The sequence below is a fragment of the Podarcis muralis genome, chromosome 9 (genome assembly GCF_964188315.1).
Source record: "Podarcis muralis chromosome 9, rPodMur119.hap1.1, whole genome shotgun sequence".
In the NCBI taxonomy this organism is placed as follows: Eukaryota; Metazoa; Chordata; class Lepidosauria; order Squamata; family Lacertidae; genus Podarcis; species Podarcis muralis.
The window spans coordinates 40,967,813-41,039,901 of NC_135663.1; the positions used below are offsets into that span (position 1 = coordinate 40,967,813).

At 41.6% G+C, this 72,089-nt stretch overlaps 1 protein-coding gene across 10 annotated transcripts; it reads right to left on the bottom strand.

Moving 5' to 3' along the window:
- Positions 1–25,467: 25,467 nt before the first annotated feature.
- MAP9 (microtubule associated protein 9) lies at positions 25,468–54,218 on the bottom strand. 10 transcript variants are annotated; one of them, XM_077934125.1, is made up of 16 exons: positions 54,004–54,218; positions 51,305–51,436; positions 50,358–50,442; positions 48,934–49,149; positions 48,592–48,831; positions 45,181–45,410; positions 44,198–44,309; positions 43,139–43,419; positions 42,525–42,580; positions 40,177–40,342; positions 39,381–39,470; positions 37,720–37,884; positions 35,735–35,880; positions 35,036–35,168; positions 34,341–34,418; positions 25,468–31,522 (listed from the first exon to the last, which is right to left on the bottom strand). In XM_077934125.1, exons 2-16 carry the CDS (start codon positions 51,374–51,376, stop codon positions 31,400–31,402), a joined length of 2,193 nt encoding a protein of 730 aa, XP_077790251.1. In that variant the 5' UTR covers positions 51,377–51,436; positions 54,004–54,218; the 3' UTR covers positions 25,468–31,399. The 10 variants fall into 10 exon arrangements, with proteins under 10 accessions (XP_077790251.1, XP_077790250.1, XP_077790246.1 ...); XM_077934124.1 differs by having other exon boundaries at positions 48,592–48,834; XM_077934120.1 differs by having other exon boundaries at positions 48,592–49,149; positions 51,305–51,386.
- Positions 54,219–72,089: the final 17,871 nt, after the last annotated feature.

The following is a 72,089-nucleotide window of genomic DNA, read 5'->3' on the forward strand; positions in this document are numbered from 1 at the left end:
GGTCTGTATGATTAATGGAATCTGACTGCTCCCTTGCAAATGTCGTACCACAAGATGAAAGAGGAGACCGCATGTAAATAAAGAAGGTGAAATGATGTTTGGTGATCTCTTAGCAAGAACTGGCGCTTCAAGAGCAACCACCCATCAATCATTTTTCTGACAGTGCTCATTGATTTCTTTGTGGCTTACGGGGTGTTCCTGAACTTGTTTTTGGTATTTTTACCTAGTGTGAAGTCCTGATAACAGGAATCCCATGCAGGTAAGGGATTCTGTTATGCATATGCATAAACTTCCCTGTGCACAAGGAAAGTGATCATATATAGAGATGCCCTTACCAGTGAAGTGAATGGGGATATACCAAACCATAAGGCAAGAACCATTATTGTGTCATTTTGTGGCAATCTTAATGAAACTGTACACATAATCTTTGCTTATTTTTATTTTGTAGGCGAAACAATAAGAACCTCAATTCCTTGGTCTGAAGGACCTCTGCAAATATTTCCAATGGTATTTTGTTAAGACACATTTAAACAAACAGTCCATATATCTAGAGAGAGAGGAGGGGTATGATTTGTGAACAAAAAAGTGCAAGCATAACAAAAAGAAAGTATATAAACAAAGATTCAGCGCAGGTCCAAAGGCATAATAAAGTTGTAACTCACAAAGATCCCAATTACAAATAATAAAGATATATAAAAATAAAAGTATTCTCTACCTGTGAGTTCCATCATTATTGAGAATAAAGGTTCTATATAGTCCTAAATGAGGCAGACATTTGCATATACTGGTAGCATTGAGTGACCATGTGCCTTAATATTCAGATAAGAAATAAAATCATGCCATATCTGCCCTCAGTTGGTGTAATAATCTGAGGCTGTAACTTTAACAATTTTTGTTCAATTTGAATTCAAAATGACTGGAAGTAATTTGTGAGATGTAATAAAAGATGCAGAAGTAACAGTGCAAAACACATTATTACAGGCATGCAGTAGATTTTGTTTCCCCCCTCTTTCACTTGAGGACAAAATTGCTCCTGGAGCTCCAGGGCTTGGTTTTTCAACTGTGCATGATACACCTTTTCTTTCTCTCCATTTAGTCTGCTATCAAAAACAATGCAACAATCAGACAACACACTCTTGGGAGACAATTGCTAGGGCACCCACTCAGAGAACCTCATTGCTCTAGGCGTGCTCCATTTTCACTCCATGTAATGTACTCGGAGAGTCAATTTCGGAACAATTTCTTTAAGAATAATGGCAGCTGTGTGTTCTTTCATGGGAAAATCACCATGTTTGCCTTATGTGAGAGCACAAAAGAAAACCTGTGTACACAAAGCTAATGAAAATAAAATTTGACACGTCCAGCTGTCTAACCTGTTGGAATACTTTCCATGAGAATAACCTTAATTTCTGAAGTGTATCTGAAGAAGTGTGCACGCACACGAAAGCTTATACCCAGAAGAAACTTAGTTGGTCTCTAAGGTGCTACCGGACAATTTTAATTTTTATTTATTTATTTCGACTGCATCCAAACAACACGGCTACCTGCCTGAACCTTAATTTCATAGACAGAAAGACTTCATAGAAATAAGCATGGAAGGAAAGGCAAGTATTCATATATTCCAGAGGCAAGACTTTGTAATTTTAGGAGGACACTGCTGTCATCCAATGCCAGCAATCTGTACCCAGTTATGTAGAAGTATATTTAAGTGTCATGTTTTTCATAATTGCTCTTTATATTGTATGTTGAGACCAAGGGGGTAAAATTACTATTTATTTTTGTGCTTGTGTGTCTGTGTCTGCTGTCAGTATTTTCATCCCTCCCATTGCAAAGATCACCAGATCATGTTTGTTTTACTTTCTGTTTCAGAGAAAGGAGGTGGTGGAAACCACTCTTTCAGATTTCCGTCCCTAGCACTGCGCTGGTTTTTCTTTGATCTGTCTAGAGACTAGGTGGCAGTATGAGAGAGCCGACTCTCTCGTGCATGTCTGTAATGTTCTTTTGTTTTGTTTAACCAGTAGTAATAAAATTAGGTGTGCAACAAAACCTCCACTGTTTTGCTGACATTACTCTGCTACTATTGAGGTCCTCACAATAGCAAATGTGAGTCCACTGCACCAAGACCTGTTCCAGAGGAATGCTGTGCTCTGCTGTTCCTGTATTCCTGTGATCAGGGGTCAGTGAAGGTGCTCCCGACACCCAGCCCATGCAGGCGCTGAAGACATGGGCTTTAGACGGGTGTACGGACATCTGTGTGTGTGGCAGGGGGTGTTTTGCCTGTGGCCAGTAATATTTTGAAGCCTCCAATTCATTTTTATTTGTGCAGAGAGGCAACAGCCGCCATAATATCATAGTTGCAGAAACCATGGCTATGTATACATGAGTCGCTTAAAACACAGTGAGGTCATTTTCCCCTCACTGTGTTTCATGCCTCTTTTTTATGCTGCTGCGCACACCAGAGAAGAGGCAGGGATGTCCCCACAAGATGCACATTATTCCATTTCTTTGCTTGTGCTGAACTCCTGTTCAGTGAAGCTGTTATCTGCACATGCACAAGGGCTGTTTCAAATGTACACATCCCCGCTTAACTGCTGCTTATGTTTACAAATCATTTGGAAGCTGGTTTGGGGGGCAAACATACCAAACTGCAGTATTTCTCAAATAAACTACAGGATACAGATAAATTGTGGCTAACACTGGGTGCACTGCACTTCAAACACCAGCAGTGGGAGCACATTGGAGCAGGAGTAAAGGAAGCCTGTTCTTCCAGCTGGTTTATCTTGGAGTGCTGCCTTTCCCACCAGGGAGAGTGTTGAATCTTAAGGCAAGCCATATAACTCCTCCTTGCAGCGTATGGGGGTGTGGGGAAATCTGCCACGCTTGGTTTCCTTCTGTTTCTCATTTTCTGAGTTTGCAATTTTTTGAAAACAAGGACTCCTCGTGGAAATTCATCAAGTAATCTAGTGCAAATTTCTCCTCATATACACATTTGCAAGCTAATAAAATGCATTCTGGTGTTTTCCCCCCACCAGAATATGTGTTTTTATGTTCGCTTTACCCTGGTTCATTCACTTTTGTACATACTACTTGGCTGGAGAACTGCACTGCAAAACTTGGATTAGTGGGTATTTTGAAGAATGGCCATGTTTTGGTTCAAATATAGTTTCAGGAAGTGCGAGTTTGCCAGATACAACTTTAAATGTGTACTGAATTTCTTCCCCATTGCTGCTGCCAGCAGCACAAATACATCTCTTTATATAGGAACTGAGGGAAACCAAGCCAGAAAGCTATAGATGCAGAATACGTTATTTATCAACAAGACTAACAGTATGATCCAAACTCAAGATCCATTGGAATGAGAGAGGTTGTATTTGGCAGATCTTGACCTTTCTCAGCTGGGGCTATTCCAATGTAAGTCCGTCACCCTGGCTCGCTGGAGATATGGCGGCATAACTTCCTCAGCACAGCTCAGCTAGCAGAACTTAAGTTGGCATAACTTATACCGGCCAACATCCCTCCCCTAAAAGGGGCATTCTGGAGGGTATGGTCAGAGCAGAACAGGACAAGACAAGGAGAGGCTTACGCCTATTCCAAGTCTCTTTCAGCACAGCCATAGAACCTGGCAACACAGTGGAACTTAGTCAACAAAAAGCAGGGTGTAATTCAAATTTCTCTTCAATTGCATTTGGAATGGGGTAAATCATGATGGCTAGTTAAGACTTTTCTATGAAGGAAGGAATTTGAAGATGGCTCTGGGATTTTGTTCTGGAAACAAAGACTGCAATCTTCTACATGCTTATATAGGAGTAAGTCCCATGGAAATCAGTGGGACTTGCTTCTGAATAAACACCCAGACATGATTTTTTTATTGATAGCATTTTCTGTGGCATTATTTACCAATGAGCAGAGTGAAATTAACCGAAAAATTAGTTAAATGTGTTGTAGAAATGCACTAAAACCCCCTGCGTGCTAAGGAAAATGTCAGGTTGACATGATGCAGTGGTTATTGTAAAACTCATTTGAAACCAGTCAAATGGAATAAACGCTAATATTGTAGTTCTCAGTAGGTGACCCACAAATGCTAAGTTCAACAGATAGTCAGATAATAAATACAGTGTCAGATGTTTTCGTATGAACTGGTTTCAGTGGGTCATGGTAACCTACAATTATGATATGATATCTTTACTGTCATTGTCCCATGCAGAACAACAAAATTGAAAAATCTACATAAGACATTCAACCCCCCCTAAAAACTCTGAAACCCCATTTTAAAATACAATATACTCCTATAGAGACTCTTTATACTGCGTTTAAAACCAGAATTGCATTTGGGTAGAAACTGTTTCTCAGGTGGCTAGTCCTAGTCTTTATAACCCTGTACCTTATTCCAGAAGGCAGAAGCTGAAAGAGATCATTTCCAGGGTGCGCACTATCCTGCACTATCTCTGCAGCTTTTTTATGGCACCTGGCAGCATAGATTTGATCTAAGGTGGGAAGAGTGCACCCAATTATTCTCTCTGCAGTCTTTACAACCCTGGACAGCATTGTTTTTTCCCTAGCCATGCAGCTCCCAAACCACACACACAGACCATAAGTTAATACACTCTCCACAGTACAATGGTAAAATGCCATCAACAGGTCCTTAGAGATTGTTTTTCCGGAGGATTCTCAGAAAATATAACCTCTGCTGTGCTCTCTTCATCAGGTCTTTGCTGTATTCTCCCCAGGTTAGGTCATCTCTCAACTCCATTCCCAGAAATCGAAACACCAAGGCCTGTTCCACACACATCCCCTTAATAATAAAGTCTCAATTGAGTTGAGACTTTAATCTAAAATGGATCATACCAGTAGCACTTCACCCATTGTTCTTTTTTCAGAGTATTTAAAGTGGGAGAAAGAGGCAGAAGGAGGTGGAATGACAGAAGCAGGAGAGACAAGGGTCAGAAAAAGAGATAATGAGGAGATGGTCATCTTCAGTCAAACACAGTAGACCCACAACCTATGTGGAGGTCACATTCTGGGGATAGCACATAAAGCCAAAAACCTGTATAGTTTCAACTCATTGGTTGCTATGGTGGGTAGAATTTTGAAAGTTCCCCACCAGACACACTTTTGCCAGGTGTGTAAAGCTGAATACACACAAGTTAAATGTGTGCAAGTTGTGGGCCTACTGTATACATTAATAATATTCATCTTGAATACTGCGGTGAAAGGTGGATCCCGTGTCTGAAAAGATGTATGTGTTATGCAGATTTTCTTTCTCTCTCCCCCCCCCCCCCAGATTTGCTGTGCTTGCTAAATTCTTGGTCCCAGTTCAAAGATCCTTGCTGCATGGTAGGTTTTCTCTCCTCCTCCTCAACTACCACCCCCTCAATTACTTGCTGGTTGAGGTTGTGTCACACCAGCCTTGCAACACCTTAATAAATGTCCTGTTTGACTGACAGTTGAAGTCTGAATCTTATTGACCATCAAGGCTGAACCCACAGGGTATTGGGTACCGAACCCCAATATTTCTGCAACAATATAAGTTTGTTAAGAAGGGTGAAGTGCCTTTTAAAATAAATAAATTTGGAAGATGCAAGTCAGTAATAGCGCAGGATAGTATGCACCCCAGAAATGATCTCTTTCAGCTTCTGCCTTCTGGAAGAAGGTATAGGGTTATAAAGACCAGGACTAGCCGCCTGAGAAACAGTTTCTACGCAAATGCAATCCTGGTTCTAAACGCAGCATAAGGAGTCTCTATAGGAGTATATTGTATTTTAAAATGGGGTTTCAGAGTTTTAGGGGTTTTTGAATGTTTTATGTAGTTTTTCAATTTCATTGTTCGGTATGGGACAATGACAATAAAGTTATGGTATCGTATCGTATCGCATCGTACTATAGCAATGCATACATGATACAGGCCATAACACATATATAGCTGTAGCCAAAGTTATTATTAATTACCTTATATCAAACTCTAACACAAGATATTGGGGATTCTGGGGGGAAATACTAAATCTCCCCTTATTGGCAAATAAGCACACGGCAGCCATGTTGATGTGCTGTAGTGATTTAGAATAGAGAGGGCCATCTGCTAAAGCTGTACAATCTGAGCCAGTCTTCACCAACCAGGTGGCCTCAAGTTGTTTTAAAAATCTAGACTACAACTCCCATCAGCCCCAGCCACCAAATACTGGCTGAGGCTGATGGGAGCTGTAGTCTAAAACACCTAGAAAGCTGCTTGGCAGGGGGTTGGACTCGATGGCCCCTGTGGTCTCTTCCAACTCTATGATTCTATGATTCTATTCACCTGGTTGGCAAAGGTTGATCTAAGAAAAGGTTATTTTCATTTACTTGCCTTTAACAAGCCATGCACAGCTGAAGTATGGCTGTATTAGACACAAATAATTCCAAAGCCAGAATGATGATGATGATGGTGTTGTTTTCCCATGCAACTATCTCATTTTCCTCATTTTTCTTTCATCACATAGGTAAACATTTGAGATGGCAGAGAATGGGATTTGTGCTTTTGGTTCCTTGATCTATAGTAGATGGCTCAGTATGTTTTCAAACATGGTCAAACTACAAGTCTAAGGACAGGCCAAATAAAATCATGTGGTTCTTCTTCTATGTAATGTGGTAGACTCTGATTTTGCTGATTAGATGTTGACATTCATCATTCATTTTGAGGCAGCCAAATCTATTTATTTTACAGTTGCCATAGTAGTATAAATGCATGGCAATCATCTAGGAAGCACCCCACCCCCTTGGCTGAGTCACAGAGAATGTACTCTATTTGTTTCAAAAGCAGCCATTAGCCAAATGGAATATTTCCAACTTAGTGAACATCATCATCTTAGTGAGCATCATTATTGGTTTTATATGCAAAGGGCAAAACTGATTCTTTGTAAACAAGTTGCAAAGCATCTCTAAGTCACACAAAAGACAGAAGAAAATTTGTGGATGCAGTTAAATTGAATATTCCACCAAAGAAGTAAGATTTACAATTGGTATGCAAATGTAAACACATGTATGTGCTGAAGGTTCAAGCCTACCTATGGCTCTTCTGTACTGAGCTCTTAACACACACAACCCAACACCTGGTTCTGCAATATACAAGCAGAAGTTGACTGCACTCAGTATTGATTTGCTGGCCCTGAGATGCCACCAGGAAATTTCTTCATGATCCCTAGTGCAGTTTTGCATATTAAAACCAGTTTCAGAAACAAACAGGATGGATGAACTGGACACAGTTCTCCAGGTGTGGTCTAGAGAAGTACTGTGAATTCCTTTGATCTCAACACTATACTTCTGATGATGCAGCCTAGAACAGCATTAACTTTTGTGTGTGCGTGTGCTGCTGCATCATACTATTGACTCATGTTAAGCCTGTGATCTATAAAGATCCCCAGATCCTTTTCACATGTATTGCTGCCAAGCCAGGTGTCCCCCATCTTATATTTGTGCAGCTAGTTCTTCCTGCCTAAGTGTGGAACCTTACATTTGTCCCTACTGAAATTCATCTTGTTAGTTTTGGCCCAGTTCTCCAATCTGTTTAGGTTATGTCGAATCCCCATTCTGTCGCCTGCGGTATTAGCTACCCCTTCTAGTTTGGTGTTACCTGCAAATTTGATAAGCATCCCCTCAATACCTTCATCCAAGTTATTTATAAAGCTGCTGAACAACAATGGGTCCAGGACAGGACCCTGTGGTACCCCACTTGTCATTTTTTCTAGGGTGACAAGGAACCATTTGTGAGCACTCATTGGGTTCCATCAGTCACCCAGCTACAAATCCACTTAGCAGTTATCTCATCCAGTCCACATTTTACCAGCTTCTCTGCAATAATATCTTGCAGGACTTTGTCAAAAGCCTTACTGAAATCAAGATGCCTTATGAGGAACGGCTAAGGGGAGCTGGGCATGTTTAGCCTGGAGAAGAGGAGGTTAAGGGGTGATATGATAGCCATGTTCAAATATATAAAAGGATGTCATATAGAGGAGGGAGAAAGGTTGTTTTCTGCTGCTCCAGAGAAGCGGACACGGAGCAATGGATCCAAACTACAAGAAAGAAGATTCCACCTAAACATTAGGAAGAACTTCCTGACAGTAAGAGCTGTTCGACAGTGGAATTTGCTGCCAAGGAGTGTGGTGGAGTCTCCTTCTTTGGAGGTCTTTAAGCAGAGGCTTGACAACCATATGTCAGGAGTGCTCTGATGGTGTTTCCTGCTTGGCAGGGGGTTGGACTCGATGGCCCTTGTGGCCTATTCCAACTCTATGATTCTATGATTCTAAGATACATTACATCCACAGCAGTCCCCTGATCCATACTCTATAAAAAAGCAGCACAGCAAAACATTTTAGCATGTAGGTGGATGCAGAAGATTCCCATCTAGAGGCAGTTGGCTATGATTAATATTAATTGATTAATATTAATATTAATTAATTAATATTAATTGCTTGATTCATTGAAATTCAAGTCAAATTAAAAACACACCCCCTCAAAATCTCTCTCTACCCCAAACTTGCATCAACTACAGATTTTAAGAATTTTGAAACCTGGGAGCATGGACCAAGGAGGCAGATGTCCAGACCCAAGAACATTCTGAGAAGATAGAAGAATAGGACCAAGGCACTGAATCTAGTATGAACAGAAATGAGGCATGGAATAAATAAGTTCAGCTGCTCAGATATCTCTTCAGTTGCTAAGAATGAAATCATATGCTGGTCACTAAATTATTTGTATATAGCAGAAGTAGGGAACCACTTAGCAGATTGCCAGCACAATCCTATCCTATGTGTTTAGAACAACATTCCACTGAGTTCATGAGCATAGGATTGCAGCCCAATTGATTAACTTCTGCCACCTCAGGATGAAGCCATGACTGGCCACTCCCCAAGCATCTATGGCAATGAGCTTATTACAAAGGAGTTGGGTCTCATAGGCATCAGTATTGTTAATCCTCAGGGGTGCCTGAAATTTTAGCTCCATGCCACAGTTCTATTACCATATTAGTAAAATGGCTTTGTAGTAGTGCTTTGTTCCTACCTTCCACAGTAGGATCTTAGTTGAAAGAAAAAGGGAAATGAAAACATAAGGAGTGAGTCAGGAACATAATGATTAAAATTTTAAATACATGCCTCCTCCTGTGATCAAAAGAGAACACAGCCCTTTTATTATGTCAAGTCTTATCCCCTCCCCAATGTGCTAGACACAGTCTAAGCTAATTTACTGTTAAAGTCTCAAGCTTGAAATATCTGTTTCTGATTTGGACATTCATCTAGGGGCAAAATGCCAGCCGCCTTCCGTTTTCATTTCTCTTTTAATTGGATGCTCAACGAGGGAGAGATAATGACCCATTTTAGACACTTGGAAATCAGAAGCCAAACTGGTTCCCGTTAACAATTAATCAAGCAAATATTGGGCAAGGAACTGAATATTATTATTTTTTACCATTTTGAGGAAACCATAACTCTGTGGCAGAACACATGACTTTACACATAAAGGTCCCAGGTTCAAACTGTGGCATATCCAGTGTGAAGTTTGAGGTTGCAGGTGATGAAAAGACCTTTGCCAGTGACCCTGGAGAGCTTCTTTCTTCCCCAGCCAAAGGAAATGTTTTTCTTCTGTAATTGCAAGTTGGCAGCCTGGCCACCATTTTGCTTTGGATCTAGGGTCATTCCTAGGCACTGGTATGGGGGGACGACTGGAATTGACAGATTCCCCCCTCCACAAATTGTAGTGAATAGCAAGAGAAAATTATGTCAAGTGGCCTTCTTTTTCAAAGCAGGGTGAGAATAAGAGAATTTTTGCCTCAGCTCTAGTTCATACAGACAGACTGTCCTAGTGTCCCTATTTTCCAGGGAGGTCAGTAAGGTGGAGGGAAAGCTGTCTTTCAGGAAAGTCTAGAAGTTGTGCTTTTTATGCAGAATTGCACAGAATAAACATATACATGAGTGTACTATAAGTTTGCTCCTCTGACTCTATATGTACTTGACCATACTGTGTGCATATAGCTTTCTGCTTCCTTTCACCTAAAAGGTTAATTTTTGAAATCTCACCATGGGTGGGGGAAAAAACCCTGAAGCTTCTTAGCCTCCTCTCCTTCTCCCCAGTTGCCTATAATTTTGGATGCTTGAACATGAATAGTATATGGCAACATCTGCATAAAGAGAGATTAGTATATGATTTATGCAGGTATCACACAATCCGATTAGGAGCAGCTTTTTGCCCAAATGAGTATTTCAGACCAGGTGTCTCCATTGAGATTTATGTCAAGCTCATCCAACTTCAGCTAATCGCTAGCATTCATGCCACAAAATCCCCTTTTGAAAGTCTGTTCAGGTTTCTCAGAGTCCCACAGACAGAGCATAACAAAAAAGAGCTGGAGATTCCTGAAGGAATGTTGATGCGAAATAAACTGTAGCCTATGAGGGCAGCTTTCACAACAATTGTTTTTGCAATTCCCACATTTCACTCAAATGCCAGGATTCGCTTGGCTTGCTAGGCAGCCCCTATTTTTGGTAGGCACCTCCACTGCATCCTCTGTGCATGTACAGAGGGCTTGGGGGGAAAGCAGGATGGTCTCTTATTTATGCAGGATATGGTAAGGTATCTTCTGGTTTTTTACCTGTCTGAAAAGTGCAGTGCAACTAAGACCTGCAGAGTGGTATATATACTGCTCAGAAACTCACTCCTGGCAAGTGAGCAAGTGGATTTGTGGATGCCTGCTTAAATATAATATATACCTTGGCCAAAGTGTATATTATACTTCAAAGCAAGAATGCTATCAGGGCAGGACTTGGGGGGAGCTGTCCAGCGTTCTATGCAACAAAATAAGCAGGAGGGCGTCTAAAAGTGTCGGCTTACAGGATTTTGAAGTAAGTTACATAATGCACATTTCCATCTAAAAAGGGGAAGGGGAGACCATTATATCCCACATCTAAAACTACCTAACTGCACCACTGCAAAAAAGAAAGAGGCTTTCTACCAGAGTTTATCCCCCTGTACTCATAACAGCACAATGGAGGCTCAAAGGTGGCTTTAGCATCATTTGTAGGAGTATCTTAATATACGGTAATAAAAATTAATGAAGCCAGTATATCAAAGGACATAAAGGTTGCCAGGGATGCCTTTTGACAGCTTCATCTGATCTGCTAACTGCATCCCTGTCTTAAGAAAGCAGTTCATGCCCTGGCTGCATTTAGACTAGGCTACTGTAATCAGCGGCAGACTTGGGTACTATGGCACGTTGTGTGAAGCCAAAATTTGGTGGCCCTCAGCCCTTGGTCAGCCTTCCCAAAGGCAGGCAAGGAGGCACCCAGCTTGGGGAAGGAGGTGTGAGGCTCTGGTAGGGTCCTAGAGCCCCCCCCCACCTTCCCAAAGCTGGGAAAGTGCTAACTAGGCTTTGGGAAGGAGAAAAGAGGACTCTAGTACCCTGTCAGAGTCTCACACCTCCTTCCCAAAGCCAAGCACCTCATTTACCAGCCTTTAAAACAGCATCCTCTCAGCTCAGCTGTAATGTGTGTTGTGTGGAGCTGCCTTTCAGAAGTTTCAGCTGGTGGCTAGGGGATCAGAACCTATAACACTCCTTCAGTACAAGCTGCGTAGGTTGCCAGGGCATCTCCAGGCCCAGTTTAAAGTGCTGCTGGTTACCTCCAAAGTTCTAAACAGTCCAGGACCAGGTTGTTTGAAGGACCACCTGCACTTGTATGAACTTTTCTCCATTCAATAGCTGAAGCAAATGGCACAGGCAAGTCATATGGCATGGGTGCAGGGTTGCCACCTGTATGTCACACACACAAAACAAGAGGACACAGACTTGTGTACAGTAATCTCTGTGTATTGAATTGGAAATGATTGCTATAATTCAAATAGAAATACAGTACATCTCACCTTGGTGAGGAAGACTGTGACCTGGTGGCCTGTGTGTCTGTACGGCTGCTATCTTGCTGGGCAACTTCAAGATGCTTGCTTTCCCTTCTTGTATCTTTAAACTGGGCTTGGAACTGGACAACCTTTCAAAGAGAAGATTCTTTCAAACAGAAGACCGTCCTCTGTAAAGCAGGACACATGGCTGTGCTACATGAATAAATGCAAGTTTGCATATTGAAATGTGCATATGTATTGCTGTATGATAGGGATAAACTAGGCACACAAATTGTGCTTCAGTCGTTTGCAAGTGCTAGACATGACCCAGTATTCATAAGAGGAATAAATGTGGGGAGTGCCAAAGATGCTCCTTGCCTGAGGACCCACTTAGGCTGGGGAGGGGCCTGAAGACAGACGAACATTGTTCAGAACTCTGCAATGCTCTGCAGCATCTTTCCCATTAGAACTTCTCACAGAGCAAACAGTGCTTAATGATCTTCCCAGTCACTTGTTGTATACCAAGGAGTAGACAAATTTCTGTGATATGAATGTTCTCCCCCATCTCTGTTTCCCCCTTAAGAGACAGTTTATTAGAAAAATGAATTTATTTTTTTTGCCAGGACCATGTTGACAAAGACCAAGCCTGTTGCTCTCTAATAACTGTGCTTATGGATGTCTCACTCTTGCTAAGTAGGTTGCAATGCACTGAGAACTAAATTGTGAGTTAAGCAGGTGTGGGATGCTTTAATAGAAGTACTTTTCCTTTTCAACCTTCTCAAATGTCACATTAGTCTATGACAAGAAGCAAGCTGTAACCTTCCTCATCTTGGCTGTTACCAGCAGAAAAAAGTATTAGAAAAATTCAATGGATTTTTCATAAGAGATGTGATGACAAAGAATAACATGTTTTGGACTTTCTAGAGTACAGTCTGTGTCCTTAGATGCACTGTACCAATTTAAGAATAACCCTGTGCTTCATTCCTTGCTGTCTCCTCCAGTCACAGATGTTCCACCTTTCTTGATCTGACTTATTGACAAGCAGCAATCATGTATTCGGTTCAGTCATTTGACTCAAATGTTTCCTTTGTCATGAAAAGGAGCCTGCCTGAACTGGTCTTAGGAAGCCTTGACAACACACGATGGATCCTATTATATTAGAGACCAAGCAGTCCATTTTGCCCTCGAGTAAATGAAGTAGTAATCCCACTTAGACTCCTTTTTTCTTTTATTAATCCACAGAATGTTAGAGGTTTAATACTTCCCATCATATGGTCAAATGGTGGTTTCAGACGTCATATTATCTACTGTTCTGCTCCACACTTGCCAAATAAACAAATGGAGACTACCCAAGAAAATGTTGGAAATGTGCAAAGGGAAGGAGAGGAAGAAGGCCTGCTGTGCAAGTGGATGCCTGCTTATGCTATTCTGGATCTCACCCAGGACTTTTTTTCCAGCTGGAGCTCACAGGAGCTCAGTTTTGGTATCTCTCAGGTAGGTGCCACTGCCATTCTAAGAGAACAAGGGAGAAGTTTGTGGTCACCTCTGGCACCTCTTTTTCTAGAAAAACAGCACTAATCTCACCCAGTGATTTTTGGTTCCAGCAGAAAATTTAAACACATTCTTTGAATTTGTCAGAACCATGCTGGGAGGAATTGTTTAGCTCAAGAGAGAATACAATTGATTTTGTATTTTCTGAGTGCTGGACAAAAGGGACAGAAGGAAAAGCTTCATTATTGCTAGAAAAATGATGTGCAGATGACAATGGACTTGAAATTTGCAGGAGATTTAGCAACTTCTTCTGTGCTGGTATCTGTTTCTTCTTTACTTTTTAAGTACTCAGCCATTGTATATGGGAATTATGTTTGATTTCCTTGTGTGGAAAATACACGTTTGGATTTCAGAACAGGCTGGGTTTGGAGAAGCAGTGGGTACTGGTCAATTAATAGCCACCCCCTGCTGAGGTGATGCAGGCCGGTGTGCTTCAGGTGCAGAGGGGCAGCTCATTCTGAAGTAATAACTTGACATTTCTAGAAAGGAGCACAGGTGGAAATAAAGCAAAGCTTTTGGCTTGTGGTTCTCATTTGCATTTGCAACCAGCTAAGAAACCATATTGGGGCAGCAGGTTGCGAGGTTTGGAGAGACAGAAATCTATTTGCCAGGAACACCTTTAGACAGCTACTCCTCCCATTCCTTCTCCTCACGGTCGGAGCCAACTGATTTTTCACGCTTGCCGTATGTGGGTGTAATGAGGATGCCAAACCTATATAGAATTCCCTCCCATTAAATATTTGACAGGCACTGTCTTTGTTGTCTTTTTGGCACCTACCAAAGACTGTCTTCTTCTAGTCAGCCTTTTACGCAGAGTCTCCATCTGCACTGGAATTGTTTTTAGATGTTTCAGTTGTTGTTTTCTTTTGTGTGTTTGCTGCCCTGGGCTCCTTTGAGAGCAAGGGCGTTACATAATCTTAGCAAACAAAATAGCAACAATAGAAAGCTGCCGCAGGAGAGGGATGTGAACAACAGCATGGCAGGGGCATTTCTAGGACTTATGAAACTATGAAGCACCCTCATAATTTTTGCTATTGTTTGCTGCATGTTTTTTAAGTAGTCTTGTTATATTTATAGCATGGAAGCTGAATTGCATGTTATATTTGCCATTGTTTTACTGTGTTCTTATGAAATTGTTACTAATGTGATTGTTTTGCTGTTATTATGAAACTGTTATCTATTATTTTACTATGTTTTTATGAAATGGTTTTCGTAGTGTTTGTTTAAAAGGTATTCCAGTGTTGTTGTTGTTGTTGTTGTTGTTGTTGTTGTTGTTGTTGTTGTTGTTGTTGTTGTTGTTGTTACTATTTATTAAGCTACTATACTATCCTTTATCTGAAGATCTCAGGCGAGTTCACAGCTGCTTCATGGATGTCCTGACTGACCCAGTGTACTGAACCAGTTCATCAGACTGGTTTTCAACACATGTTTTGGTATTGCTGCAAAAACATCAGGGTTGTCAACTATTCAGCATGCAAAAGTAAATGGGTGGTTGGCTGCATTTGGCTTGTGGGGTTGTAAGTTGTGCAGGCTTGCCCAATGCAAGCAAGACTGCCCCCATCATGACTTGACAGCATTGTAAGCAAGTGTTAATTCACTCTCCCCAAATTCATTCCTAAAGTATTTAACTGAACACAGAAACTCGTAAGATCCTCCCTCTATTGTGTGGGCAGGTAATCCCTCCCCCTACCTGGCCTGGTTTCCCTGGCAACGCTTCCCCCAGGTGGGATTCGACAACTCACTGAGGTAGGCGGGGACCTCCAGGTATCCCACCTGAGGGAAGGCAAAGCCTATGCTGATGGGGCCACTCCAGATCCAGGGCTGCACGCGTCCACGCAAAGGGCGCCCCCCATTTTAAGCGGGGAGCGGTCATTCCTAAAGTATTTAACTGAACACAGAGACTCCTTAGAGACTCAGAAATCCTGCAGTTCTAAAATAAAAAGAATGCCATACAAGCAGAAGCTCAGACAAAATCCAGTCAAATGGAGTTTCAGGCAGCTGTTCTCACTGTTCTACACAATTGTCAAATCAAATCAAAATTCCTGCAGGCAGAAACACCAAACAAAGAACACACAATTTATAGTTCAATAAATAATGGATCTGCAGAACAATGGAAGAGTTCTTGCCTTCTTTTCCATTTTGTAAACATGCACATGTCTTTGTAGCAGCAATGCCTTTGTTATGCCGCCCTCTGTTACACTCTTCAATAGGCTACATCTCAACTTTCTTTTTAAAGACTCTGCTGAACATGTAAAGCAACAGCAGCTAAGTGACGATAACACAGAATATTCACAACCACACAAGAGGCTCCAAGCTTCAGGCCAATAGCTGTAAAAACAAAATTGCTCATTAAAAAAATAGTGGCAAGTTATTCCTCAGAATGCTCCCAAAGGTCTTGGGTTTTTTTATTTTCTTTTTTAATGCTGCATGTATTTATCAGAATTTTATTTCAGAGTTGGCTAAATTACATTTACTCTCAGCCTCCTCTCTTGTACTTGAAGTTTCCCCAGTGTCTCTTTCAACTTGTGTAATGTGAGGAAGAAATGTGGTAATGAAGGCCTAGGGCCTCCACAGGACTCAGGGAGCTTGCTAAGGTGGCTTTGGCTGCGAGGGGGAAGGGCGTGTGCTTGCAGAGCTCTGTCTTTGTAGTGGCATCTGTGACCATGGCCACAAGAACTAGCAAAAGGAATTGGGTAAAAAGTTTTTGATAAAACCCAGATGCACACATACTTCTCTGATTTGGCCAGATAAACACTGGGTATAAAGCACTGTATAAATCTGAAGCCCCAAAGAGGTAATGTTATATATATTTTTAAGAAAACGTGCAGGACAATGTCACAATCTTTTTATTTAAATATAATTTCTCTGTGTCATGCTGCCTCTTACATCACCCGATTCCTTTAGTCATATTTCTAACATGACTAAGAGAACACAAACTGCAAATCAAAGGTTTGAAGTGAAGCATGAAGACCTGTTTCATTTTGAACACTGGCTCCATTAGTCATTGGCTATCATTAGATATAGACAGTAACAAGCTTGATTCAGTAGAACTGGATTTATTACTTGGCCAGCTCCGATTGGGTTTGTGTCATTAAAAGGAATATGTATGGTCTGAAGAAGAAAGCATTTCAAATTAGATCTATGCTAGCAGCTTCCTATCTATAGAGGAAGTTATATATAAAAAAATCAAGTTACTAAAACATGACATTACAAATCTCTCTGAAGGTTTGGAAGGAGACAATGTTATTTATTTATTTAGAAATCTCTAAGTGGGAAAGTAATCAATGGACAGATATAAAGCAAGAATTAGTCTTCAGCTATATTCCCACGAGCTGAAACTGCCTGGCATTGCCCAGAAATCAAATCAAAACAAAACAAAACAAAACAAGGGGTTAGGTCTCCTCTACTTACCTTGGGACCACTGCCATCTCAGCTGCTTCCTTTCCAATACTGCTTAAATCTGCTTCACCAACACATTCCTCGTATGCAGCTAGTAGGATTATGCCCTCTGCTCTCCAGCTGGTGAGTAGAGAGTTCAGCTCCACTCAGTTTGGCTATGAACATTTGCAGTCCCTTGCTGGGAGCAGGCACATACAAAGTGCAGTGGGTGCTGTTTAAAAGCCCTCTTGCAAACAGTCCTTGGCTGCTCTTTGCAGAGGCTGATTGCCTCTCCTTCATCCTGCACACCCTCTGACAGCCCTGGAGATGCTCCACGTGGCCCAAACCAGAGTGAGCTGGGGTTGTCTTGACTTGACTCGGATTGGCTTGATTTGGTTTGGGCTTTGATTGATTTGATGCACAGCACTTTTACTTTCATGCCAAATTTGGTAAAAAGCGCTGCAGTTTTGAAAAGCTCTGCTCACAGTCTTGATTCAGAATGGCATCTGATAGCATCCGAATATAGAGCAAAGCCCAGTCCTCCATTTCAGAGACCACTGTACAAAATTGGGCAATGTTCTCTTCAGAGGTGTGCAAATCAGCCCAGTTCTAAACAGTTCAGTGCCCCATCTTGATTCAAAATGGCATCCAGTGGTATCGAAGCATAAACCAAAACACTCTCCTTGCTTTTGGGAACCATCACACCATATTGGGCAGCCATATCCCCAGAGGCTTCCAAATCGGTGCAGTTTGGTATGGTTCGATCAGCTATCTTATTTCAAAATGGTGTCCATCTGATTCCATGTGTAAGTCAAACCCTGCTCCTCGATCTCAGGAACTATAATGCCAAATAGAGCAATAGTATCTTCAGAGGCATTCAAGTTGGCACAGTTTGAAATGGTTCAGCCTACCGCTGGAATTCAAAACATCATCCAACAGTGTCCAAACATAAGCCTTGCTCGTTGATCTCGGGAACTGTCGCCCCAGTTTGGATGACAATATCTCCAGAGGCGTCCTAACAGGCAGTTTGATGCATTTTATCCCACCATCTTGAATTAAAAATGGTATCCAAAGGCATCCAAACATAGACCAAAACTAACTCCACCTCGGGAAGCATCATGCCAGATTGGAAGATGATAGCTCAAAAGGCATCCAAAAACATAGAAAACAGGCAAGTAGACAGACAAACCACTCTCCAAAATATGTAGTAGATAATCATGATCTAAAAAGCTGGAAATACCATCAACTAGTGAGTTTAATTTCTTTAGGACTCTAGAGCTGTGTTGATCCCAAATGGCATGACACAACACACTTGAATGCATTAGGATATCACCAGCATAATCTGCAAAATCTCCAATATTTTCAAGGCAGTGTTATATCAGTGAAATTAGAATTCCAGGGAGTTTTTGGAATAGTAACATACCAGCTCGAGGCCATCAGATAATGTAAATCACTGTGGTGTTTTTTTGCTTCAAATAGTTTTTCTGCTATCACCTTATCTTTGTTTTCAGCTCTGCTGGGAAGATATTTATAATAGCTTCTTCCTAGGTACAGATGTGAGATTGTATGAAAGAGCAACAGAAGCTCCATCCAGCTTGGTTAACGACTGAGAACTCCTGTTAATTAAATATACCATGTTTTGACTTTATGGTGGCTCAAATTTCTTGTCTTCTTTCCAGTTCACCGATTCCAGCTTTTCCTTCTTTTATGCTGCTCTGCTAAAGGCTAAAGTAAAAGTCATGATACAATCTGCAACATCCAATTTATGTTTCCAGCTAACCCTCTGCCTTGGGCATAATAAGATATTGAAAACAGCTGAAGAGCCTTGGTAAACATATTTTTTACTAATCAAAAGATACGTGTGCATCCTTGTAGGTGTAAATTTCACATCCCCTCTTCGATTGCTTTGGATTCAGCAGAGAATAAATATACAATGACGTGAATTATGTGTACAAGAACAAACAGCTAGATAAACCCTCTTCTTCTCCAAATGAATATTGGCTATTTTTGCAGCTGTAGCTACATATAAAATAACCAAGCAAAACATTTCAGCATTTGTTGTAAGCCTTCACGTCCTGCCTTTCAATTAAAAATGTCCATGGGAGCTTAAAAGAAAAGATTGCATTTTATTGTTTTATGAATCAATAAAGCAGAAGCATGACAGAGCCCAATGTTTTAAAACACAAAGGAACTAAAAACTCGATTCATTAAAAGTCTGGGCATTATTTTTTTAAAAAAACTCTGAACCTGGTACCTACATGCCAACTGGTTTCTGTAAATCACTCTGGAAGCTTCACTGAAAGGTAGAGCATAACTCTCTTAAATAATAGTAATAATAGTAATAATAGTAAATAACTACCTCATTGATGATGATGCCTGGTGCGCATCCCTAGGAAGGTTATTCTAAAATTGGAGTGTCGCTGCTGAAAACACTTTGGATTCTAATGGCTGCACTTTGTGCAGGGCCTCCAATGATAACCTTAAGAAGTGGGAAGGTTCTTTGGACATGGTATTTTAGACCAAGGGTGGGGAACCTATGGTCAGCTGCCAGACTACAGCTCCCATCATCCCTGACAATTGCCTACACTGGCCGGGGCTAATGGGAGTTGGAGTATCTGGAGGGAAGGAGGGTATTTATTGATTTACTTTATTAACAAAGCCCAACTTCCACTCAAATGGTTTTCAGACCTGTAATGCTGCTATCAGAGCAAATGGGGCTCATCAACCTGGGAAAGTAGCCCATCTAGAAGAAGGAAAACTTTGAACCTAAACTTCTGGACATCTTTGGGAGGAGTAAACCCTACACAACTCTCAGGAGTGGAGTCTCTAAGACGGTTGGATGGGGTCTTGTACATCTTCTTTTGGCAACTCCTGCAGCCAAGCTGGTGTCAAACACATTACTCTGCTTTCCTTTGGACCACATCAATGAGGCCGAGGGGTGTGCGTGCTTTTTATCTGGGCAGCCCAGGGCCTCCATGCACGCTGCCCAACCTTGTACCCCAGGGAGGTTACTTCAGTGCTGCCAATGTAGCAAAACAATGCAGGAGGCAGTAGTTACAAGTTACTGGTCTCTGCAGCCACAGCAGGCGCTGTGATTCTCCGGCAGTCTGCCTTTACCGCCAGAGATACACTCCATGATCTCTCAACACAGACGGATGCCAACAACACCTACTGCCACCATTTGATATAATTTATACCCTTTGCATTCTTCACCTACCAATAATCCTAGTGGCAACTGTGGGCTATAGGTGTAGTACAAAGCCAGTCAGTTATAGTCACCACATCCAGCAAATATAACAATGCCTTCCTATATACATAAAAATGCAAGACTGTCATTTCACAGCCCCCATTGCAGGATTTGTAGTGTCTCATTACAATCCTGGATTTGCATGAAATCATGGTGGGGTCAGGGGAGCAAAAGAGAAGGCAGGTTGCACAACACAGGTGGTCGTGGCATGAGAGCAAGGGGGACAGGACAATGACATGTGGAAAGAGGTGGTCTAAAACCACAGAAGTTTGAATAAAGCAGGAATGGATAGACATAGAGGAAAATGGTGGTTTGAAACAACAGCAGTGGTTTGAGTAAAGCAGGGACATTTTCTCACTTCTTATGGTTTTCAACAGCTGCCCTAGATAAAAATCTTATTTTTCCTCATCCCATCTGAAAGAATCTGTTGTGGATTGTAGGGACTCTGGGTATCATTTGATTCATCATCTCATGCGGCCAACAGGAAACTATCTTTATCCAAACTGTGCATTGCAAGGCTCTGTGTAATTTAAATTTTGATTTGATGTTTCAAGCACTCCAAGAGTTCGATGTGATTTTTAAAAGAGGGTGGGGGAAGGAATTGCCAGCATACAGTCAGATTTGCAATTGTTTTCAGGACAGATGGAAATATTATTCTCTGCTCTCTGCACTGCAAGAGCTTTCTCAGAGGAGTCGTTTCCCCATAGAATAAATTCTATTTAATTTTACTCATTTGTGGTCACACAGCTGAGTGATGCGATATCACCGGGAAAGAGCAAATTTTAAAAGAATACAAGAGACTCTGTGTGCTGAAGCTTGGAAAGTTAGGATTCAATTTTCAGTCTACAACAGATGTTCAATATGAAGAGAGACACCGAACATTGTATTAAAATTAAAACAGTGATTAGAAAAATACCGTTATCAAGTTCTCTCACTATAGCATATAACAAAATTGGTTCATTAAAAAACACACCACTAAATGTGATTTTAACTAACTTGGACTTTCTTTTTTTCTCTGAGTGCAAGCTGGTATGGACAAAAATTATTTTCCTCTTTCTTTCTTCCCCAAATGGAATGGGCTTCCCAATGTATATAATGGCAGATATACCATCTGATGGTCACAACTTCCAAAGATGAGTTGCCTAATTGCTTTTATGAACTTGGCAGTGCCCTTTAGATGAACAAGTACAACAGCTGCTTTGTGTGAAACCTTCATTGGAGGCTGAACAAGGAACTGAGCAGAGGAGGAGTTCACAGCTAGAAGGAGTTCAATTTAGATGATTGCTGCTTTGGGGAGCTTGTGACCAGGGGCATTTGTGAGGGTGTTTTGAGGCTAAGGCCCGAAATGCTATCTCAAGGTGTATGTAGGACCAAGAGACATGGTTTAAATAGTGGCATGTTTATATGTGTGTGTGTGTGTGTGTATACCCACCCACCTAATCTCTGCCCTGGTTTTCTACAGCATTTGGTTCTTTCCTCACCATCCCTTTTACGGGTCCTTAACCATCTCTTCCTTCTTCTTCTCATCTTGACTAAAAAACTCAAACCCTCTTGGCAGCTGTGCCAGATCAACAGCATGGAAGGAAAGTATATCTGATGGGAATGTAATGCATGTTAACCAGTTGCTATATGCATGACTTTCTCAAAGTTCAAAGAAATTATCTCCAGACCTTCCTCAGTTGAGAAATGCTACCTATCCATCAACACTGCTCCACAAGACTCCACTGGATTCTTTCTGAAGATCTCACTGTCAAGAAAATGGCACATTGAACAGTGGCTGGAAAAGCATATGGAGAGATATTGTTAATTATGAGGGAATACTGTGTATTTTTAGCATGTAGTCTCCTCCGCCAAGTATAAAGTATGCATCACCAAGCTCAAGCACATTTAATGGCTCTCCAAAAATGTGATTTTACTTGACAGCGCTGCTTTTTTCTTTTTAAAAAACTTCTCAGAACAGCTCCCTCTAGACTAGGAAGAAAATAAGCAGGTATGAGTACCGTCAAGATTCAAAGCAAACCAGTGTATGTCTACTCAAAGGCAAGTCTCACTGAGTCCAAAGGGGGTTGCTCCCAGGTAAGTGTGTATAGGATTGCAAGCTTAATGTTGAAAGGAAATCATGAGGAAATCTAGTGATCTATATATTATTATTTTTCTTTAAAACAATTTTTTAAGCATGTAAATGTTTGGCTCTGGGACATGAAATAACACCCCCCATTGGCCTGCTCAATGGTTGGGGATGTTGAAAGTCCAACAGCAACTGGTGAGAACCCGAATTATCCCTCAATTAGGCAAATGATAATGGAGTATCCTGAACACAACCCATTCATTCTCCTTTGCATTCCTAAGGGATTGCACTGCATATTTTGGGGGCAAGGCTGCCATTACACAAAAGAACTGAAATGGAGACCCAACAGTGAAACTAGGCCCTACTTTTTGAAAAATGAAATAGGATTGACTTTGCAATTTTATTCATTTATGTGATTTAAATCCTGCCCTTTCTCCCAAAGGAGTCCAGGGTGGCAAACTACAAAGTGATAGAACAATAAAAACACATTTAAAAGCAGTGCTATTTTTCTAGAAAAAGATGTGCCGGAACTGACTACAAACTCCTCTATGGTTCTCTTAGAATGGCAATGGCACCCACCTGAGAGGTGCCGGAACTGAGTTCCAGTGAGTTCCAGCTGGGGAAAAAAGCGAGGAGAGATTGGACAGAGAAGAGAGCATTTTTTTCCTCCCTTGCTTGCCTTTTGCAAGGTTCAGAGGGTTTCTCCCAGTTCCGCCATAATTTGGGGGCCAAAATTCCATGGTTGGGAATGCTTTAGAAATTTCCCCATAGGAAACAATGGACTAATAATAATAATAATAATAATAATAATAATTTATTACTTAGACCCCGCCCATCTGACTGGGTTTCCCCAGCCACTCTGGGCGGCTCCCAACAGAATATTAAAAACACGATAAAACATCAGACATTAAAAACTTCCCTAAACAGGGCTGACTTCAGATGTCATCTAAAAGTCAGATAGTTATTTATTTCCTTGACATCTGATGGGAAGGCGTTCTACAGGGCGGGCGCCACTACCAAGAAGGCCCTCTGCCTGGTTCCCTGTAACCTCACTTCTTGCAGTGAGGGAACTGACAGAAGGCCCTCGGCACTGGACCTCAGTGTCCAGGCAGAATGATGGGGGTGGAGACACCTCCTTCAGGTATGCTGGGCCGAGGCCATTTAGGGCTTTAAAGGTCAGCACCGACACTTTGAATTGTGCTCGGAAACGTACTGGGAGCCAATGAATGTCTTTCAGGACCAGTGTTATATGGTCTTGGCGGCCACTCCCAGTCACCAGTCTAGCTGCCGCATTCTGGATTAATAGTAGTTTCTGGGTCACCTTCAAAGGTAACGGAAATCATCAACTTGTTATGTGAACACTCACCTAACAAATTATTTCCTGAGAACACATTGTGTTTGGCTAGCAGGACTGGTGTGTAATTCATGGAGTATGAGGGGTAAGAAAAGTAGCCACGGTCCTCAGAATTGCTCTGGCCTTGTTGGAAGTAGTAAGAGCTACAGGTCCATTCTTTCTACCAGGAAGAGGGGTTTACTGTTGATTTCCAGCCCCTCTGAATTTTCATTCGCCAAGGGGTATCTTTTCTCTGCAGACTTTTACGACATACTTTATAGCTTATTGACATTATAAAAGATCACAGAAGCTGATCCAGACAGAAAATTCCCTAAGATATTGCTGTTGGTGGGCAGGAGTGTGTGTCTGTTCCCTGCCCCCCTCCCATCCAGAAACCTTTAAAATGCTCCAAGAATGTGAGAACAGGAACCAGCACATGCAGTAATTGGCGCTGGCATCTGAAGAGAAATAAAAGTTGAACTGATGCCTCAAAAGCTATTTGGTTTTGACATTACAGATTTAAAACACAAGACTGTCCCTTTTCGATTTTCCAACCTCGTGTAGCACGGGGCTTGGCTCCTATCCGTTGCAAAGTTACCAACTGCTGTTTGCTTGGTGTTATTTGCACATAGCTTCATTCTTTGAAATGCTAGGTGCCACGCAGGTGATTTTCAATACCTGCATCCAGATGGAAATATTTTTAGCATAGTGATCCTTCCAAGCCTGGTATCTGACTTAAGACTTGTTTGATTTCCATTATCCACATTTTCATCACTGGAGGCAGATACTGAACATGAGGCATCACGTTCTGCTGCTCTGCCAAGCAGGTTATATGTCTAATACCCAGCCATTTGCAGAGAACACCTCTTTGCATAAGAGCTTTGATCAGTTTGGTTCATGGGAGATGCAAAGCATTAGTCACAGGGAAGGTTACCTTTCCTTTTCTTTTCCAATAGCCTGTAAGGCTGTAGTCTTAGGCTTACTTACTTGGGCACAAAATAGCTAGCTGTTCATGGTAGGCTGGGAAGTCTCAATGGAGGAACCTGCATGAGAACACCTGGTTTGGGACCAAGAATACTGTATGCTGGAAACATTCACAACACAGGCTCCTTGAGCACGATATGGAAGACGTATTCCCCAGGACTGCTGGAACTCACAATGTTCCACGCAGCAGGGAGTAAGGGAGCTGTTTGGGCCTCTAGATCTCCTGCTCTGCTTCTGCTAAAAAAACCCATCTTCCAGTCGAGGGGCTATTGATAAAAGTGTGGCAGAGGATGCCCAGGGAATTATTCTACACCTCTTATTACAATCCAAAACGAACCTGCAGCGATGGTGCCTGGTTAAGGATTTGACCGAGTGTTATTAACTGGTCAAATCCACACCCTGAACCACTACAACACCAATTGGTATTAATGCTGAAATCAACCGTGAAATAATTCATTTTTGCATATGATCCATGTGGCCAGGAAGAGTTATGAAGTTTAAAGGGAGTCTTATGTCATATCCAGGATATAAGCATTTGTTGGACTTTTGCTAGTTTCACTAGTTGAGGTTCTCGCCAAAGAATCCTGTCCATTGGTGTTTGATGAGCTGGGAGTTCTACCCTCACCTTCAGCCTCCGAGAATGACATTTTCCCAGTGGGAGAAGGAATGACAAGTAAACCGGTTTAGATCGGTAGTGTAGACATGCATTTTGGGTTTTGCTTAATGTGAACTCTGCTTAAAAGGAATCTGAGGGTTGGTGCCATCTGGAATAGGGTTGTAATGCAAAAATATGAAGTGGTATTCAACTAAGTTTTATTGAGAGGAGACCTACTGAAATCAATTAACATGACTAAGTTAATTTCAGTTGGTCCACAGTAATACTGAGCTGAATTATCACCCTAAGGGTTTGCAGTGTCAGTGGACAAAGACTGTTGGAGGAGTTAGGAATGGTTAGGGATTATGGGAATTGGGTGGTATCTGCAGGGCTTCTGGTTAAATGGAAAGATCTTCATTGTGCTTCATTCTTCTAAGGGCTAAATAAAACCATAATCCAAATAGGAAAATAGAGTTTATTGTACATATAAAAATATTCAAAATGTGCAATATAGCGACAGCATCTGCTTACGGGGGGGAAAACATGTTTTGTAGAAATAAATAAAATATACCACACAAGTTTCTTTAAAAAACAAATAAATCAGTGCACAGTAATCATACACAGCCAGTTTCACAAAATAACATATATTTTAACTTGCCTATAATTTTGCTTCCCATCTTAAAAAATAAGGAAACATGCCACAGAGGCAGTGTGTCATCTCCACCATCCTTTTTTCTCAAACCATTATCTTCTAGCTGCTGAAGACTGGAATTTGCTGTTGTTTAATATGCCACATTCAGGCATACGTTGTTATCTCTTCTGAGTCACCAGCTACAATAATTTCCTGAATAAATACAACCTTTAAAAGTACCTTTCTAATTATCTAGATCCTAATCAAAACGGGAAGCTGAGAAATACAACTTTAGATGAAATAGCTACGAGGTAGCCAAAGGAGGCAAATTGGTACTTCAGAAAAAGGACTTGCCTTGTGTGCAGGTTAGTATCATAACTATAGTTCCCCAAAATGTGAGTGAAGCCTCCATGCAAAACTGCAGACAGTTGCTGAGAGAATAACCATGAAAGAAGTGGAGGAAACAGAAGGAAAGAAAAAAATTTAGAGGAAGGGAAGAAAGAAACAAATCTAATATACAGGGTGGGTGGGGTGGGGGAAGAGACAGATGATAAAGGTGAAAGATGGGGGATAGCTCAGTTGGGAGAGCACAAGACTTTTAATCTCTGGGTTGTGGGTTTGAGCCCCTCATTTGGCAAAACATTCCTGTGTGGCCCTCAGGGTCCCTTCCAACTCTAAAATTCTATGATACTGCGACTTATATTACTTGAGCAGAGAAAAATTGCATTAGAATAATGAATTCTGGTACCTGGATAGGATATGGGGTGTACCCAAAAGTGGATCCTGCATGCACCGGAGGGTGGAGCTCGCAGAAAAAGCTCTCATCTAAAGTACCGAGCCACGACATGCTTAAAAGTCTCTCGCCACCTAGCAAAACGTTCATACATGATATCTCACCCACCCACCCCCGGGATCACACTGTGGTTCAGACTATAACTGTGCCACAAATGGAAAATTGGAAATAACAACTTCCATGCAGAGCAAGAAAGTGGGTTTAAAACACGTTGTCCTGCCAAATCACATGCATGTATCAAGGGATTTAGAATGTAGAAACTTCCTACTCTTTTTATAGGAAGAAACATTCTCAAGGATGATTGCTGCAACCATGGTCTGGAGTTGGCAGGTGGTCGCATGGGCAAGAGGCAAGTCATGAGGAAGCGTTGCTTCCCCAGCTGAGCTGACTGTCTAGCTCAGTGGCTTGCACCTATCAAGAGGAATGGAGGCAGTGGCAGGACACACTTACCAGTGACTGGTGGATGTGCAGAGTACTAAAGAGTGATTGTGACCAGGCAGGCTCCCTATTGGTTTCATTGCCTAGGCCAGTGGTTTACAACAAGTGGTGCCTTGAATGATGGTCAGGGGTGCCAATGGCAACATTGGCCTCTGTCCCTCTTTCCTTCTCTCTCCGATGCCCTCCTGCATCTCTGCCTCCCAAAGGCTTGCACAGCTGTTTGTTGCAGCAGCCTTGGCTACAAGCTCCCAAGCAGAGGGGAAAGGAGAGAGGAGGTTGAGGGAACACTCCACAAAGGAGGGTGTTTGAAAAAGGGTGGGAGGCTGCCAGCTCTGCAGGCAAGGGGTGACATAACTGGGCTCCTTAGTCCCAAATGGGTGCCACAGAAAGAATGTAGCTGGTCAAGGGAGCTGCGGGCTCAAAAGGTTGAAAACCTCTGGTTGAGGCCAAGCAATTAATTTTATGATTTCAGAGTGCTGGAGAAATAGAGGCTACCCAGAGAACAAATATCTTTCTGCACACTGGAACATTTTAACACAAAATATAAAGGATGAGTAAACTTGAAAAAACAACAGAAAGACAATTTTTCTGAACTAACACAGACCTACCTTTTTGTCTTCCTTGTACCACTTAATCCGTTTACCCATTGCTGTGTATCAAAATTGACATTAAAGTTGACAGTTGCTTCTTTCCCCTCAGTTTTGACCAACTTTTCTTAAACAGAAAACCCTCTGGGCAAAAAAGCACATCATTTTTTTCTGTTCTACACAGCATATTACAAGTTGAACACTGACAGATTGTTTCTAACTATAATGGCGGCACATTCATCGCTTAGCATAAACAGTAGCACTTATTTCCTCCAGATGGAAAGTAAAGTAACAGCCGCAGTTGTAACTTTTCCTAAGTACTGCATTACAGCCTCTTTCTGGGCAAAACCAGTCCCATCTAGAACCACTTTTAAATGCAGTATGTCACACACGGAAGTAACATTGGTGTATGGAAGAGAATGCAGATTGCATGCAGACGGCGATGGAAACTTGTGTTTAATTTCACTGTGTCCAAATTTGAAAGAATTATGTGGGGTTATGGGACAGACTACCCCATCACTATGTGCTTTCCAGGTAGAGAATTTGTCTCATTTGAAGGAGCCTTTCATTTGAGCTAAATAACATTTTGCATAGCTAATCTGTTTATCTCATGCTCGGCAGCACAGGCTGACAGCCTAACAGGATGCATATAAATGATTGTAGCATTAATGTGATGGAAAAGTTTCTTAAAGATCTAAAAAAGAAAAAGGGTAGCACACCTAATTGTGTTAAGTAGGGTGTTTAAAGTATATTATCTCTGCAAAGAGGTTTGCCATCATTTCTTTAACCAGCAGAAGGTATCTAAAAAGTAGAAGGCAGGAGCCATGGTAGTCCCTTCAAAACACTGCTGTTTTACCTCAGAATTGTTTTAAAAGCTGAGGAAAGTAAGCCAAAATAAAAGCAGGAGTGGTTTTAATAGCTTACTATTGTAACTAACTGTCAGAAGTGTTATGATGAAATGAGTTTCACACAATTTCTATTTTGATTCTGGCAAAACAACCTAAAAAACAATTATTTTTTTTGTAACGCCCCTCAAATAGCTTCTGAAGTCCAAAGAGAAATTAGCTCTTTACAGAATGTTAAAACCACATGCCATTGTCTGCCAGGGTCTTGAAACAAGATTGTTACTTATTGCAAAGTCTGGTGTAACAAAGCAAACTTCTGAGATGTCTGCCTCTGCTAAAAGACAGAAAACAACTCACAAACAGTTTAGTAGAAATGATTTGCCCTATCTATTTTTACTGGTTTCTTTTCATTTTTATAGACAGTCATTATCCTGTGCGCCAAGATCAACGAAATAAAAGCATTGCTGGTCTTTGTAACTGACTCACACGTAGGAGAACAAGTGGAGACCTTTGAAAAAAAATTAGGGATAAGGAAGGAAACTGTTCTTTCCACTTGCTTTCCTCTCACCTGACAAAAAGTACCCAGAGAAGCAGTTGTCTGCCAATCCAGTTGATTTCAGATCTCTTTAGGCTGAAAGACTAAAGAGCAAGGCAACAACTGTTTCCTGTTGCCTCTACAGAGATCTTGGGTTGCACTGTGAAGGGTGCATGTGGCCTAATCCGCTCCCAATGCCTGGATCAGTCTGGGGCCAGATCCAAAAGTGAGTGGGGCAATGAATGGAAGCACTACCCTTGTGCAGTGGGCTTATTTCTACATCCTCTCACACACCCCTCTCTATCATCCTTCCTCAAGGAGGATGCAAAGCAGGGCCATTGAGGAGTGAGGCATGTAGGAGTGGGGTGGGGGGCTGTATTTGGACCCTGGGCCTCAGTTTCCCAAGCCTTGCCCAAGAGGCAACCCCCAAGGACTATGCTCTGCTACGACTCTGACGTCCACAACCCAAAACAGCTAAATGAACTAGCAGTGCTGGTTCAACAATATTTTCTCCATAAGAGAGAATGAACACAATACATTTTAATTCAGTCAACCAGAGCTGAAGAGACAATTCCCATCTGTGAGTCAGGGCTCACAAATATTTCACCATTCCCTCTTGAGGTCAGCAGAAGCTGTAGTTGCTTCCGTGTGATTAAGAGTACCCTGACACAGATTCTGAAATAACTGCAGACAGAAGGGCATGGCTAATGGTGGAGGTGCCACAACTCTATGCCAAACTGCCAATTAAATAGGTTTTGTCATTAAAACCAAAAGACAAGGCTATGGCTCTTGAACTGCTTCAGTCGTGATTCAGCAATTTCATGAAATCTACGTTAAGTATGAATGTTCATTCTGTCAGAAAACAATGTTGGTAAAGGGACTGTTTGTGTGAAAGCATCTGAAAGCAGGATTTAGGTCTGTTAGAAATAGCCTGTGCCTCAAATGAAATCTCTCTTTCTTTCTCTCTCTCTGTGTCTTTTTTAGATCAAGCTTTTAGATCCACACAGGCCTGAAAAGAACATATTAAATTATGGATTTCATGTAAAAAAAAGACATTTTAAAAATGTATCACAGTAAATGCACATGCCTGGTTCATCTAGCCGCTTACGGTGGATAAACCCTGGAAGTCATTTGCTACAGATTGCAGCTGAAGGTCTGTTCACACATGCAAGCATCTATTTTTAATTTTATAGCATTGTGTATAGGGAAATACAGTGAGCAGTGTGAAGAATCCTTTTGTGCAACAGTATTTCCCCAGCAGCTAGTATTCAGAAGTGCTACTGCCTCTAATACTGGAAGTAAAATAGGAATCATGACTAGCAGCCACTGACAGCCTTATCCTCCGTGCATCTGTCCAACTCCCTTTTAAAACCGTCCAAGTTGGTGATCATGATATTTTGTGGTACCGAATTCCACTCTATACCTATGGGCTGTCTGCAAGAGGAGTTCCCTGTCTCTCCCACCGTTCAGCTTCATTGGATGACCTGGGGTCCTGGTCCCAATCAATCCATCTTCTCCACACTGTGCAATCTTGCACACCTCTATCATGTCCTTTCCCCTTCTTGCCTTTCTTCTAAACTCAAAAGCCCCGAATCTTGTCACCTTTCCTATTGAGGGAGTTGCTCCAGCCCACTGATCATTTGGGTCGCCCTTTCTACACCCTCATCCAGGTCTACACTATGAATTTTGAGGTGTGCTGACAACAACTGTACACAGTATTCCAAGTGTGGTTGCATACAGGTTTGTATTAAAACATGATACTGGCTGCTTCGTTTTCAACTCCTTTTCTGATCTGTGACATGTAGCTCATCTTTCTCACTGCAGCCACACATTGGGCCCCTGTCACTGCCAATCCTTTTCTTCATTCATTTGGACGAACCCAAATTCTAGGCAGGCAGTCAAGAGGTCTTTCTTTTGTTAGGTTTTATGAGTTTTAGCCGTATGTTAACTTTTCTGGCTACTGCTTTTCTTTTGCATATTTTTATAGTGGTTCTGCTGTTCTCTAATATTTATTCTATCAGGATTATATTTTTATTGTTGGGAACCACCTCAAGAGCCCTTATGGTGGTATAGAATAAAATAAAATCTTACATCACAAAGTATTAGAGGAGCTCGCTGTAATTTAAAAAGATCTTCTAAGGCTTTAAGAAGCACTTTCGGGACAAATCACAGCTCCTTAAACTGCTCCCCTCTAATTGAAAATTATTGCCCTCTTGGTATTCCAAATATCTTTTCCATCAACAACGGTGTGCTACAGCAGCTTCTGTTTACTACTGCACTCAGTATTTTTTAATCTGCTGATCGCTTTGATGAAAAAAAAACACCCTGACCTACTTAGCGTAGTGCTATAAACTGTGCAGCTTGCATTCTGGGAAATGGTGTGCTACACACTGAGCACCACGTCTTTAGGACAGATGGCGTTCCCATACCAAAGAGCCAAATCACCACCTACACCGAAAGAATGAAAGAGCCAATTTCAATTCATGTTAAAATCAGATGTTGTGCAATAACGGTGATTAGACAATGGCAGAAGGTTGGAACGTTCCCTCATGGCCCTGGGCATCTCAGTAGCTTCTTGAAGAAACAACTTTGCCAGGTGGGCTCCATGGAGGTGGAGTTTCATCTTCAAGGATGACCTGGAGTTTCTTTTGCTTTGTCTGTATCATCTGGTTCATTTCTTTCTTCTCCTGTTTACAATCAAGCGCATTGAGATAGTTAGCAGCACACTGCCTGGATTAGAAATGCTAGATTAGTTTGCAATTTGTTCTCCACAAGACAACGTTAGCTTCCTTTACAAAATTACAGATGCACCAGATGCCTATTTCTATGTACTTGTCTCTTAATTATTATTTAGCTTGGCAGAGCTGCATGTTTATTTACAGTGCCATACATTGTTATGAAAGTGGACTTCAATAATTAAGTTAAAATAAATCAGTCATCCCCATTTCATGCTAACAGTTCCATGCAGTCTTAATGGCTTTGTTATAGCTTCCAATATAGCACCAGGCAGCTAAAACAACCTTTTTTTCAATAGTTCACTCATTTAAACAAAGTATCCAGTCTGTTCTGGTTATAAATATTTTCAAATTTTGGTGGAGTACGTTTATAAATTCCTGTAACTTAATGAACACCAGCAGTTGCTATGACGCTCTTTATAAAGATAGCTGCCTTTACAGCACAATCGCAAATATTTCAAATACATCCATTTAAAACCAGCACAACAATCTATTCAATGTGGCATAACAGATGCTCACAAAGCATATAATTTGGAGGGCAATTTTAGCTTATTCTTCGATTTTGGCTATATGCTAGTTGTACATAAACATAACTTTCTTATACAATAGGAGCATGATCAGTACTCTTGAGAGGACTCAAGGGGCCCTTTTTAAACTTTAAAGTTATATATAAAGCTATGATGTACAGATTTAAAACATGCACAATGCTGAAATAACACTTAGCAGATGTACCGTTGACCTATTGACCCTAGAGATGTTAATCTTAATACATGTATTTTCAGATCACCAAGCAGATGTTTGTGCGTAGGATAAGGTCAGCACTAACAAAGCAAGCTTTAAATAGCCTGGAACAAACTAAAGAGAATTTAAAAAAAATGATGTATCATTGGTACTTATCTCCTGAGAATGTATAAAGGAGTTTCAAATGCCAAGAACACGAAGGGACATTTTATCATGCTTGGTGGACATGTAAAAAGACTAAAAAATATTGGATACAAATACATATATTGATACAACAGATTTTAAAGGCTAATATTCAATTCAAGCCAGGGAACTCTTTGTTTTAGGGTTAATGGACATACAACTGGAAAGGGATTAAGGAAGATTACGCCAATATATTATTGCAGTGGTGAGACTGCTATTTGCACAAAGATGGAAAGATATAGCCCTACCCACTATAGAGGAATTGCCGATAAAACTATTGACTTGGCTGAGATGGCAAAGTTAATGTGCTTAATTAGAAGAAAAAAAAACATTATCGACATTTATTCAGGACTGGAAACTTCTTACGGACCTTTTGCATGAAAGAGAAAATGAACTTGTAATATTGAGATTTGAAGATTGAAAAATTCTGGTTTACAGAATGGTTGGATTTTAATGCGTGAATAATATATTTAGCTGCAGAATAGAGAACCGGAAGTCCTTTTATGTTTCTTTAATCTCTCTCTTTCGGTTTCTATGAATAGGCAAAACAGGCCATAAGAGGGAAAAGGAGATCTTCGTATGTATCATCACCATCATCCTACCCCTCTTAAAATGAGATCAGGGCAGCGTATGTGGTTCCCTCCTCCTTCTTATTCTCACAGCCAACCCAATGAATTTTATTTTATCTTGTTTTATTTGTCAATTTACAAACCACCCTTCGTCAATTATAATCCCAGAGTGGTTTACTACAATTACATTAAAACAATAAAATATGGTGTCTCATATTGAAACCCCAAGCAACAACAGTACAGCAAAGAGATCACATCACTGAGAGCTGGCATTGACCCCAGTTTTTTCCAAAGGCCTGGTTAGGAAGATGTTTTGTTAAGTGGTGTTGGAAGCCTGATAGTGACATTGCTTCAGAATTCCACAAACAAGGTGCCACGACAGAGGAGGCCCTGCAGGCTACATCAACTGGGAAAACACGAAGGCCTTTCCCTGCAGACCTCAGAGCCCAGGCAGAGAGAGAGAGACCGGCACAAGGTTACACAGAGAGCACCATGGCCGAATGGGGAGTTGAACTTGGGTCTCTGCAGTTGTACCCTAACATTGTAGCTGCTACACCATGCTGGCTCCCCTTCACTGCGCAATCCATTACTCATGCTAGCCACTCAACTAACTTGTATCTGGCAGAGGCAGGACTAGGCTTGTTTAGATTTAGGCAGATGCTGCAGCTCCATTCCGGATCCATTCCAGCCTTTTTCTGCCTGCATTTCTCTTTGTCTGCCTCTTTCCTTCCTTCTGAAGTCAAGGGAGCTGGGATGTCTTCTTCCTCTGCCTGCCTGCCTGACTCCCTCTTCCCTTAGTCTCTCCCCTTTCTCTGCTGCAACAGTCATTGGAAAGACCACCGCCAGAGCCAAGCACATGTAACTGAATTCACACAAGCTAATGCACGTTTGATGTGACCACACTGCGTAACACAGACCATACTTTTCTTTTCCTGTTCCAAGAACGTGGCTCACATTATATACGCCACTGCTTCTCTTTGCATGCCAGTACTGGAGGTGTTGGCTCCTGTCCACCGTGAAACTTCTTAGAGCGATTTTTGTGCATCTGGTGCCCTCCAGATGTTCAGGCCCAGCCAGCATCTGGAGGCACCAGGTTGGTGAAGGCTGGCTCAGAGTGAAGTGACTTCTAATAGCTAACCCCCCCATTTCCACACACATTTATGCCACAACATCTATTTATAAGTATAAAGCTTAAGTCATAACTATTCTATCAACTCTGAATAATGGAAATCCTCATCTATGAAACCATTTCCTTGCATCTACATTCACTCACTCACTTGGGCAGCTGCTGCTGCTGCTAGACTTTGCTGGTTCTTTGCTGGGCTGACATGGCTTTGCAGAAGCAGCGGCTCTTCCTGACAGTGAACAGGAGAAGAGAAGACTCTACTGTCACCGACTATAGCACTGGGACAAGAAACTGCTAGTAAGGCAGTGGTATACATACCAAAATCTTTGTGAGGCAGCCGTCATGTTCTACAGAAACAGAAGCATCTGGAGGGCCACAAATTAGCCATCCCAGCCATCCTTAGGTGATTATGATATCTAAAATAAACCTTGTTACATATTCTTAATGTCAAGGGTCACAAGACCCTGCATTGTTGAGCAGGTGCCCTCTTAAATTTAGTAGCTGCCCTCTGCACTCCACTCTCCAAGTCCCTCAAGACAAAAGCATGTCTACTGGGAAATTCAAACACGCTTCCAGGAAATCCCGCAAAGCGTGCAAAATAACACTTTTCCTCTACATCATCTACGCAGCATCTTACTTTAAAGGCAGAAATCTAATACATGTCTGCAGAATGCTAGGTATTGCACATACATCTGAAGGTTGATTTCTAAGTTCTAGATCCAACAATTGTAGGAAGAGAGATTATACTGCCACCATCTGGGGATTTTAAAACATTGAAAGTTCACTGGCCAAATTTTCTATACAGTATGTCAAATCTTGGACATTATCACAAGTGCAAACACTTACCAGCCATTTTTCATATTCTTCTATCGCTCTTTTATCCTTTTCTTCCTTCTCAACTTCTTGTTCTATTTGTTTTCTTCTTTCTTGGGTTTTTTCTTTTTTCTTTTGCTTCAGGAATTCCTCTTTTTTCTCGTTCCTAAAGGATAAGGAGAAAATGTTTTAATACATAAAGGAAATGGGAAATGTATGCATCCTACTCAAATAACACAAAACAACGCTGTAACACAGAGACAACATATACTTAGCATTGTTAGATTCAGGTGCTTGCCTGCATCATTACAATGTTGTATAAAAACCAAATGGAGGTATATGCAGGCCTCTGCCACCAGCCAGGGTATCAAGGGCCGTCGGGAAGCTGCACCTCCTGCCTTCCAGGGAGACCATGGATGTTTTAGCTGAGATTCCTGCATTGCAGGGGGTTGGACTAGATGACCCTCAGGGTCCCTTTCGAACTCTGCAATTCTGTGACCTGGCCCCATACATCCACTGGTCAGAGAAGGAAAAATGACTCCAATGCTTGTTTTCTACTGCCCTCCACATTCCTTTTCCCTTTTGTATCATGTCTATTAGACTTGAGAGCCTGTAGGAAAGGACTGCTTTATCTTTTAATATACACAGTGTTTAGAAAATGTCAGGTACTTTTAAAGTCTTTTATACTACTGCTGCTGCTGCTGCTACCAACAATGATTATAACAACTGTACCATTTTTCAACAGCGGATGTGCTGTCTTTCTTCTTCTCTGCAACAACCTCCTCTTCTTTCTTCTTCTTTAATCTTTCAACTCTTTTCTTCCTCTCTATTTGTTGTTTTAAATATTCAGCTTTCTTTTCTTTCCATTTCTCAAAAGCCTAAAGAAAGCAACAACTCCATCAGGGATGTGAACCGAGGAGAGCTTATCAGGGTGGTCAAGCAATTTAATAAGTTCTACTTGATTAATAATCTGCTCTAAACCAGTCAATTCATTGCTTAAATGTGCACAGTGCAAAATTAGTTAACAAGCAAACCTAACATTAAAAGAAGGAAAAGGCACCTGCGCTTTATGTATTTAATCTGAGCAGTTTATTAGCTGCTTTTCAGCGTGCCTCCCAGAGCAGTTTGGAAGATCAAATTATTAAAATATGATTAAACAAATCCGGTTTCTGGCCATGCCTACGAGTCAATGGCTGTTGTTCTTCATAGCCCTCTGGAGGCTGCGAAGTTCAGGCAAGGGGAAAGGGAGAGAATGGGGCATAAAGCCTCCCAATGCTTTCCAGTGGGGTCTGGGAAGTTCACTGAATCCCGCAGTGTCGCACAATCCCGGGTCTGCCAATTTGGAAGGCAGAAGGGGAGTGACCTGGGAATGTGGCCCCGCCTTGCACGAGCCTCTGTTACTGGCATGATTTGTGGAAGGTTCCTCCTCAATCTGGATAATTGGCATTAATCAAGAGGTGCTCCCAAAGCATCATATGCAAATGGGCTGCAATCAATCAGCTGCCGACAGAACCGGGACTGGGCTTTAGAAACTATTTAAATGGTTTTCTGAAGCTTAAGAATCCCTACAACAGCTGTGGAAGGAAAGGGGGAGGACAGGGCCTTCTCAGTAGTGGCACCTGCCCTGTGGAACACCCTCCCATTAGATGCCAAGGAGATAAAGAACTATCTGACTTTTAAAAGATATCTGAAGGCAGCCCTGTTTAGGGAAGTTTTTAATGTTTTATTGTGTTTTTAATATTTTGTTGGGAGCCACCCAGTGTGGCTGGGGAGGCCTGGCCAGAAGGGTGGGGTATAAGTAATAAATAATTATAATTATTATTTTCAAATAGTCTTTTTTCCTCCTAATGAAAAAATGTGTGTAGTTGCTACTCTGATACTTTGAAAAAGAGGGGAGGCTTTGGATTTATGCTTTACAAGGAATTTGATTAGGTTTTGCTATGCTCCCCCCGCCCCAACCAAAGGAGAATGAATTTTATTACCGACTATTTCTGGATGGGGGTGTTTTTGGAGGAATGCATTGGGGAAAAGAAAAAAATGACCCGCTGCTGGACAGTTGTTGAAGAGAGGCTGAATCTGAGAAAAGGGTGCATGGGGCATATCATTCTTATTTAGAGTTTTATAGTTTAAAAAAAGCAATTTAATTATGCCTGGAAATGTATTGACAGCCAGTGTAGTAGTTCCAAAATGGTACAATATACTCTATTTGTCCACTGACCAGGCTGCTGTATTCTGCACTAACTTGCTCCTATACAGTCTTCAGGCTATATCCCATGTCCTCAATGTTTTCTTTTATTCTGTATTATGGTAACGCACCAGAATCAAACCAGGTTAGAAACGAGCAAGTCCTTAACTCTCAGCATCACCAATTAGAACTGGCCCTTGCCAATTAACTCGCTGAAGTTTTATTGATTAGTGTACTGATTAAAGCTTGCAGCCGGGTTTTATAGATTTTGTCCCATTACTAGGCCTCACAGATAACAAGATCCACTTGCAAAATTGTTTTGTTCATGCATATGTTGCTGTCAAGAGTAAAGAAAAGGAAGGTATCCTACTGCGGGTAATTGGTTTATGTATGCAATTCATTTACAGAATTCGACACTTATTAAGATGAATTGTAAATGTGCGGAAGTATCGTGAACATTAGCGGCAGAGTCCATTTGTCTGCATCAGTCCTCTCTCCCCAATTTAATGTTTGCAATATGAAATTGTCTCACTGCCTTTTGGGCCTCTTCCTTCTTCTTCTCATTCAGTTCTGCTTCCATCTTTTTCTTGGCCTCTTCTAGCCTTTTCTTCTCAGCCAGTTTCTTTGCTTCTTTTTCTTTCATGGCCTTCCAGGCTTCAAAGGACGCAAGTGCTTCTTCTTTCTTAGCAGCTGCTTCCTATGTGGGAAGCAACATTGGCATTGTTCAAAAAGAGAGAGCTCAGTATTATTATGTCTGGACTTAATTGGGAAAAGGTCAAGCAAACATGTGTACCACAGTAATTTGTGTGCCCTGCTAGTTACTGTTCTCGTAAGACTATATCTGCCTCGTAATGCAGGAAATTTACTACTTAGCATCCTATCTACTGGCTAGGCCTTGGTTTTGTTTAAACAGAAAACTAAAGGTAAAGGTACCCCTGCCTGTATGGGCCAGTCTTGACAGACTCTAGGGTTGTGCGCTCATCTCACTCTATAGGCCGGGAGCCAGCACTGTCCGGAGACACTTCCGGGTCACGTGGCCAGCATGACATCGCTGCTCTGGCGAGCCAGAGCCGCACACGGAAACGCCGTTTACCTTCCCGCTAGTAAGCGGTCCCTATTTATCTACTTGCACCCGGGGGTGCTTTCAAACTGCTAGGTTGGCAGGCGCTGGGACCGAGCAACGGGAGCGCACCCCGCCACGGGGATTCGAACCGCCGACCATGCGATCGGCAAGTCCTAGGCGCTGAGGTTTAACCCACAGCGCCACCCGCGTCCCAAACAGAAAACTACCTTGAGGTTAATTAAAGTTATTTCAAAACTATTTGCCTCAAATGTGCAGGCGGTTACATAGATGTGTCGCTATTGTGAGAAGTGTCTGCGTCCCTCTTAATTTGCTTCTGTCCACCTTGAAGAAAAATTTCCAGGGAACATTCTTCTAGTTTCTCGTAAGCAGCAACCACTGTTATGCTACCTTTGTTCAATCTCATTGTCCTTTCAGATCAGCCTATGCCCTCCAGATGTTCTGGATTACAAGAGGGGCGGATTTTGGGCTGTGTGAGCAGGAAACACGCACTGGGCACTAAGCCGATGAGGGAGTCTCCTCAAAGCCCTGTAAGCAAGGTGCTCACTAAACATATCCTACAAAGACATTAGTGCTGCTGCTAGAAACAACAGGGGTGTGTGAGGGGCTGTGGATAGGAACAGAGAAAGCAGTTAGCTCTACTGCATCAGTGGATGCGTGGGTCACACAAGGTTGAATCTCAATGTTAGCATTTAGCATGTGGAAAACTACAGTGGTGCCTCGCAAGACGAAAAGAATTCGTTCCACGATTCTCTTCGTCTAGCGGTTTTTTCGTCTTGCGAAGCAACCCTATTAGCGGCTAAGCGGATTAGCGCTATTAGCGGTTTAGCGGCTTAGCGGCTATTAAAGGATTAGCGGCTAAGCTGCTAAAAGGCTATTAGCGGCTTAGCGGCTTTGAAAAAGGGGGGGGTAGTGGGGGGGAAATCGCAAGACTAGCAAGACGTTTCGTCTTGCAAAGCAAGCCCATAGGGAAAATCGTCTTGCGAAGCAGCTCAGAAACGGAAAACCCTTTCGTCTAGCGGGTTTTCTGTCTTGCGAGGCATTCGTCTTGCGGGGCACCACTGTATATGCTATAACAAGTCCCTTTAAGACGAACTATTTTCAGAACAAACCTTTTCATTCTTTTCCCTCAAGTTCTCAGCTTTGTTTCTTTTTATTCTTTGTAGTTCCAACAGAAAGATTCTTTTCTTTTCCAACCAGTCCTATGGAAGGGATGAAAAAAGGAGAAAGCTGTAACAGGCAATTTTCAGACCTAACCAGGATGAAATTACCTTTTCACAGAGGGATAATCTGTTTTTCTTACACAGGATATCCCAGCTGCTCTCATAATTTGATATATGGAAGAGCAGGACTTTTGTGCTGAGATTAAAAAGAATGTCCTAGGTATACACAAGTCTTTCTTATCAGGCAATCCCCTTTCCAAATCATAACTCCTCATGCAGTGTTAAAGGCTGCTCCTTTAAGCTTCACCAACTTTCAGGAACGACTCCTTAAGGCAGGAAGTGGGGTGTGTGAGATTTACATATAAATAAATGTTAATCTTGCCTCTTGTTATCTATAATGAGAGGTGGGGAAAGGAGAACAAGCTCCTGAGCCACTCCCAATCCTAGTAGAATCCCAGGGATAATATAACCTCTGAACTGGCTGCTTCAAGAAAACTTAGCAGGCAGCCCTCCTCTGTAACTTAAACCATCTGAAATACAGTATGAAATTATTTTTCAAACAACTTTTGTAGTTTTTAAAAAGGTTTTGCCCCTTTAAATGTCTATAACTGATTTTCAGCAAGGTGAAATGCAGACTATTATATTCACATCTTTTCTGAATAAATGACACATAAATTTAAAAGGTTCATGTCTCCCTTAAAGCAAATTGGGAAATATTCTTAATGACAGAGCATTAAATGGTTACCTGGTAGACAGCTGCCCGTAAACTATCTGCTTTGTCAAGTTCGGCACTGAATTTTTGCAAATGCTTATTGTCCAAGACCTTTAATGTTCCCAAATACTGAGATGATGTACTTATCGGGATGGGGGAGTGCTTCCCAGTTTTCTTCAAGTAGGTAGAGCTGAAAGATCTGTAAAATGAAAATGACATACCAAATTTTGTATACGACATGTAAAAGCAGATAGGTGTCCCCATTTACCGAGAAGCTATACACATTCTCAGGTGTATAATAGTCTCAAAAAGCACTTGACTGGGTCAAGTCTGAGCGCAAGACTCAGATATCCAAAGCATTATGTGCAGAGCCAATTGTACCTTGTAGAGAGAAACTAGCTCATGAAATTATTTGGAATAATAGAAATGGCCCCCAAGTTTGTAGGTACAAAGAACTGTGAGCTAACTCTGTGAGCTGGAGATTGACATTAGAATCCCTTGGCCTACACAGATGAGGGTATTTGTTGTCCTTTAGCTAATAAGGTTTTGGTCTGGGGCTGATCTACAGGAGTCTCAAAGTTTCCTCCTTGTCTTTTATGAGAATTAGTGTAGGTGTTCTTTAAACCCACTCTTGATGTTTGGACCTTTCGCTTCAACAAACAATTTGAGTGTGTTTGTTAATGAGTCAAGAATTTCAGAAAAGGTGAAATATAAAATATCATTAGATGCTTTAAATCCTTTTAAGGAAAACTATGCTTGCTATACAAAGAATCAGAAGTTTGAAAAAACTGATATTTGGAATGATGCTTCAGGGCAAAAAAAAAAAAATCAATCTGGAGGAATTTAAATGGAAAATAATCAGCACTTAAACATTAATGCCAGAGAAACTTATAAAAAACTGTAGCCATTCACATGACCTTTTAATATATATATATATATATATATATATATATATATATATATATATATATATATGCTTTCGTAGATTTTCACGGGTACAGGAATGCAGGTTTTGGTGTCCTCGGGTGTCTTCCCGTGTAAAAGTTGGGGTGTCTAGGCGACGTTTCGACGAGGTCTCACTCGTCATCTTCAGGCTGGTGCTTTCGGCTTCTTGTTACTGGACCAGAGCAGGATCTCAGTGTTTGAGTTCCTATAAATACTGTTGAGGAGGTGTGGCCTCTAATGTTCTTGGGCAGAGAGGAAGTTCCCAGGCTAGTGTGCCTTTTCTTCTTTTGTTTCTTAATTACTTAATTAAGTTTATTCATGGAATAAATTCATGGAAGCCATCGAGATAGAGAAACACCCTCACAACATGAACAAGCGTGACGACACATCCCGCTTGCCAGACATCTGGAAATTAGCCCTCCCCACAAAAACTGACACCAGAGCCAGAGGCACACAGAACGCCATCACCAATCAACCACACCAGACCCAAACCCAGACCCTCTCCACAGATGAATTACAGATACCATCCAGTAGCCAAACCATGGTGGCACCTCCGGATGCTGCACCCCCCTGCAATCCCTACACAGATCTGGCTGGCACAGACCACAAAACCACAGCTCGCCCCTATACACGAAGCCAAGCCAGAGCACAACAAAATGCAGTACAACCATCTTCCCAGAAAAACTCTTCACAAAGTTCAAGAGGTCAAGACACAAAGGCTTTAGCAACTAATCCACACCTAATGACCCACCTAAGTGGTACTCAGGATACAACTCAAGAAATCACTCAAGATATCCCTCAAGTAATTAAGAAACAAAAGAAGAAAAGGCACACTAGCCTGGGAACTTCCTCTCTGCCCAAGAACATTAGAGGCCACACCTCCTCAACAGTATTTATAGGAACTCAAACACTGAGATCCTGCTCTGGTCCAGTAACAAGAAGCCGAAAGCACCAGCCTGAAGATGACGAGTGAGACCTCGTCGAAACGTCGCCTAGACACCCCAACTTTTACACGGGAAGACACCCGAGGACACCAAAACCTGCATATATATATATATATATATATATATATATATATATATATATATATATATAAAAAGTAACAAGAACAATGTGGTTTGGGGCGAAAGCACTACTTAACACCTTATTTCTGTGATGGTACATTGTTTTAAACTGTTTTTACCATTGGGTCTTAATTGTTGTAACCTGTCCTGGAACCTTAGGGTGAAAGGTGGGAAAATAATAATCATAATAATAATATTTCAGAATGTGGGCTCAGAGAACCGATGCTACCTCATACAGAGAATTAAGCCGGTGAAATTTGCCATTTGTGACTTAGAAAATTGGAAACATTTATGTCACCTTCCAGTGTGATTGTGTCCAATATGTAATGAAGAAAACAACCAGGCTTCTGAAGAATGTACCAAATTTCCTACCTGCTTATTGGAGATTTTGCTTTTGGTGGAAATGTCTCTTTTTCTTCCCCTTCCTCCTAATAAAACCAGAAAAAGAAAAGTGGTTGTACAGCCTGAAAAGTAATAGTACTACTTATGCAGCACCTATTGGGTGTGCCAAATCAAAAGCCTCTGAATACTGAGAAGGGTCACGATATAAAATTGCAGAATCCTGCCTTCATGAAATATAAACCAAATAGCAAGGACTAAGAATTTCTGCAAGATCCACATTTTCCTTCTATTTATAGCTTCCAAATGGCTCTAGAAATTTGGAGAACACCCCAGAGCATCTTTTGCACTTGAAGGAAGAGAATTCAGGGACTACTAACCACGTCTGGGTGTGAGCCAATCAGTGACCTTACTCTGAACAAGCAGAAATGTCTTCTACTTGTGCAGTGGGATCTTTGAATCCAAGCCTATGTCTGCTCCCAATATTACCATGGGGTCTTTATCCACGAGCATTGATTTTGTTTTATCAAACAAAACATCGTTCCTTAGTCATAAGCGGGTAGCAGCCAAACACGTTTTTTAAATGTGAATATGTGTGCATATACGTATCAATTTAAGGCTATATGACAATAGTCCATGAAACACACCTTTAATGAATCATTTGAAGTACCCAGCACAGCCTTTGAAGTACTTAGTGCTACCTTTTGTTCAAGTTTATCCTCCTTTGTTGTCTCATTTGATCCATCCTCAATGGCACTGTGTTCTAATGCCTGCAGCTTTCCTTCCAAATAATCCTCAGGTGACTTGTGAAGTTTCTTATTTTTCTCATAAACTGTTGTCATCATTAGTTCTATCACAGAAGGGGATTCTCTGCCACTTTCCAGCAATTTCAGATCATTGCAGTTATCGGTTTCTTTCTGTTCATCTTCTGACATGGAAAGAAAAGAAGCCTCACAGGGGTTAATGATCAGACACTGGACAGGCCCAGGGAAGGAAAGAGATAAGAGAATGTATCTGGAGTTTTGCAAGCTTTTCTCAAAATTAATTTTATACGAGACAAATGTATTTTAAGAATAACTTGTATCTGAAGAAGTGTGCATGCACACGAAAGCTCATACCAAGAACTAACTTAGTTGGTCTTTAAGGTGCTACTGGAAGGAATTTTTTTTGTTTTGAAATAAAGTGTTCTTTCTCTATTTCAGCATGTTAGCAATACCCGCCCCCCAAATTCCCTTTATAGTGATGGAAGATCAAGGGACAACTAAAGTAGACCATTATTAACTGTGTATTTCAAACTTTCCCAATTAACAATCAGATATTACTTCAGGGCAACTTGTATTTAAGTTCTTGAAGGTGACTTAAGTTATAAGGCGCTTAGCATTACAAAGTAACACTCTCTGAATTGTAATTGTTTTTTTTAATATTGTGTAGTCATAAGATGTTAATAGGACTATGTAAATTTTACGTGAAATTAGTTTTGGAAAACTGCTACAATGATTTATATGGAAACTCAGCCAGGGGGACTCAAGGAAGTCACTTAACAATGTTAACAAAAATGGAATTTTTACAGTTAGGTTATATGTTTGTTTGTTTGTTTTTTCTTTTTTGATGTTGTTTATTTTATGTCTGTTGATATGTTTATTTTAAACTTGGAAAATCAATTTTAAAAATATGAAAAAAAAATATTGTGTAGTCATATTATTTACCTTTTGAAGAAGATTCTTCTGCAGATATTGGCAAATTGGAATCTCCAGTTCTCTCATCCGCTGATGAAAAATGAATAGGGAATGGGGATGAGGAGCTTGCAATCCAGGGGCCCTAAAATGCAAAATGAAAGTAGAGGCCATCCTATCATTACTTGTGATTAATCCATATCAGATTAAAAAGATTTCTAAAAAAGAAAATCCCCCAAATGTATCTCCCAAAATAAAGACTAAAAACAATGTAAGATTTAGCCTACCTCAGGTCTACAGAAATTCAGTTGCTAGAATTGAAAAACAAGCTTCTTTATCTCTCCCCCCCCCCCCCCCCCCGTCTCTCAGGCTGTTCTCCTATTGAATTCAATGGGAGTTACTCTTGGGAAAGTGGAGTTACTGCCTGCACACACCACACATTTAAAGCACTCCCACACTTCTTCAAACTGTAATTTACCCCCATAGAGCTACAGTGCCTAGCACCCCTAACCATCTACAGTTACGATTATTTGGGGCCAGGGGATATGCTTTAAGTGTATGGTGTGTATGCAGCCTCTATGTGTAAACTGAGCCTTTTCTCAGAGCTCGTTTTAACAATATTTCACTGTGTTCAGATCCTGAATTCCAACCTCTTGACTGCTGAAGAATCATATACATTAGAACATCATTTTGTTGCACACTGGAGCACACTTCCATCCTTAAAATATGTATGTAACCATTCCTAGCTTGTTCTTGTCAAAGTTAACATTTTCTCACTGGTGAAAAGCTATGGAATGATTGTAGAACACAAAGGGTAAAATCATCCGTATATGTTGGAACAAAATATAAACTTGGTAACTTTAGGCATGATCCAACCACCTATCTCAGTGATTTCAGAAGAAGAGAGTTAAATATGTGTTTAGCTCTCCATGGATAGCAATGGGACTTGTGAGAGCTTCACTCAGACTGCCTTCCACCCTTTATTCATATACAATAGATCAGAATTATTTTCTGACCTCAGGACCAGGACTTTCAGAAAGTGCTCTATTTTCAGATTTCTTCACTTGATCATTTAGCCTTGTTTCAGAAGATGGTGCAGACAGTGAAAATCTGTGGCTGTGAGATGTCCTATCCTCTGCCTTAGTTCCTTCGTAATCCTCCACATGGCTGCTTTTTCTCAAAACACTCCTAGGTTGAGAAGATGGCTTTGCATAATCATATCGCGCAGGAATGCTAATATTCTCAGCTGAGAAAAATACAAAGAAAGAAATTGTAAATTGGCATTTTAACGGGGGGTGGGGGGGATAAATTCAAACTATGGAAGTCCCTGAACTGTAGTTTCCACTGAGTCAACTAAGGTTACCCACAGAATCCCTCATTCTCTTAAGTCGTCCCTGTAGCTCATGCGGGTACAGACAGAGCAAGGGGTAGGGCTTTTACCAGTGACACGCCCTGGCAAAATGAGCTTACAGGTATATCTATAAAGGGACTCTATCTAAGCTTCATTTTAGTCAGGTCAGAGAGCTTCCCCTAATTTGATCAGACAAGTGAGCACAGGGATTAAACAGCTGCCTTGCTCCAAAAGCTCAAGAGCTTTCCTGAGCTGTGCCCCTGGACTTACACAAGGAATGTAATGTGTCATTAAAAACCAGCCTACACGAATTCTTGTAAAGCCTTGATAGAACTACAGTATGATTATGACTTCCATAAAAACAGCAAAACACTTTCCGTTCGAATGCAACTTGCTTAGCTGCTGAAAACGTTCTGACACACAAAAAAGCAAGTTGGTTTTTAATATCCAAGCATTAAAAAATAATAATATTTGAAGCAGAATCACATGTAGGAGTGATCAATGGGGCAGGGCACGACCATGAAGTGGCATCTCTGGTGCTTACTGGGACAGAGTGACATCAAGGTTGGGGCAGAATGGGTGCAACAGTGAAAGCTATCTGGTGCTCCCACTTGTGTGTCTGCAGTGCCCCCCCCCGGGGTATCAGTGATACCACTGCCCAAAGTCTGGCTCCATGGTGCTGCCCTGTCCCACTATTCATTTTGGCACCACATTAAGCCCTAGTTAAGGTGTGAATGAACAGTGTGTGAGTGTACACTGTCCCAAAGTGCCCACTATGCCTGTCCCACATTCCTGGCTTTGCTGTGAGCAACAAGCCATTTGAACCCAGGCTCGTAGTTTGCTTGCCCCCAAATGAACCAAAAGCACGGGTTTGGTTCACACCACAAGCCAAAGCTTGTGGTTTGTTGCTGCTGGCATGGTGCAAAATGGAACTTTTGAATGTTGTGGACCAGAGCAGTGCTCACTTGCATTCAACAAATAAAGCACTGGCTATGGTTTAATGCAGAGTGAGCAAATAAGGGCCCTCGAGATGCTGTGGACCATGACTCCTATCAGCTTCAGCCAGTATTGCCAACATCCAGGGATGATGGGAGTTGTAGTTCAAAACACCTGGAGGGGCAAAATATTCCTGCACTGGACTAGATGATCCTCGTGGTCCTTTCCAATTCTATGATTCTGTGGCACTTCATTCACTACCCCTGATTAAATGTGACATGCAAACCAGACTTGAATTTTGAGATAGCCAAACATGGACTATGCTGCCACCAAGTGGAGGGAAAAAACCCCCATTCATTTATTAAATTTCTATGTCACCCTTCATCAAAGGATCATAGGGCGGTTTACAATATAAAAACACAACAATACATAACACAGTAACAAACAAAACAATAACCCCCCAACTATTTATTCAGATTGCAACCTGCAATGTTTAATGTGCAATTATTTCCCAAATGAAAAATGGATTATAGAATTCTCAGAGTAAAACACTGGTGGCTTAAGGCATGACTCTCTCAGTATCTTAAATTGCCAGAAGTGCTGACTGTCCTTAAAGGGTCACATGTGGCTCAATCCTAAGAATCTGGTCTCATACCCAGGGCCATTTAAGACAGCAGCCACAATCCAAATTGGAATGTCCACATCACCAAGCACAACCATAGTTATAACTACTGCCAAGCACAAACCTAACATTACCATGATTATGCCACAGCTGCTGTCAGCTCTTGAAAGTGTGTGTATCCATAGTAATCATGAAAGTGCACATGAACATGCACCTTTCCTACTCACCAAGTAAGTATAACCTGCCCCACATATCTGAATTAAGGGGGCAAGGCTTTCGGACACAGTGTGTGACTTCAGACTTTAGCACTGGTGCTAAATCATCTTGGTTTAGAAATTAAACAATGTGGTAACCTTTGTACTTCACCACATCATCAATGATAGAAACACAAATAGCACAACTCCCTGACTGCCAGACACACTTGATCATAAACAAGAACTCTTTTAAGAACTCATAGGATACAACAGAGCTAAAAGCAAGATCCTCATAGGCCAATAGCCTCTTGGGGCTCCCTTTCTGCCATTGCCTGCGATCCAAAGAACTGCCAGACTTCTGAGCACCTAAGGTAGCCTTGGGGCTGTGCCTCTCAAAGAGCAGTTTTTCATGTCAGCAGCCAAACCTACCTAGAAACTTGCAGAAATAGCTTCTGATATGTCATGAGTTTAAAATTTAACCTTGCACTAGGCACATCTAGGAATGGGTGAATCTCAATTTCAGTTTCTCATATTTTTAGTTCTCCACATTTCAACATCAGTTTGCATTTTTTAATTAAAAAAAAGTCCTCATGAAAATCCAACAGCATTTTAATGTGAATTTCTCTTAATCCACACATCTACATGCAGTTTTTCAAAGCAATCCCCCCTAATATATTTTTGTATGCTACTTTCCACAATATACACTTTAATGCACACTTTACCTTGGTATATGCATTTCTGTACACATTACTTGCATTGAGAACTGCATTGTAAAATTCAAAGGATGGCTGTGTTCCAGTAAGTACAAATTAGGTCAGTTTGCCTTAAAAGTGAACTGAGTCATCTTTCTTTTTTGTCCCTAGTGCCTATCTAAGGTTTTGGACACATCTAAACTAGCTCTGTAGATCCTGATCACTCTTTCGACAAATCCAGAACTAGTTATGATATGTCATATGGGAACTGGCAGTAACTCTCTTATCCAACAGGTGTAATGGCCTGAAACTGATGGGTCACCAGGGTATTGTTCTAAGTTATTATAAGCTTTGTTGTAACAGACTGCAAAATGACAACTTTTTTATTATGTATAAAACATTATAAAATATAGCTTAAACTTATCTCGGAATATAAAGAAATACAACAATATGCCAAAAGGAAAAAATTAACTTGATACTGCTGATTTCTTCCCTTTAAAATACACACATTAAAAGGAAAAAATCTTCCACTAGAAGGATAATCTATACAAGGACTTTTCTTAATAATATTGTTTAAAATCTGAAAAGTGCATTATAATGCATGCAGCAGAATTTTATTATGCTTGCTTTACCTGATGCTGATGCCGCCTTGGTCTTAAATTCCCTTGGCCTTGGCACTGGCTTGATTTCAGTTTTGCACTGAACTGTATCATCCCTCTCTATCTGCAACTCAAACTCTGGTTCCTCTTCCTGCTGATCACCTTCTTCTTCAAAACCCGACCCTTCTTCAGAAACTGAGTCATCTTCTTGCCTCTCTTCAATCCGATGTTTACTCTCCAACCTGGCTGTTTCTTGAGGTCTCTTCTCTTCAGCTTCTGTCAAAATCAAGTCATCAGCATGTTTTTTTTCAAAAGAGTAGCGATCTGGCAGAGATACTTCAAATGAAATGGATGTTTTTGACGCACTCCCTTCACCTGACCCAGAATGTTCAGCTTGCCTCTCGTCACTCAAAATCTCTCTCTCAAACCTGGACACATATTGAGGTCTCTCATCTTCATCTGACGAAGACAAGTCATCTGCACTTTCTCTTTTCAAAGTGCTCATATTGCGAAGATTATACTTGGATGTTGCAAAGGAAATTGATTTCTTTGGGGTGTTTTCCACAGTTTCAGGAAACTCCTCCTCTGAACCTGGAAACAGAGTCGATTGGCATTTCGTGGATAAAGAAAGGGAATCAAGCTGGATTTGGTTAAAAGCATAATTCTGCCATGCATTTTGATCCTGACATATTTATATCGGTTTATGGTGCCAACCCAAAACTGTATGTTTCTCCTTCCAATTCCTAAAGTCATATGTCATGTTAGAGTGAAACAGGTTTCAAATATGGAATTTGAAGTAGTTTGATCAGTGCGAATGAATGAATGTCCTTTATAGACCTTGTCCCACTTCAGTATTCAGAACATGAAGAACATTAACAACACAGTAAAACAGATGTTTTTAGCCATCCAAAGCCAAACAGCATAAAAGATGAGAAAAATGATAGGTAGAGAAAAACCTCCCAAAGAGCTGTACTGTACTGTACATTAAGAACAAGTGTCAAACTATATATATACACATATAGTGAGTTTAATTCTCTGAGTATGGGTTGTGTAGCCAACACAGCAATAACCATGCAAGCTTCAGAGAACCCCAAGTCTTGCATGATTATACCTTTTTAGGGTCAGGTGGAAGGAGAAACACCAAAACCAGCCCATTTAAGAGTGAATGTGCTCTGTTGACTCAAATTAAAAACCTGGGAAGGGGGGCGGTGGTGTGACTAGAAACGTAAATAAGAAAATATCAATGACAACATTTTATTACAGTCTGATTTGTTTTCCATAAAAGTCAAATCCCTATAGAGAAAGAGATAGGCCATTATGTAGGAGGGAAAAAAGGATGAAATTATAATAGCCTCTGAGCTAGTGTAAAGCAAAACATCTGATCCACAACAGCCTAGATTCAAAGAAAGCTCTGCAATAAGTTTCAGGGCCACTGTGTTTTGGCTACTAAAGGAACTCTAAGGAACATATCCCATGAAACTCATTGAAACATACAGAACAATCCTAAGGGGCTGAGGTGTGAAGTGATTAATTCTTTGCTGCATCTTTAGCCTTGCTGCTTCCAGCTGGTCAGGGCAGAAGGTGCATATGAGAAGTCATTACAACAGAAGCCAGAAGACTGGGACGTCCAGTCTTAAACCAATCCAGCAGCACAGAAATCAAGGTTAGGATGGCTGCTTTACTTCTAATTAAACATGCCTAGGATCATTCTGCATGTAGTTACTGATCAATTATTTATACGACAAAAAGCACTGAAAGGGCACACGTAAATATTTCAAGGGTCATGTTATTTAACTTACCTTCTTCATCACTTTCAAAATCTTCCGAATATTCAGAAGACTGCTGTTTTGCTGCGCGAGCAAGAAGTGCTTCTTGTAGTTCTTCCTAAAAAATTGTAAACATACTTGCTCAGGAGGAGAGTGGGAAGATATTTCAAAGGAAACAGAGAGTAGTTCCAATTTTACTGTAAATTGTTTTGCTTCAAAAAATATATACCTAGAACAAACTAAAAATGTGCCAATTTAATGATCCCTAATCTTTTTACCATAAAGTGATAAAACCTGAATTTGTTTGTTTTGTCTAAGGTACAGTTTCATGTATTTTTCCATGGGTTCCTTAGGAGTTCTGCCTTGAAGTGGTTAAAAAATATATGTTTTTGATCTGTTTGGAATCTCTAAGATCTTTTCAACAGGATATGAGGATATGAAAGAGCTCTCTCAAGATGCTGAAACAATTGGCTTGAAAATAGGTTTTGCATGGCTGCTGAAACATTTAACATGCTTGTTGTAGGGTTGTGGTTTTTTTAAAATAGGTAACTGGTTTTATTAGGGATTTTGTGAGTTGTTTTATAAATTGCTTAAGTAAGCTGCTTTGAACCTAAGAGGAAAAAAAGCAGTGTATCAAATGTTTACATAAATAAAACCATCAACACTGAAGATATACAAATGTGTGGGGTATCTTTTTCATTAATTATAAGTCTGATTTTCCCTTCTGTGATCAGCCCACCAACAATGAAAAGCTCCTATATTTCTGAAAGACCCATACATCCATATGCATGTATGTGGTATATCCAGTTTTTTCATTTATATGTTCACTGTTTACGGTTCCTGAACATGAGATATGCACAAGCTCTGGGCAATTATCACTAATAAACATAATGCAGCACCAAGACACATCAACTTTAAGTTTGCAAGTAACAGAATGTACAGCAATAAAATGTTATAATTTACAGATCAAAACCTTTTACCTGAAAAGTGGTTCTTTTGGAGAACTTTGGGCTTTTGGTATAGGCTAAAGTATTGATATCTTCATCAGACATGTTTCTTGATCTGAGGAAATTAATCTTATATGCTCAATTTGTGATCCAGTGAAGGCAAATCTTCATTGTGGATTTAAATGAGAGAGAGAGAGAGAGAAAAGTGACCCTTTTTTTTGGCAACACTGACATTCTCTTGAAGGAAAGTTCCCCTCTCCCCTTAGACTTTGAATCTTGAATATAGAATGAACCACATATAAATGTATTTATATTCCTTGCAGCTATATAGAAAATGCATCAGAAACGTAAGCATAGCCTTGTTGGATCAAAGCAAAGGCCCATCTAGTCCAGAATCCTGTTTTCACAGTGGCCAACCAAGTGTCTATGGGAAGCCAACATTTTATTGCCCATCAAAACCTCTTAATTGGTACTTAACACTTGCAGAATCACTAGCAGATAATTCAAACACAGTTATTTTATTTTAACAAATCCTCAGTGCTTAGCAATTCCAATTCAATTCTTGATGGGAGACCTAGGTGCCAACTCCCTGGGGCCCTGGGTGGCCAAGCACCCACAAAAGCCCCCATGAAGGTGCTAGGCACTCACAAATTTCAGGGCCAGGGCCCTGCACGCTGCATGGCACCCACGACCCCGGGCATCCATGGTCGCAGGGCCAAGTTGGCACTCCTGATGGGAGATGAGTTAAAGCAAAGAAAAGCAGGTCCTATTCCTGCAGAGTTTGTTCATGTTAAGGTCACCTTTCCCAGGAGTGCCTGTCCACCACAGGAAAAAACTGGAAAAACTGGAAAGCAGGGCAGAGGAAAGGTCTGAAACACCTTCGCATTACTTCACTAAACTTCACTAAACAAGATGCAAGTGAGAATAATAATAATAATACTCCTGTGCATGAACTATGTGAGTGAACAGTGCAAGTGTAAAGCATGCCCTTTAAAATAAGCCCTAGAAAGCTACCTGGTGCCAATCAGATATTTTGGACTGCAATTCCCATCAGCCCAGCCAGCTGATGGGAGTCTAGAGGGCACCAGGTTGGTGAAGGCTGCTCTAGGGCTTCACATAATGCATCTTGCAAGTTGTTTGTGTAGAAAACTGAAGTACGCCCTATAACTCATCTCAGGGATAAGATGGGAAAGAAATAGAAATGAACAGTAAAATTTTAATCTAGTTGCGTAGCATGAAAATGTTACTGTTCATTTCTATTTCTTTCCCATCTTATCCGTGAGATGAGTTACAAGACATACTTCAGTTTTCTACACAAACAACTTGAAAGATACATTAGGCTGAGGTGACTTGCTCAATGCTCAATATTTATACCTGTGCAATAATTTGAACTTTGGTGTTCTGCAGCTTCCTAATCTATAGCCTCTGTACCTAATTTGTTTCCATCAAAATTACCAGGTGAGTAGCAACCAAAGAGTAACTGAGTTGCAGTCATCATTCAGAGGAGTTGCATAAAAGGAAAAATGGATCTACTGTACTTACATCAGAGAATAAATTTGTTCACCTGTGTCTGAAATGACACAATTGTTCCAGTTAACAAATGAGGAACAGGGACTTTATAGAGGTATCTAATATGGGTTATTTTTGGTCCTGCACCTCCTCATTCAGTCCATATACCCATGCCTAGTTAAAAATTGCCAATTGTGTTGGTGGCAGTGGGGATGGGATCACAATCCCTGGCAGATAACATGCTTTGCATGAAGGTTTCAGGTCAAGTCTCTGGCACCGCCAGGTAATAACTGAAAAGACCCGTTTGAAATTTTGGACAGCTGCTGCCAGTCAGTGCAGACAATATATGGACCAGGGATCGGAACTCAAGCGTAAAAAAGTTTCATAGTTAAGTGTGACCAGGAATATTCTGTGTAAACTGCGGAGAGCCAAAATATTAAAAAGCTACTCCCTTCTCCAAAAATAGCACTCGTTTTAAACTATAGATGCTTCCCACCTCCCTCAAAGCTCTAGAAACTCATTTTTTAAATAAATAAATAAATAAATAAATAAATAAATAAATAAATAAAAGCATATCCAAGCACACTCCCCAGTTTTATCAAGGAGGAGGGTAGAGGTTGGGGGAATGAAAAAATGGGGAAGAAAAAAATTAGCACGCTCTCCATTTGTCAACAAACTGAGATACTGGCGTCTTTAGAACATTTCCGAACGGTGGAACCACGTTTTTTCCCCTCGCAGGGAACTTAAAACCACACCTATAGTTTAGACCCGCATACATGGGTGATCTTGCGGGGATTTTCCTATGCCCTTTTTTGTGGTGGTGGTAATGGGTTGTCGTTTTTATTTTTATTATGTATGTGGTGGTTTTATATCTTGATTTTATTCTGTGAGCCGCCCTAAGATCCCCGGGTATAGGGCGGTATAATAATAATAATAATAATAATAATAATAATAATAATAATAATAATAATAATAATAATATCATCATCCAGTCTAGGCGCGCAGCAAATACAGCTCCGCTCACTTTGCTCAGAGGCCCCACGGAGACCCGCAGGGTTTTATCCCCCAGAAAACAGACACCGGGCAGCTGCCTTGAGCATTGAAAACGAGCCCATAACGGCCAGCTCCTTCCAAGGTTCCCGGGGAAGGAGACCCCGCCGCGCTCCGCCCTCCCGCCTCCCAGCTGGCCTCGGGCTCCGCCTGCCTCCCTCCCCGCCCGGTACCTCGCGTCGCGGGAAGGTTCTTTCTTTGCACTCGGGCGAGAGGGCTGAGCAGCGCCCACTCGGATCTTGCCCCTGCCCCGGCTACAGGTCTAGTGAACGCCAAGCGCGGCCTCAGGGCAACGTAGGCCTTTCAGCCGCGCGCGTTACTTAGCAACGCCCGCCACGCGGGCGCTGACAGCACAGACCCCGAGGAGGGTTGCCACGGGAAACGAGCCCCGCCTCCTCCGCCGGCCTGGTTTCATCTGCGGCTGACGGGGGAGGGGCTAGAGGAGGGGCCGAGGTGTGACGAAATAAAGACTCTTTCTTCTCGCCCCGCCCCCTTTCACTAGCCAGCTCTGCAAAGGGGCAAGGAAGGAAATGGGGGTATAGTTCTTGAGCTTACTAAGAGTGCAGGTTGTACCGATCGTGAGTTAGTTGCAGTAGAGTTGGGCTATAGATGGTCCTCGTGGTCCCTTCCAACTCTGCCATTCCATGATATTAATTTTGTTTTCTGTGTGTGCTTCTTTGCAGTACAAACCATAGAGCCAATCTGTATTTTCTCCTTTGATGTTCAGCAGCAATGAAAATTGGGATTTTGAGGAAAAGCATCACCAACACTGGATAGGTTCACACCATAGCTGTCAACTTTCAGATTTGAAAATAAGGGATCAGCAGCCTCACCTGTCCCGGGGACAGTCTACGGGATATCTAACAATCCGGGATAGCAGCAGGAAGCAGCGGGAAACAGCACTGGAATAAGGGAATTTCCCGCCAAAAAAAGGGAAGGTTGACAGCTATGGTTCACACATCATTTTTCAGTTGAACTATGGTTAAGCTTAACTATAGTTTAAAGGTAAATACATACCGTGCAAAGGGTTTAAATGGTGGCAACTTCACTCTGCTCTGCTGTTGTGGCACTGTTGACAGCTAAGCTTACCCATGATCCGGCTTAGCATTACATGATTTCATTTCATTCGTGGTTCCCCCACAACATACAGACAAAGCAGGTGCTATAAACTACCGTTTATTTGAAGAGAGACAGAATGCTAGGTCAAACCATGACTTGCCTCCCAGCAGGAGAGCAGTGAAGCAGCTGTGATTTTCACCCATGGGTGGGTAGCTATTCTCAGCCTGAGGGCCACAATTGCGTCTGGGCAACCTTGGAAGGGCCACATGTCAGTGCTGGGCAGGGACGGAGCAATGAATGCACATTTCACTTTTGAACAGTAAGCTAGTTTCAACACACATGCCCACATCCCTCTTTGCCCTCCTTTCAGACAAACAACGTATGCTCATAGTAAGTTTTCTAATTGCTATGGTCATAGCTTCTAAAATATGAATGACCTATAAAATGCCAGAACATGTGACCATCCAAATATCTGATAATCATTTTATTTTCCAGCCATGCAAACCCTATTACACTGACAATGCAATGCATTTCAAAGTACTGGTAGTTCCATTTACAGAGAGAGAGAGAAATTCTTGTCATCTCCAGAGGATGGCAGCAAAAGATTTTGCTGCAAATGGAGAGAGACATTTTTGCTGTTTAATTTAGTATGTCACCATTTATAGTCAAGATCAGGAAAAGAGGCATTTTTAATGACTTTACCACAAATTAGAACAAAGCATTCACAGTAAAAATGAATTTGGAGCAGGGACTGAAATCAAATGATTGTCTGGAAACAAGTTATGATTAAAGGCTGCAGTTCTAATGCACATTTCCCTGGGGAAAACAACAAAGAGGCTTGTGACATCTTACAGAGTTTCTGTGGCATTTAAATCTTGTAGATCGGAGCCCACTACATCAGATGCAGGAAGCTGTATCCTCAGTTCTCAGGAATCTATATGGGTACAGAGAGGAGAAATGTGAACAGTGGAATCAAATGACAGTGAAATACAAAAAGGACCAGGGCAAGGTGGGGCGATTGCCTCAAGCGTCAGGATCCACAGGGGCAGCAAATCCCACACATCATTCCTAATGTAGCTCTTCTAGCACACCTTCTTCCCTGGCAGGGAGGGGAGCACCATTTTGTGGTTCAACTCAGGTGGCAAAATGTCTTGGGCCGGCCCTGGAAATGACAAATGTGGATTGTGTGAAGTGGGCATCACTTGATGGCACACATCTGGGGCCAGCAAGATATAGGGGTGGATATTCAGATACCCGCATTCAAGAAACTCACGAATGAGCAGGCTTTGTGTGATTTGCTTGTGAAATTGGCAGTCCCAATTGTGTGGAAGTCTATGCATACCATGAGCCCCAGAACAGTGTTGGGATTGGATTGGCAGACTCTACTGGAGGAGGAGGAGGAACCAGAAGAGGGGATCTCCCCCTTCTGCCACAACTTCTGCTGCTTTAGGAGGCAGAGCGAGGATGCCGGCTTACAACAACTTTCCTATGGAGTGGAGAGCCTCAGTGGAGGTTTGGGTGCGGGGGCTTTGATCAGCCAAGCAAGAAGGCAGAACAGGAGTCAGGAGCTGTGTCATTGCCTAAAACCATGTGCCACCTTTGCAAAGAGGAGCAGACTCACCTTCCCCAGTGGGGTGCATGCTTGCAATCCCAACATTCCCACAAGGAGAGAGAGTCTCGTGAGTGAGCGCACTATGCCTCTTATTTAAAACCTTGGCAGGAAATATGTTGGGACATCTTTGCCACTTCCATCCAATTCTGAACTTCTTGCCCTGCTCCTGAACTCCTGGACCATGACTCCTGAGTCCTGTGTCTGCCACTGAGCCCATACCATTACTTGCCTGAATATTTATCTTTCTTCCTGACAAGAGCCTCTGTTTACATCTGGTGAGGCAGGAGCCAGTGCACTGTGCAAGCAGCTGCTTATGTGTCTGCTTCTTTAGTGCAGACATCCTCACTGCTGCATGGGTCCAGGAGAGAGGTCTTCAGGACAGCCCTATGATGTCTTCCTCATGAAGTTCATGACGATTCTACACAAAGCTTAAGATAAGCAAAGCGATTGTTCAAAACAGTGGTAAATACACAATTATACTAGCATTGCCCAGCCCGTGTGTAGTGGGACAGAAAACCATTATCGCTATTCCAACCTAAAGGGATGGAAGCAAACTTCTTGATAAATTCTAATCCAGCATTTTTATGCATTAATCTTGCTTTGAAATTCCCTTTCTGGGGAAATGGCAACTTTCAAGCTCTGAATCTGACTGGAGTTTTAGTGCTGGGGGTAGAATGTTTTAACCCTCTCCATCAGAATTCCAAAGTAAAAATGAACACAATGAGACCTCCAGTCGGGAATCTCCTACGTCACATGATTTTGTACTGTTCTTGTGTGGTGAGCCAGTGTGGTGTAGTGGTTAAGAGCAGTAGACTCGTAATCTGGTGAACCGGGTTCGCGTTTTCGCTCCTCCACATGCAGCTGCTGGGTGACTTTGGGCTAGTCACACTTCTTTGAAGTCTCTCAGCCCCACTCACCTCACAGAGTGTTTGTTGTGGGCAAGGAAGGGAAAGGAGAATGTTAGCCTTGAGACTCCTTTGGGTAGTGATAAAGCGGGATATCAAATCCAAACTCCTCTTCTTCTTCTTTTTTGAGTGTGCGGTTGGGGTCGTAACAAGGTTTAGCCATGAGGTGGCAATGGACTTGGTTGCATCTGAACAGAGTCAGGCGTTTCCCTTGTCAGACCATAGAGAGCTTGTCCAAGTTCCTGACTGATGTGTCCTCTTTAAGTCTTCCATGGTGTTAAGCAAATAACATTTTTTGCCTTAAAAAGGGCACCGGTAACAGCAAACAAATTAGCAACTTCTTAAAAAGTGTAAATGTTTATGCTAAATAGTGCTTGCTTGTTTTCTTAAATTTTGGAAGCCTAATGGAAAATTACAGCAGAGCAGCATGATATTTTAGAGTCATGTAAATATTCACATTTGTTCCTTTGGTGCTAAACCATGAATAATTAAAGTGACAAGACGAGCAGCAGCCAAAGGCCTTGGATTTCTGACACTGAACCAGAATAATGTGTAGTCTTCTAATGTGCTGTTGTTCAGTTTCTCTCCCAAGTTCATTAATCAAGTAATATTTTGTTGTCTGTTCCTCCCCGAAGTTGTACCAATGGACTTTTTTAAAAGCCGCAAACTAAACGATGATGGATTTTGTTGCTTTAAGATTTGCTTTAAAAAAAAAAAAGTTCCCACCACCAAACTATTTAAAGATCTTGGGGAGAAAGATGCTGTAGCAAATACTGCAGAACAACCTACAATGACATATCCGTTTTGCAAGTTTAGTTACCTGAACTGTGATGTCTTCAAAATGTGCTGAACTTTTGCTGTCTTCCCCCATGTCTCTGTGTACACAGTTGCTCAGGAAACAAAATAGCTCTTTCCTGTTGCTGGAGCACTCCAATCTACCCCAACTGTCAGTAGCTACTGATGGTGAGAAGCTCAATGAAATTCTGGCCATTCAGAACATTTCCTGGTGCTTCAGTGGGTCTTGGGGGCTGTCTGAAATGACTTACGAGCTGGCTTGCAGTTTGCCACCCCTACAGATCTGCAGCTCTTTGCACCCAAAACTCATGTGTGGGCACTCAGTGGTAAAGGAGTGGGGCTGTTTTGCTCACCAAACTCCAACATCAAGCTAGCTGTACAACCCAACAATGACCATGTGTTGAGCATGGTTGTTTTAAGAAGAATCTGTGTGCATGAACAGTTGTTCAGATAGAAGCCTGCTTGACATGCCTTGCTAAGCCTAAACTATCACTTAGCGTGAATGTAGAGGTTCCCAGAGACCGCAACCAACTTTGCTCCTACTTGGATGGAGCCAACTAACGTTGGTTTCAGCTCATGGTTAAGTCTGCAGAGTGTTGAACCATGAGCCTGGATGGCATGCTAAATCAAGCCCAGCAGTGGAATGATGAGGAAAGAGCAAAGCTGCTATGATCTCCTCTCATGGAGCCTGCCCTCTTATGCATTCATGCAAAGCCCTGGGTTAGCTTAGCACACTGTGTGAACCTAGTCAGCCTGCCCCTTCTCCAACACACTTAGTGCCCTTCATGCAATATTTTGAATAAAGATTATATTGACTGATACGTTCCATTTCCAAAAAGTAGGCAGGGCTTAAAGATTAAATTTGCTGCAAAGCATGAGCAAAGCACAATACTTCTATCCAGCCATTTTGAGTTTATTTCCATTAGGAAAGCGGTGTTCTCTCAAAGGAATTTCATTACAAAATTCAGCTGGGACAAATGCATGCGAGCGGAAAGCAGATCAATATGGGATTGACTCAGAATAGCTGGCGAGCGAATCTCTCCACACAACATTGCAGAGTTTAAATATTTCCTTAAAAGTCTTGCAGCTAATTGGTTGAGGGACTATTTTGCATGTTTCATTAAAATGCCTAAATTGATTATATGCTAGCCTTTGATTTAATTAAGATCTTCCTTACCCCACCATTTCTTTGCTACTGCTTCATGCAAGAAAGTCCACAAACAAGTTTGAACAAAAATTGAGCACATCAAGTAGAATTGGTGGGAGGCGGTAAAGTACTGTCTTTCCTTTCAGAAGCAATGGTAATGAGGATGCAAATGAATACAAATGTCATTGAAATTAAAGGAAGGCTAAACAAAGTCTGCAAGTTTACAGTCTGTTGATAATCTAGCTTGGGAAATCTGTTTTGACTTCATGGACCTTTCCCCATTTTACAGACAGGGAGCTGAGACAAAAAACTGATTTGTCCAAAGCCATAACAGTGGCACATGGAGGTAGATCTTGGGCTCAAGTTCCATAGGTGACTAGTCCCTATTTTGTGTACAGTGGACTGCACCAACTTATTACTACGCAGAATCAGTGCCTCAGCAAATTCAGCAAATTTGGACAGTTTTCTTACAATCTATAGACTTGTCCACAGTTTGCTCAGTAATGCTTTCTGTGCTGTGTTTCCTGGTGCACACAAGCACTTGTGTGTATCAGTAAAACACCACCCAGAAATAATCTTGATATAATCATACAGCCAGTCACGTCTAGATTGGGGGTTGTGTGTGTGTGTGTGAGAGAGAGAGAGAGAGAGAGAAAGAGAGAGAGACGAACGCAAAAATGCACATGAGCAATAGGAATGTTATTTAACAGAAGGACCTGAAAGTGTGATAAACTGAGTATGCATAGTGCTGTGTAAAAAAAATCAGAAATCTGTCTTTATAATATTTAATATACAGAATCCTTAAGCAGTTTACCTAAAATAATAGAAGCCAAAACTTTAAATATCACTAAACACAAAAGCACATTTCCTGACTCAAAGAATCCTGGGATGTGATCTTTGTAAAGGGTGCTGGGAATTGTAATTTTTGGGGGGAGTGCTTTATATGTATAGTGTTTGCAATCAAAAATATCTCAATAGAATATATCAGCAAGAAGAGAGCAGTGTGATAAACCTTACAGTTTGAGCCAGGAAAAACCTGTATAATACAATGCATCTTCAGAAGGTGATTAAAACTAAAAACTCTATTGGTCTCATGAACTGCAGGTGGGAGAGTGTTCCAAAGGGTGGGTGCCACCACCAATAAGTCCTGCTTTGGAGATGTCATAAGACGACATTTTAATAATCATGGCATATTCAAAAAGGCTCCTCTGTGGATCTTATCTATGGGCTGAGGGCATATAGGGGAAGTTGGTCTGCTAATTATCCTTGCCAAAAAATAAATAGAACCACAAGGGTTCCTAATGAATCAACTTTACTTCCAGAAGTAATTTGGAACTCCCAAACCTTAGAGAAATTTGACTGAAGAGAATTTCAGAAACATTCCTGATATTCTACACCCATAGTCTGTGAACCATTGCCATAGTCCAGTTGATCTCCAGATTATTTGCAGCCCAGAAGTTTTGAGCATATCAGTACACGGATAATTATAACAACAGCAGCAGCGACAACAAAACAAAGCTCCATCATCTATTGGTTCATTGCTCTGCACTTATAACAAACCAGTTCTACAAATAGTTTCCTTTAACTTTACCGCTGTTATAGATCTCAAGGGCATCAGTATAGAAGAATTTGTAGGTAAATGTTCTGTGTTAATAGTCCTGTTTATTGGAAAGGTAGAAAAGAATGTATAACAACATTGCACTGTGTGTTGTATTTAGCTTTTTAAACATCATCTATTGGAACTGGGAGTTCTTCAAGTGTGTCTGATTCAGAAGTATTTAAATTCCCTTTCTCGGTGCTCTTCTTTTCATTACTTTATGCGTATTACATGCTTAAAATGGTTAGAAATGAGTGTGTGTGTGTGTGTGTGTGTGTATATATATATATATATATATATATATATATATATATATTTCTGAAGGACACATTGTTGGATGTCAAAGCATGGCTGTAAAAGTTTCAAAATCCCCCCAATTTTATGGGGTGTGAAAGATTTCATGGTGTGCTAAATATAGTTCTGTAGCTAATATACTTCAATGTCACTAAATCAAGCTGGAAAATTTATATGGTATATCATGGAAACTTTATTGAGTATACAATCTTTTTGGCAGCAGTGAAGGCTTTCTTATCTTAGGATTGGTTTTAAAGCAAATTCTTCCATTTTTAAAATTGATTCTCACCAAGAGATAAACAGGTAAGAGCACTGTCAAGACTTGTAAAAGGCAAACTAGATATGATGTTAAATGCATCTTTGCATTTAACCTAAGTGCTTTCCAAAATGCAAATTCAAACATTGCAAAATGCAGGCATCCAACCCTGGTTCTTTCTGAAGGTCTCATTCAGTCTGGCCCCCTCCTCTAATGCTGTACCATTTTTAGCTTCTGCCTTGAGACATAGATGTGCAGTAAGTGCAAGGATTCATAGGAGGTGTTGTTCCTATGGATTCTGATGTTCTTGCAGGGATGTCACAACCCACGAAAATGACATGAATAGGTATGCATAGCATTGTACTGTAATTAGAGCAACATACAAAAGGGGGTCCAGTATATTTATTGGGAACATAAGTTTCACATAATTACAAAGTGACACATTGTAGATTATAGCATTAATTGCATTTCAAAAATCACATTAACAGCTTTTATCCTAGTTTTCTTGCCTCTTTTGGTTTGTACATTCAGTGAATTGAAAGGGAGTGCTTGGGGAAAAAAATCTTACGGAAAATGTGTTGAGAAACTGAGATTCTGTTTGCATGGTCAAACAAGGAAGTGCGACAGAACTGTACACTCATCATTTTGCTTATGCCCACTTGTCTCTCTGCCTTGTTGTCACCATGACATCTACCAATAACCTTTGTTTCCCCCTAGAATGTCCTTTCAAGGAACACACACTGTGTCTAGAATGAAACAAATGTGTCAGCTTTTAATTAAATATTGACAGATCAAATGTTTCTTTCATCTGGTCTGGAAAGAATCTTTAGGGGCTCAACATTTAAATGTTTTTGTCCCTTTGAGAACAAAACTGTTTTTCTGTTATCCAGTTTTCTATCTGATATGCCAGTGACTTGGTATTATCATGTGGCTTTTCAGCTATTATTATACAGAAGGTAGTCAGAGCGGTCCTAGGGGGTCGGTTGAAATGACCGCTTCTGTGTCAGAGCTTACATCAGCATAGCTAGCTGTGATCGTATGATTTCCCCATACAGCAGCACCAAGAGTTGTTGGCACCAGTCTGTCTCGTAAGACAATGAAGTGCATCTCCAGGCGTGAAGTTAAACAGCTGCGTTGGCAGCACTGAAGTGACTTCCCCGGGGTGCAAGCCTGGGCAGTGTGTATGGAGGTCCTGGGTTCTCCAGACCACAAGACCCTCCTCTCAGCCTCACTGATGTGTCCAAAGGAAAGCAGAGCAATATGTTTGGCACCAGCTTGGCTGCAGGAGTTGTCAGAAGGAGACATACAAGGCATCCAGCCATCTTAGGGACTCCACTCTGGATTTGTGTAGGGTTTACTCCTTAGCCTTTTCTTCTCCCAAAGATCAGTAGAGGTTTAGGATCAGAGTTTTCCTTCTCTGAGATGGGCTACTTCCCAGGTTGATGAGCCCCATCTGGCCCTCACTTCCCTCTGCAGCACATGCAGAAACCACCTTCTTGACTGCTGGACCCACTATTGCTCTCATCCCCTCCATCAGCTGAAGCCTGTCTTTGCATGCAGGGCAAGTCCCTAACTCACCAAGTGTTTGAGGCCCATTGGCTACCCTCACCCGGCTTAGTCATCCAGTGAAAGCCATTTCAAGGGTGTGGTCGCTGTCGCATGCTGGCAGCTTCTAGGAGCCACAAATGAGAGCTTAGTGCATGGTGAGGCCAAAGGTGGACAAACTACCCCAGAAACAGCATGGTATATTCCCTTACTGGAGGTACTAGCCCTCACTTAACACCCCATGCACCCTGCAATAATAATAACAACAGTAGCAATAGGAAGAGGCAGTATAATGATGCAGCTCATCTCACGGTGATCCCATTGCTACAACCAGTCACAGTCTGGTGACTCTCCTCATGATAACCCTACAAGAGTTATGAATGGGAGGCACAGCTATGGCAGGGACACTGATATGACATCATAGAAGCCACCCCACACATGATGCACAACTGAGGTGCTAGGAAAAGCTCTTGCCCCAACACCAGGCTGGCACAAGCCCTGACTATCCCCACTTCTTCACCCACCACTTCTGTATCCGTACTTCTATAGACATCTGGGGAGACTGAGATAACGTATCTAGGTGATGTGGCATTGCATTTCACATTTGAATTTCCCACATCCACTCAACCTGTGGCATGGGGAGCCAGACTATGTTTGCTGGACCCACCTAACAACATCAACATGTCTAACAGGTCTGCTCCCTGACTTTCATGCATCCACTGAAAAAGGTTTGAATCAGGAGCCTACACATGCATGATTCCTGACCACAAGTAGAAGCTTGTTTGCACATAATGCAAAGCCGAACTATGGCATAGTGTGAGTGCGAAGCACATGGATTCTTAGAGAGGAGATTGAGGCTGTGTTCTCCCTTTGTAGTCTTCCTGCTTTTATGTTGTTCTGAGCTAAGCCACAATGTGGCTTAGTGTGATGTTCAGACCCAAGCTTGTGGATTGTCCCACCCCACACAAAGCAAGAGCTGTAACCAAGGTTTACTCTTGGGTTCTCCTTTCAGTTCTCACACATCCACTCTAAGCCATGGTTTACCTTAGCATGGTGTACACAACCCCTTCAGGGGGTGGGGGAAAGAATTGGAGCCAACAGGACTGTTGACGTTGGGGGCAGAGTCACTGGGCGTGGCCCAACATCCTCCAGTGATCATGTGGAAGGCACTTTTGAAAGGGGTCTAAACTGGGATCATAGCCTCCAATGTGGCTGAAGAAGAAGAAGAAGAAGAAGAAGAAGAAGAAGAAGAAGAAGAGTTTGGATTTGATATCCCGCTTTATCACTAACCGAAGGAGTCTCAAAGTGGCTAACAATCTCCTTTCCCTTCCTCCCCCACAACAAACACTCTGTGAGGTGAGTGGGGCTGAGAGACTTCAAGAAGTGTGACTAGCCCAAGGTCACCCAGCAGCTGCGTGTAGAGGAGCGGAGACGCGAACCCGGTTCACCAGATGACGAGTCTACCGCTCTTAACCACTACACCACACTGACTGAAAAATGCAGAGGGTGGTGGTGAGAACTATCCTGTGCCCTCCATTGACTCCAAATGGTGTGCATTTAGTTTTGACCAGGAGCGAATGGCAGGGTGGAGTGGTAGCACTTATCTGGTCTTCCAACAGGTGTCTCACTGATGCTTACTGAGGAAAGTGGGAGGGGCAAGGCAGTGGGGAGGTTGGCGGTGTACAAACACCCTGGCAGAGTCACTATGGCACTCCTGCCAATGTAGGCCCACTGCCAGCCTCTCTGCTTCCTTACCTCTCCCATGCTCCCTTGCAGCAAGCAGCAGCGACTCAGCTGCCGAGAGATCAGGTAAGTGCCATCCCCCCATTTGCTGATGTATATTTTGAGCAGTGAGGGATGGGGGTCCAAGCCTTGGAGGACGGCAAGGCCTCAACCTGGAGCTGCATCATTACAGGGGATTTAGTAGCAACCCTGGTCTTGTTCAGCTGATGTGTTTTGAGGGTAGGATTGTACTATTTAGTTGCATAAGCTCATCTCTGCTCCACAAACTCTTGATTTAGTATTTCAGTTCTTAAGAGATTGATTGCTTTAAAGCACTCCCTATATTGTTTTTGGAGATTAAGGTCACCGTGGAGGCAAAAAGGAGCAAATTCTTGAGATTGTGCGCATCAAGCCAGGCTCAGCTGATGGCAGTCCAGAAAAAGTACATGGCATAGCTACATTTTTAATTTGCTCTTGCTCTGATAGAACCTTGTTCTGGAGGCCATCATAGTCACCCACATCCGCACCCTGCCTATCACAGCCACAATAAGGAGGGATCCCAAGGAACTTCATAAGGCTCTAATTTCTTGACACCCCTGATTTAGTGCATGGAAGCAAATTTAAAACTCACCGACTGGCATAGCTGTCAACTTTTCCCTTTTCTTGTGAGGAATCCTAGTCGGAATAAGTGAATTTCCCTTTAAAAAAGGGAAACGTTGACAGCTATGCCGACTGGTAACTCTAACCACATGAAGAGTCTGTTCTCTGCCTTCTGGCCACACGATGAGCTGAAACACCTCCATTTGCACACACCAGGTTTCTAAGCTATTTCACGATAACATTCTGGCTCAGTCAGGGTTATAGAGGATCAGAGCCATAGCAGTTCTGGAAAGTGCAACCACGACAGACATTATGATTCGTAGAGAAGACTGAGAGGCAGTGGCGTAGCGTGGGGGGTGCAGGGGGGGCCGGCCGCACCGGGCGCAACATCTGGGATTAGGGCAAATCCACAGGTTAGGGGGCGCAAATCCACGGGTTAGGGGGCGCAAATTACTTGCCTTGCCCCGGGTGCTGACAACCCACGCTACGCCACTGCTGAGAGGAGATATGATAGCCATCTTCAAATATCTCAAGGGCTGTCACATGGCAGATGGAGCAAGCTTGTTTTCTCCTGCTCTGGAGGGTAGGACCCAAAACCAATGGATTCAAGTTACAAGAAAGAAGATTCAGACTAAACATACACTTTGAATAAGAGCAGTTTACCCCCCACTCTATTCATTAATAGAAAACTTTGTCTTTTTTAACTGCAAAGGAACAACATGTTAACCAACATTTTGCCCATTTATTTCAAACATCACCACCACTTATTAGCTACATATTCTCTTTACAGAGTTGCCATCGATGAAATGCAATGAAAGCGTAGCCCACACCAAGTTGTATCACCTGAGCTTGTTGCTAGAAAGCAGGATGTATGCTAACTGCAAGATGTAGATTAGAACTGTTCCACCCCCAGCTCTTACTACGGTGTGGATATTAATTAAATGGAAAGAAATAAAGAAAGCAGGCAGGCAGCCACCCTCGAATGTCACTTCCATTATAGGGAACATGGCTGAGAAGATAAAAGGGGATCAAGCTGAGCACAAAATAAGCTAGAGGGGCTTAATCTCTTCATGGGCGGGGGAGCAGATACCTGCAGATGTTGTTTTGCTCCTGAGAGAACAATCTGTAGATGAAGAAACAGGCACACCCTTTCAGAATCCAGAGGTGGGCAGATATGTGTGTATTGGGTAGAGACAGATTTAGCAAGACCTAAGGCCATCCCAAGCAAAACTGCAAAAGAACAGTGTATTTTAAATGCATTTGTTGGGTGTTATTATTACCATCATTATTATTATTTTACAATAACTATTGCAAAAGTAATGCCAGACAAATAGGCATCCCTCCCCCAATAATAGGATTGGAGCCTTTGGCATGCATACATTTGGATTCTATTTACGTCTTTATATAAAACATTTCCCAGTCACCCTTCAACCCAGCAGTAAAAATAGAATGCAGCATAAAAATAACACTTAATAGCCTGTAACAGTAGTCATGGGAGTGTCTTCTACTTGCCTCTACCCATGCTCTGCTATTACATTTGTAAATAGAAGGAAATATTACAATAAAGAAAAGAAAGCCGATAAATCTTCAAATGTTCTCTTATTTAAAGGAATCTAAATCCAAGTAGTGACATGCCTGGAATTTTTCACCTCCCGGAGAAATGGGGAACAAACAATACCTTTGTTAATATTAGGGAAAGGCAGTCTGCATTCCATCAGCTTCAGCTGGCTTGATCAACAGCCAGGAAAGATGGGAACTGGAGCCCGTTCTTAGATTCTAGATAATGGACTGGGAAACGAGAGAGACCAGTGAGGCATGCTGGGAATCACCCCTCTTTATCCTTACCATGACCTCTACGTGTCTTTTGAGGCCACATTGCCTGGCTCCTTACTCTGACATGTTGCAACAATGCAGAAATTGGTAAGAATTGGCAAAATAAAGGATGACTGGTTCAAAACCTCTAATCAGGTAATCTTTTCACATCAGGAAATAGTTTTTCCTCTCTTGCCAAAGACGGAACTCAGTTATAATGTTAAATCAAACATTCAGATTGTGACATACGGGGCCAACCTATTTATGCCAAACTTCCCAATCAAGCAGGAACTAGAATTAAAGGGGGGGGAACACTTTGCCTAAGGCGTGATTGTAACCTTAAGCAAACCCAATTCTTAGGCCACATTCAAATAATACATTTAAAGCTGTTTCATACCACTGGAAACAGTTATGGCTTCCCCTAAAGGATTCTGGGTGGAGCTACACACGGGGGGGGGGGGGCGCTATAAAAAATTCAGAAATTAAATCGTTATAACAAAACAAAAAAAACACTATGTAAAATCATAAGGAATTTTCTTTGTTCTCCAGTGCCATCTGGCGTTGCATGTTTATAACACATTCAAAGCGGTTTTTTTTTGTTTTTTGTTTTACTAATGTAGCCGAATCCCTGGAGTTTGTTACGGGTGTTGAGAGTCATTATGGGACTCTATTCCCTCACAGAACTATAATTCCCAGTGTTCCCCATGAAGTTATTGGTTGTTAAACTACTATCATTTAACCTTGGTGCACTGCAGAGGTACGTCTTTAATACTGATTCTGTTTTCTGGAGTTTCACACCAAATTGACGAGCTCCCATTTTTCTTTAGAATAACATTTCTTTCTCTCCTTCTCTCTTCTTGGAATTTATTCTTTTTGGGTTTGTGAATGTAGTAGGATATTAGGAAGAATGCGTACATGGACTTGGGTTTATATGTGGTACTGCATCGTTTAATGTGTAAATGAATGCTCATCCCTGTCAAGATGTAGCAAATCGATGTTTTAATAGTCACCCTAAGCTTTTGGTGTGGGTGTAATTTCCTGGATTCTGAACTACCTCAGATATGTTCTCAGGGTTGTAGGCCATCGATCCACATAAGATATTTCTCTTTCTCTCAGAAGCTTGTTTAAGTGTTATATATGAAACACACACACACACACACACACACACACACACACACAGAGAGAGAGAGAGAGAGAGAGAGAGAGAGAGAGAGAGAGAGACGTGTGACATCTGTTCTATCCTGATGCTGCAGTGACAGAAGAATCACCACTTACCAACTATTTCCCTGCAAAGGTTCTGTCACAAGCATAAGAACCCTATTCAAAGAGAAGCAGTGTGGTGTAGTGGTTAGTGCTGGACAAGGGAAGAGTCATGCTGAAATCCTTACATAGCCATGAAGCTCACTGGCTGTTCTACTCACAGCCTAATTTACACCACAGGGTTGGTGAGGGGAAGTATGTACATCAGCCTGAACTCTTGGAAGGAAAGTGCAGCTGTTGTTGTTGTTGATAATGATCCCAATAATAATAATAATAATAATAATAATAATAATAATGCTGCATAAAAATAATATGGCAAGAGAAGCTGACATTCTTTCCCTTCTCCATTTTCCCCCCAATAATGAAAATCAGCTTTAAACTCACATATTAAATCACTATCGTCGTTATGATCATTACTGTGCAAAGATTGACTGCGAGCTGCCATTCATTGTGAGAGCTGTTTCCCATGAGTCACAGATAATTCCCCTTGCAGGGGCTGCAAACTCATTCTATGTGATTAGAAGAGATTAAAACAAAAACAGACGGCTTAATCAACATGAGTCCTACATTTAGACCAGGAAAGCACTTTGGGATCAGCAGAGGGATCCCGTGCCACCCTGCTGCTCTGCAGTTCATTTACAGAGAGTGGCGTGTCTTTGCCACTAGCCGACTATTGTGTGTCATGACTCTTGCCAGTAGCCACCGTTCTTGCTCTTGATAGTAATGGCGAGTGACACCGATTGTGAATTCTTTTGACATACACTCCTATAAGCCCTTTTTCTTTCAGGCAGATGTTATGTTCAGATTTAGAGGAGTGCCCCCCCCCAATGTGCTTGCTTTTGTTTGTGCTTATTATTTAAGGAGTGTTCTTCCGAATCTGTGACAGTTCTATATTTGCAAAACGTACTTTGCTCGATTCAAATAAAGGAAAGCTGCAACAGTGGGTCTGTTTATACAAGGGTTGTTGACTACTGTCTGCAGTGTAGATTCTACCCAGGCAAGGAATTTCAGGATATATAAATGCAGAGCTATTCATTACAGGTCTTGGGAGAAAAGCAATGACAAACCTAGACAGCATCTTAAAAAGCAGAGACATCACCTTGCCAACAAAGGTCCATATCGTTAAAGCTGTGGTTTTCCCAGTAGTGATGTATGGAAGTGAGAGCTGGACCATATAGAAGGCTGATTGCTGAAGAATTGATGCCCAAAGCCACATCATTGCACTGATTTCCCTCTCCTCTCCCATCAGTAAATAGGAATGCTTACCCTGCGTTGTGGTGAATGTCACAGTGGTGATGTTTCCTAGACCCTACCAACAGCAGCCAATTATTTGGTGCAAGGGAACAACATGATGACATCACAACGCAGTTAAGTGTTCCTTAATATATTTAAAGGAGAGGGAGAGAACTTGATGTGGGTATTATTCTGGGGCAGAATTCCTTTGTCATCCACAATATATTGTTAGGTTCACTCTACTTCTTTGAGCAGTGAAATGTTCCAGTTATGCAGAGGTCACTTAGGCCTAGTGCCATTGGGAGGTCATTGAAAGGTTGACCGTAATTTTGCAGTATTTGAGTTTATGTACAAAGACATGGATTGATCATAAATGGAGACACAGCTTAAGCACTCCAACAGAGATTTGAAATCCATGGCTGTCACAGCTTTCTCCAGGGAGATCCTAAGATGCATTCAAAACCTCTGAAATCGATTCCCTGTATCTTCTCCACTCTCTGCGTAAACTACAGACTATTTTCCTTTATACACCTCATCTCCTCCCTCTAGCTGGAGGGGTGGAATAAGCATGTTCCATCTCCTCTGACCATTACTTAGTCTTCATAGGCCATCTTAGTTCCTATGGAGACATATCACCTGAATATCACAGGCTATCAACAGGGTTTTCTCAACAGGCTGGTCAGGTATTGTGTCAGGGAAATTCTGGTTGATAGATGTGTTCTCAGAAACCAGACGGGTAACCCCTTAGCAGTGTAATTCATCCGCTGGCCCCACAATCTTGCCAAGTAGGCAGAAACTGCAGATTCTTTCAGCTCATTTCAGCTTCTGATTCATGACCTGAGCATGTAAGCAAATCACAGGCACACACACAAACCCATTGCTCCATCACTGAGGAGCTGTCCACACCAAGCTCCTGAAGTGAATCACGATACTGAGGTTCATCCAGATCAGCATTCTGACATTACCATCCCAGAGCTTAGCATAATAGACATGCATTCATTCTTTTTCTTCTGAAGTTATAGGTTTGGTTTGTTTGTTTTTAAATAAAAAACATTTCCCCTTGACAAGTGCTGAATTTTCACCTTTGTATGCCTAAATCCCTGCACACCCTGATAAAACTGATGTTCTGCACCTAACAAAGAAAGAGATGGGACATTCCATTAAAGTGGAATATTAATGGTTCTCTGGGCTAACAAAGAGAGCAGGATAAGGTTCCGTTACAATAAATTAGAATTGTGTTTATGATGAATGAGAACTCAGGTGAAAAATTCAGCGCTTAAAACACACACACACACACACAAACTTATTTTGGTGAGGAATTTGCTGTAGCTGGACACTGGCTGGAAAGAGAGAGAGCATGAGATAGCCACCTGGACCAATCTCAGAATCAGCTTTACCCCCTTAATAAAGTGCAAGTTTACATGTGACAAATGTTTTCACGTGAAACAAAGCACTTCATAGTGACAGATCATAGTCTATTGTGGTGGGTGGGTGGGTGAACTGCGCAATATCCTTGTTTACATTAGCGGGTTTTTATTTTTATTTAATAAATTCAAATCCCATCTTCTTAAAAAGAAGTTTTTTTTGCAACAAGGTGGCACATAACATTTATAAATTAAATGTATACTGTACTGTACAGCTATTATATAAAATCCTCTAGTTAATAAAATATTGATAAATGTAATATATAAAATATCTATCAATGTGACTAGCACAGATGATATGTGGGTGAGCTGGCATGCAACAGTTTACTTACCCACACATTTTTTTTTATGGAACAAGTTGCGAGGCTGACCTATAGCTGTACATTTTGATCAGGACCATAAAGAGAAAACTCAGGAGAAAGCCAAACACAGTTTATCAACAAATAAACTGGCAGCCAGTGGAGACTAAAACATGTTGGCAGAGGAAGAAATGCGTCAATTGGTTTTATTTTAAGTATCTTCCCTTTTTGAAGCTGAGCTTTCTGCTGCTCAGGTTATGAGTCCACATTATTTATTTATTTATTCCAATTCACAGCAAAGCATCCAACGTCATATCCCCATGCCACAGTTTTGTTCCCTTTTATCCCCAAATGTGGTCGGCGTGGATTCAGAATCCCATCCTTGCCTCTTAAGTGAGAAGCTTCGCCCAGCAGTCACGCTGTCTATTCAAGGGGCATGATACTGAAGGCATTTGGTCCCTTTTACAAGGAACCAGGACAGATTATTAATCTACTTCCAAGAATGTATAACCCACTTTTCTATACATGGATATTGAAAGTGGTTAATTTGCGGGGGGTGGGGTGGGTGAGAAACAGCAGCACTACAACCACAGTATGAAAACCTCTGCATCAATACTGAGCTGGACAAGTGTATTGGCAAGGCAGCTACAGCAATGACTCTCCTCTCCAAAACGGTATGGAAGAATGTGATGCTAACAA

Excerpts from the sequence above, each read along its gene's own strand:
- MAP9 (XM_077934120.1), bottom strand. The coding sequence starts at position 51,376 with ATGTCTGATGAAGATATCAATACTTTAGCCTATACCAAAAGCCCAAAG. Across the intron at positions 45,411-48,591 it reads CAAGGCGGCATCAGCATCAG|CTGAGAATATTAGCATTCCT; the intron begins GTAAAGCAAGCA and ends TATTTTTCTCAG. Across the intron at positions 43,420-44,197 it reads AGAAGAATCTTCTTCAAAAG|AAGATGAACAGAAAGAAACC; the intron begins GTAAATAATATG and ends TTTCCATGTCAG.